We start from the raw sequence: 52,995 nt of genomic DNA, 5'->3' as shown, positions 1-52,995 counted from the left end.
ATAACTTTAAGCCGAATTAAGAAGTTGATTTCCAATTAAATCGCTGCGTCAAAGCAAATTAGAAAAGCTTAATCAAGCCTACACGTGAAGATTTAAAACAAGCAAAATCAAATTAAATACATTTTCATTATTAAATGCCCGTTTGATATTACTTTTAAAAAACTCAAAGTAATTTTAAAAAGTTAAAAGTTAATATTAGAGTTTAGTAATTTTTTTTAAATATTTATGAAAAAATCATTCTATCTTATAGTAAATTTTTAAAAAATAGAGAAATGATAACTTTTCAAAATATGAATTTAAGAATTAGTTTTGTATGTAATACAATTATGTCTATATCCTCACATATGTTATAAAAATCTAAAACTATACTCATTCAATTAAGAAATAAAATCATTTAATTTAAAAATATTAATATCATTATCAATTATATGGAGATAAAATAAAAAAAATTTATTATATTTATTAATTATTACACATACACAATAAAAAAATTATATATACATGTTTATAAATGTATAAATAATTATTTAACATTGTGTCCATTTCAGTCATTTGTAATTTCATATTTTTGCAATAGTTTAACAATAAGGTTTATAAAATACATATAACTGCTTTTAAAACTTAAAGCACTTTTATAAATAAATTTTACTAAATGTTTCACTGATTCCCTTCACAATTGATTATTTTTATAGCACAAGTAATAATAATTATTTTAAAAGCTATATCATTACCAAACTGGCATTGAGATATAACAGTTGTGATTTATGTGTTTTTACTCTGTGTAATGGATGCCATGGATTATGTGGGAGACAAATATGTATTAACCTGATTTGTGCAGTTTTATTAGAATTTCCATAGAACTTAAAGAACCTTAGCATACTTAATCCATATAGAGATATAGTGGGTTAATATGTGAGGGTATTTTTTTTTATATTACTTGAGAGATGATATTGAATAGGTTAGGAAAATTCTCTGTTAATGTGGGTAATAATTTTTAATGGCATAGATGAACAATTAAATTGAACTGGTTATGTTGAAGTTTGATGTCCTTATATTTTAACCTCTTGGTGATTTCTATTAATGCTTGCACCTTTGTTTAATTTTTACTTGTTTTATTTTATTTTAGGTTTTAGACTAAATTGTCATTAATCGATTCTTCGAATAAATTAGAGTTCGAATAATTTTGGTAACAATACGATTGAGACCGACATCTACATATTTGACTTTACAAATTGAGTTTGACATGTAAATATTTGATTTTTTTTCTTTTTTTAAGTTTCCAATACCAATAATATTTTCTCAATATTGAAAACTAGGATGAGTGCTAGGTTGGTTATTCTTCTCTTCTTTTTATCATTTTTAAGCTTCCAAGTCCTATCACACTTTCTCGATCAACAAGGGACTTATGCTAGGTTTGGTTACTTCATGTGAACCAACTACCCATGTTAGAAAGATATGTGAGTTTTAAGGGAATAAAGATGCCTGCCTCTTGAGGGATATTTAAACAGAGAATGGACATCAAGAGAAGAGGGTAATATAAGGTGAAAAAACAAGACAAAGAAAGTAAACTTATGCTTAAACTTTCCTATGATAATTAGATAGTATTATGCATTACATTTTGAGTGTGATTTCTTTATCAATGAAAGATCCCTTTATACTAAAGATATGACATTAGTATTAGAGGATTCTTGTTGGAACCCCATCGGTGAACCCTAACCATATTATATGAATGGTAGGTTGAGAAATTCGTGTTCAACTTGCAATATAGGTTTATTTTATTATGTTTTCCACACCAAAACAAACTCAGCTGTTGAGGTTGTTTTTTGGCATCAACAGTTATCAAATCTTTTTTTTTTTTTGTAAAACTCACAAGAATTTGTATATATAATATGCTGAAAAAGAAATTTTATTATTGAAATTTTGATCACTGTTGAGTTTTTTTTTTTATTTTTATCCAAGTTGTCAAATTTGTTTTGTTTAGCAAAACTCACAAGTGTTGGGAGAGGGACTCACACAAGTAGTTGAAAATTAAGCGGAAACAAAACTCTTTCTCTCTTTGTGTGATTAAAATAGGAGGTGAATCACAAATAAATAGACAGAAAAATAAACTAACAAAATCCAAAGAAAAATCAACTACAAGAGACACATATTTTTTACGTGGAAATCCCAAAGCAGGAAAACCACGAGATCGTAGTCCGATAAAATCTTTCACTATTTTAATGGGATTACAACATAAATTGTTTTGTAGATGGCACTAGAGGCTAACAACATCAAGAATCTCAATGTTATTGCCTTACAATAATAGCCTAATATAGATCTCTCTAACGAGTGGGTATCTCAAATAATATCCAACGAGAGGATAAAATAAAAATCAAGACCAGTAGGATTGTAGAAGGCGATGCCAGAAATTTATCCTCAAAATTTAAAAAAAAACAGAGTTAATTTTACATTCTAATCGTCCAATTAAAAATTGAAATCCTAGCCCCCAAATCTAATCTCACGCCATTTTTCTCTCTTTTGTCTTTTATTCACTTGTCTTTTTGTGATATCACAAATTAGGTCAGCCGCTTGCCTTTTAAAGCCAAATTTCATGGCAATTTTCATCCAAGTCCAAATCTTAATGTTAATTGTACATCAAGTAAGCCTTTTTGGACTTTGGGCTTTTAGGCCTCCAAATGAGATGGACTCAACCAATTTCCCCCCCTAGATCATTTGAGGGGCACCGCCGAGCCTGCTTTCTGCATATAGCTTTTCAGCTTCTCATGGGGCAATGGCTTTGTCATCATATTTAACCCATTCTCTGTTGTGTGTATCTTCTCAAGTTGCAACTGTTTCTTCTCAAATACGTTTCGTATTCAATGATATCTCACATCAATATACTTGGATTTCGAATAGTATGTCGAATTCTTTGCCAAGTGAATGACATTCTGACTGTCGTAATATACAACAAAGCTGTCTTGTTTTACACTAAACTCTTGTAGGAAATTCTTCATCCACAAGGTTTCTTTCAGTGATTGCAATATACTTGCTTATGTGGTAGACAGAGCAACACATTGCTGAAGTTTAGACTGCCATGAGACTACTCCTCCTGCAAAGGTGAGCAAATATCCTGATAGGAATTTTCTAAAATCAAAATCTCTTGCCATATCTGCATCCGTGTACACTTATAATACATGTTTGTCACCATCAAAACATAAACATGCCTTGGAATTGCCTCTGAGATATTTGATAATCCATTTCACTACTATCTAGTGTTCTTTGCTTGGATTGGAGAGAAACCGACTGACTACACTTACTGGATGAGCAATATCTGGTCTTGTCCAAACCATAGTGTACATCAAACTACCAACAACTCAAGCATAAGGAACTCATCTCATCTCTTGCTTCTCTTTCTCACTTGTAGGATAATGCTCGGAACTAACCTTGAAATGGCCCGCAAGTGGAGAACAAACAGATTTTGTCTTACTTATGTTAAATCTTTCAAGAATTCTTTCAACATATGCTTCTTGAGAATACGGATGGCAAAAAGCGGGCTTGGGCCTAGGCTTGAGCATGAGGGCTTGGGCCGGGCTCGAGCTTTATATATTTTTAATTTTTTTTAAATTATTGTAAATTTGATATAAATTAATGATCAACAAGTTATTATAATCATAGATAAATTAAATAAAATGAATATTTCAAAATAAAATAATAAATAAAGCAAATAAAAGCTTATAAATTTAATTTTCTTTAATACTGGATTCTCTAATTTAAATACTCTCTTAATTAATTAACATAAAAGAGAGAATTTAGTATCATAATTTTAGCTTTTTTGAATCATTATTGATTTACAAATTAAGAATTTAAGTTTTTTTTTAAAAGTTACTTTTCAATTTTAATTATATTATTCTAATTTATAATTTTTTTTAAAATAGTGGGCCTAGGTCTGGCCTAGGCATTTTTTCTTGACCCCTTGTCCAGGCTCTCATGTGTGAGAGCTGAGCTTTTTTGCCCACCTTACTTGAGATAACTATAAATTCCTAAATTTTCTATCACGGAAAATTTTCATGCCAAGAATTTATTTCACCGGTCCTAAGTCCTTCATTGCAAAAGATTTGCTAAGCTCTTTCTTTAAATTGTCAATCTTATTAGCATTCTGACTAACAATCAACATGTCATCCACATAAAGCAGAAGAATGATAAAATCATTATCACCAAACTTCTTCACAAAAACGCAATGATCACATATAGTCTTGTAGAAGTCATGATTCTCCATAAAAGAATAAAACTTCTTGTACCACTATATTGGTGCTTGTTTCAGCCCATACAAACTTTTCTTCAACTTGCACACAAGTTTTTTTTTGCCTCTAATACTGAACCCTTCAGGTTGCTCCATGTATATTTCATCTTTTAAGTCACTGTGTATGAAAGCTATCTTTATATCAAGCTGTTTAATCTCCAAATTCAAGCTAGTTGCTAATCCCAAAACATCTTGGATAGAAGACATCTTCACCATGGGAAAAAATATTTCTTCAAAATCAATATCTTTCTTCTGACCGAAACCTTTCACAACCAATCTAGTCTTGTATCGCTGTTGTGAGTTATTTTAAGTCTTTAATTTGTAAACCCATTTATTTTTCAGTGCCCTATTTCCCTTAGGAAGCTTTACTAAGTCATAAGTATGGTTTTCATTCAAGGATTTTATATTCTCTTGTATGGCTTTAACCAACTCATTTTTATGCTGGTAAGACATGGCTTCTTTAAAACATTCTGGCTCCCCTCCATCTGTAAGTATCACATACTCATGTGAAGGATACCTAGTGGAAGGTTATTGTTTTCTGGTTAATCTCCTTAATTATGGTTCAACTGGTAGTACAAGTGGTTTTGGAGGTGCTTACTCAACTGGTTTTTCCAGACCATCATTATTATCCTCTCCAGCTTTCCCATAATCATTATGAATTGCAGGTGGAGAAACTGAAGTTGGGATAATAGGAATCTCTGGAGATGGCTGAGACTCATCACTCTTCTCTGCATCACTAACTATTTGATTTTCAAGGAACACAACATCTCTACTTCTGATCAATTTCCTTGCCACTGGATCCTATAATTTATGCCCAAATTCTTCATGCCCAAATTCTTCATACCCATAACCTAAGAAAATGCATTCCTTGGCTTTATCATCAAGTTTCGATATTTTATATTTAGGTATGTAAGTATATGCTTTGCAACCAAACATTCTCATGTGTTTATAAGAAACGTCTTTCTCGGTCCAAACTCTCTTTGGTTCATCGCCATCTAATGGAGCTGAAGGAGAAAGGTTAATCAAGTCAATTGCAGTACGCATAGCCTCTGCTCAGAAAGATTTAGGAAGCTTAGCATCGAAAAGCATACACCAGACCCTCTCTTCAATTGTTTTGTTCATCCTTTCTGCAACACCATTCTGCTACAGGGTTTTTGGTACAGTCTTCTCAAGCCTGATTCCATGGGATATCCAATACTATTCAAATAGTCCTCTATATTCACATTCATTATCTACCCTGACACATTTTAATTTTCTTCATGTCACTCTCTCAACATAAGCATGGAAGAACTTAAACATATCAAGCACATGGTTTTTAGATTTCAAAGAAAAAACCCACATTTTTCTAGAACAGTCATCAATAAAAGTCATAAAATAAAGTGCACCTCTTATTGATCTACTTTGCATCATGCAAATATCAATGTGAAACAAATCAAATATTTGCGACTTTCTAGATAGAGAAAAACTTTTAAAAGCTACTTTGTGTGTCTTTCCAACTAAGCAATGAACACAAGTCTTAAGGAACATACCTGCGAAGTTGGGTAGAAATCATTTTCTAGCAAGAGTTTCTAATCATTTCTCACCATTGTAACCAAGTTTTTTATGCACGTCTCAATTTCAAAATCTTTTACAGTCACATTCACATATTTTTTCTTGATCTTGACTTCTATCACTGGTATGACAAATGAGATTTACAGAGCTCTCATCATAAACAATACCCATATCACCATCAACTATGACTTTAATGTTCTCTTTGTCATTTTTCTAAGCTATCATCTTTTTCTTTCATCTGTTCTCTTTTCCACAATATACACTCCCTTTTTAACGTGACCCATTTTCTGACAATGAAAGCATTTCATGTTTCTCTTCATTTCGCAGCCTATCTATAACCATATCTAAGGTTAATTTTCTATTCAGAGCTGAATTATTCACTGACACTAATATCTCCTAACTGTCAAATAAAGAACTAAGCAACAACAATGCTTGTAACTCATCATCTAAAATAATTTTCATAGTAGTCAATTGATCAACTAAGCCCTGAAACTCACTAGTGCGGTCAGTTATACTGTGCCCCTCCTTGTATTTCAAGTTAACAAACTTTTTCATCAGATTAGCTTTATTCTGTGTTGTCGGCTACTCATAAATCGTCTCTAATTTTCTCCAAAGAACATCAGCCCTAGATTCCTTCGCAACGTGGTGGTACACACTTTGATTAATTGATGACCTAATAGTACCCACAACCTTCTTATTTAATTGCTCCAATTTCTTATCTAAATCGGCGGGTCTAGCTTATTCGCCTTCAATGGGTTCATGTAAGTTTTTCATGTACATAAAATCTTTCATCCTAGATTTCCAAATACCATAATTCTATGACTTTAATTTAATCATGCATGCAGAGGACTCCTCCATCTCAACCATATAAGTAATAAAAAAACACAACCTGACACTCTGATACCACTATATTGGGAAAGGAACTCACACAAACAGTTAAAAATTAAGCGGAAACAAAACTTTTTTCCTTTCTGTGTGATTAAAATAGGTTGTGTACCATAAATAAATAGGTAGAAAAATAAACCAACCACAAGAGACATATTTTTTACGTGAAAATCCTAAAGCGGGAAAAACCGATGGATTGTAGTCTGATAAAATCTTTCACTATTTTAATGGGATTACAGTACAAATTCTTCTCTAGATGACACTAGAGACTAACAACATCAAGATTCTCAATATTCTTGCTTACAGTAATAACCTAATATTTATCTCTTTAACAATTGAGTATTTCAAATAATAGCCAATGAGAGGATAAAATAAAAATAAAGAACAATAGGATTGTAGAGGGCGATACCATAAATTTACCCTCAAAATTTAGAAAAAAACAGAATTAATTTCGCCTTCCGATCATCTAATCAAATATTGAAATCCTAGCTCCCAAATCTGATCTCACGCCACTGTTCTCTCTCTCGTCTTTTCTTCACTCATCTTTTTGCGATATCACAAATTAGGTAAGCTGCTTGCTTTTTAAAGCCAAATTTTATGACAATTTTCATGCAAGTCTAAAACTTAATGTTAATCATACATCAAACAAATATTTTTGGACCTTATGTTTTTGGGCCCCAAATGAGATAGACTCAATAACAAGAATACAAAACAAAAAGAGAGCCCTCTGATAATATTTATTAACTTGCATTTTGTTTCGTTATTTATAGAGCTTTAGTCACTTCAGTAGGGAGCATAAACGATAATGGCTTTACTTGTGATCATCATCATTCTGTGTCTCCCAATCTTCCTCTTCTTGTTTTCCGTAAACACTTATCATAAAAAAAAAAAAGAGATTAAAATACCCCCTCGCCCTCAGGGCCTACCCTTTATCGGTAACGTACACCAGTTTGATTTCTCAAAGCCTCAAGTGTTATTATGGGAACTATCTAAAATATATGGCCCTTTTATTTCATTGCATCTTGGTGTTGTGCCAATTATAGTTGTTTCCTCAGCAGAAATGGCTAAAGAGAGTTTGAAAACCCATGATATTCAATTCTGTAGTCGGCTAGCAAGTCTAGCATCATAAAAGCTATCTTCTAATGGCTTGGACTTGGTATTTTCACCCTATGGTGAGTACTGGATAGAGATAAGAAAATTATGTGTCAGTCACCTCTTTAACCCTAGTAGAGCACAAAGTTTTCGACCCATTAGAGAAGATGAAGTTTCGAGAATGATTGAATACATATCAAAATCAGCTGCTTCTAAACAAGTCAACTTAAGTGGGATAATGATGTCTCTTGCAAGCAACATTATTTGTAGAATTGGTTTTGGCAAGAGGCATGGTAACGAATATGAAGCAATAAGTGGAAGAAGTAGATTCCTTACATTTTTTACTGAAATTCAAGCCTCGCCTGTAGGCTTTTTTGTTACAGATTATTTTCCTTTTATGGGCTGGATTGATAAACTCAGAGGAATGATGCGTCGACTCGAAATTTACTTTCAAAAAGCTGATACATTCTATCAAGAACTCAATGACGAGCATAAGGATCCAAACATAACAAAAGCAGAGCTGCAGCAAGAGGATATAGTTGATGTTTTACTTCAAGTACAAAAAGATCATGGGTTCAAAGTTGACCTAACTTTGGATCACATATATAAGTAGTTTTGTATATAATTGATTTAATATAATTTTGTTGCTTTAAATAATACACACGCACACACATATCCCACAGACACACCCATATATGTGCTATTTGCTTTGCAAACGGCTCGACTGTGGTTTGGGCCATGACCTACCTCATGAAGCATCCTAGAGCAATGAAAAAAGTTCAAGAAGAAATTAGATCTTTGATTGGCTGCAAAGGCTTTGTAGATGAAGTTGATCTTCAAGAAGTAAAATATCTTAAAGCTGTACTAAAGGGGACTTTGAGATTGCAATCGCCAATTCCCTTACTAGTACCCAAAGAAATAATGGAAAAGTGCTTAATAGACGGGTATGAAATTCGAGCTAAAACACTTGTTTACGTAAAGGCATGGGCGATAAGAAGAGATCCTGAAGCTTGGGAGAATCCTGAGGAATTTAATCCCGAGAGATTTATTGATTGTTCTATTGACTATAAAGAGCAAAACTTAGAGTTCATACCATTTCGTGCTGGCAGAAGAATTTGTATCCTGGAATGCATTTGGGAACTGCAAATGCGGATCTTGCAATTGCTAATCTTCTTTACGAATTTGTTTGGGAAACACCGCCTGGAATGAAGAGCCAAGATTTGGACTTTGATTGTCTGCCCGGAATTGCCATGCACAAGAAGAATTTTCTTTTTCTTCAGGCTAAGTATCATGAGTAGATACATGTTACGTCATATCCATTAATAAGGTTTCTCTCTTTCTTGTTATGTGAAAGAATGCCTGATGTCTATATGAATAATGATTCACGCTTGTGAATGAATGCTGGTGGTCTATATGAAAATAATCTGCGCTTTTTTCTTTCTCTCTCCACTGTGTATATATGTACACAAAAAAGAAAAAAACACCACGAACAATCTTATTCATTTTGATTAACAATAATTACCCACATGGTGCGCCTCATAAATTATTTAATGCCTCATAAATAGAGCTGAAGTTGTAAACCTATCGTCTCATAAGCTGCTGCAAGCCAATCCACTGTGCTGTTCAATTCAAAACTTTTTGAGATCTGAAAATCAAAATGAACAATATCAAAAGTAGGCCTATTTTTTTTTTTTTTTGATACAAAAAGTAGGCCTATTTTTTCAATTAGCTGAACAATAATATTTTCTGAATGAAAATGTATATAGAATTTTATTTCATAAGTAATTACATATGCATATAATGCCTACAGCACTAACTAATCTTTTACAATAACAATATGCACATTAATCCTTGACGCGAGAGTTTAAAAATCTTCTTACATCATAATAAAAGTAGTTATGGCTAACCATCATTAATTTGGAGATCTTTTTTTATTACCTATATATATATGTGTATATATATATAACATATCAATATGGCGATGACATGTAAACGAAAATTTTGATCCATCCCACTACACTTTTTAATTAATCTCATGATTTAAACTTTAGAAAAATATAGTTGATGAATAACAATCAAGGTTTTGAATACATATCTGCTGTTCAAAATGCCATATATATATAGCTCATAATAATAATCAAATACCATATTTTAATTAATCAAATGACTTATTATTCCAACTGATGGACAGGGACTTTTCCATCGAGAGACAATTAGAAGAAATATTGAAAATAAATAAACAGCGTGTGGTTGTTGATGAATTAATTGATTAATAATATGCAAAATAGGGGAAAAAAAGAAAAAATCTCTATCGCCTGAGGGATTGCAGAATGTACTCGGCATAAAGGTCCATGGAGTACTGAATGGCATCAAAAGCAGTCTGAGGAGGCAGGAACTCGTTAACAGCAACCTCTTTGTTCTCATTCTTCTTATAATCCTCAAAGAAACGCCGTATCTCCATCAGCCGGTGAGGCGGCAACTGTTTGATGTCTGTGTAATGCTTATACTCAGGGTCGTCAGCACAGACGGCTATGATCTTGTCGTCCTTCTCCCCTTGATCGATCATGGGCATCAATCCGATGGCCCGGGCTCGCAGATAACTCCCCGGAATGACCGGCTCTTGCATCAGGATCATCACGTCGAGGGGATCGTTGTCTTCGCAGAGTGTCCGGGGGATGAAGCCGTAGTTGTGTGGGTACACGACCGATGAGTAAAGGACTCTGTCGACTTTGATGAGTCCTGTTTTCTTGTCCAGTTCGTATTTCACTTTGCTGCCTTTCGTTATCTCCACGACGATGTTGACCACTTGCGGGGCTCCGGGGCCTATTTCGAGATCGTGCCACGGATGTGCGGCCACTGATCTTCTTGAGAGCGTTGACAGGATTCTTTCGTTCAGTTTCGGGACTGGACGGTTGCCTTCTGCTGCTGTTTGAACCGGAGGTATTGGAGGTTCGGTTTCGGGTTCGTCACCCATGATTTAAATTTTTCTTGATTATTATTATTATGGTTAATGAAGATATCTATAATAATAATAATAGATCAGGAATGTGAATTAATATGCAAAGCGAGGAAACTAAAGGACTATATTTATCGTGTAGAGCGGATGTTGATGGAGAGATCCTACTTATACGGGTTAATTTTTACAATGGCTGGCCAATAACTGGCCAAGTGCCGCGTGTCTGATAATGAGAGGAGGTAGCTATGCACCTCCACTACCTTTCTGATGAACAGGTCGAACGTATTAGTTAGTTGATTATCTGTTTAGGTATAATGAGATTTTGAATGGAAAATAGAGGGAGATTATACATCAATAGTTCTAGACTCTCAGAATTTGAAGTTCGGCAAATAATCTTTAACTGCCTTACTCTAATTTGGTTAATGAATTTGATGTGCTAATTACATATGAGCGACCAAATTAATTAGAGCCCAAATGCATGCCATATGATGAGACTCTTAAAACTCAACACACCTCCTGTTATGACTTCAGTCTGTTTTAAAATGTGACGAGACTCGTGCTAAATAGTGATAACACCGGGAGAACGTTAAGAAAAATGGTAGCGATGCCCGCCGTTTTTGCTTCTCTCCTTCTCTCAACGTGCCAAATAATTTTTAATGTTACAATATAAATAAAAAAGTGGAAAGTGACAAAAAAAATGTTAAAACGTAAAATATATAAGAAATAGTGGCATCACTCTCTCTCTCTCTCTCTCTCTCTCTCTCTCTCTCTCTCTCTCTCTCTCTCTCTATGCCTCCATATCGTCGCTAACTCTCTCTCCCTCACTTCAGATTATCTTTGCTCCCCATCACTTCTCCACCAAGTTGCTCCCTAACACTCCTCTAGAATTAACTATTTCACAATACATCAGTATAATTAATTCTTGTTAGAATTCTTTAAACTTAAAAATAGTATACACTTATTCAACTTACTTCTCCATCTCATATCTTGTTACACATGAAGTCCTTTTACTGAAACACTTGGCATATTCTTGTCATTCTAATTTAGATTTCCTTCTCAATGCATTTTCATATTACTTCACAAATTGCTTCAAATTTATTTTTGAGTTAACAAACCCATCAAAAAAATGCATTTATACTTTCACTTCCCTAAGTTGTTGACATTCCTGTCAAAAAATAATTTTCAAATAGTATGGAACCCAACGATGCCGCTCCTCATAAAAATCATTTAACCAATCATTATCCCATAAATCATATATCGTAATCATGTCATGCCAAGCTTCTTCAAACACAACAAGGTTCAATGAATCATAAATAGCATAAAGCAATAAAGAAACAATACATTCACATTCTTTAAAAGCCCCTAACTTCTCAAGAATCTTCTTCATTATATGCCACAAACACCATTGATGCCTAGTCATAAGAAAAACATTCTCAATTGCCTTTTACATTGCTTTGTCTTGGTTTGTAATGATATCAATGCGAGGAGAACCAAACACCTCAAATAACCACGTAAATGTCTTCATATGCTTGTGTCAAATCAATCTATATCATAACAAAATAGACTGGCCATAATGATTAACTCCAACAAAATAAGCAAATGGCATGTCATACTTATTAGTAAGATATATGGTATCAAATGTGATAACATCTTTAAAATATTTGTAAGCTACCCTACTTCTCGGATCTGTCCAAAATACATTCTTTAATCAATCATACTCATTCAAATCAATGCTAAAAAAATCCCTTGCATTCTGCTTCCTTTTTCTGGAAGTACTTTAGAATTTCCATAGCATCTCCTTCTCCGAGCTACAATCGCCTAACTTTGTCAATAAGATTTCTATAATCTTTTTCTAGAAATGAGACATTTGCATATCCACTAGCTTCAACAACAATAAAATTAAAATTCTGGGTAATGTTAATTCCCACACAATCATTCATTTCAATGTGCTTTTCTGCACTTGCACTAATGCTACGGTTACAAGGAAAATACTTAGTTTTGTCCGGACTCAATCCATGATTGTGTTGAAATTTTAAACTTTGAAAAACCCATTTTCCATTTTCATTTACACAATCCCCAATTTTAGTATCATAGTTTTCACAATAGGTTTCAACATATTAGTAGATTTACTTTCTGACTTGCTGTTACGGTTATATGCTAATGTTGGGTATTTTACATTCCCATCACTCCCTTTCTTACTAGTTAGCTTCTTCACAAAAAATTCTTCTTGTTTATCATAGGCTTTGTAAAACACTCACATTTCCTCATGACTATTAAATAATATCCTAAGTGTTGGCTCATATTTTTCCAGTTGCACACTCACATCTTCGACTCTGGCCTCATTTTCCAAAATTTTCATTTCTATAAAATAATTAATTTTTGTATTAAGAATAAATTATTATAAATAGTTACAAAATTTTGGTCCAGCAAAAAATTAATCCATTAAGTTTCTAAAAATTAAAATTTTGAAAATTTCTAAATCAAATAAAATTTTCATTATTATTTATTATTATCATTTAACTAGTAAATTGTTTCTAAAAATATTAAGTAAAATGCAGGTACATTTCTATTATTACTGATGAAAAAAATAATATTTAAAATAAAAAATCACTCTTTATAATCAAGTAATTATCAGTTTTGGGTTCTGCTTCCAAATCTAGATCGGCCTCTTGGGGAATTTGTGTAGAATTACTTCCACGAGTATTAAGCAAAATGTGCTTCCGTATTTGGGTCAAGTGTGATGTTGGTTGTGGTAGCCGCAAGAAAGTGAGTAACTAGTAGCACTCGTGGGTGAGGATGAGTAAGTAAAGGAGAGAAAGTGAGGATGAGTAAAGAAGACTGTGATGCACGCTGTTTTCAACTGCTTCATGAAGGATGAGTAAGTTTGTCATTTTCTATATGTTTTTTAATATTTTCATCAATATAAAATTCTCTCTCTGCCAAGAGACAGCCCAAACTTCACGGGATCCCCACAGCTTTTGTCACTTTCACTTTTTTTTTTATAAATTTTTTTAACATTCAAAAATTGTCAGAAGCTTGAGAGAAGAAAAAGGCAAAACGGCAAGCAACAGATGTCGTTTCTCTCAGCCTTCGTGACAATAAGCATTTTCCATGTGACAGATACCTATCCTAGACAGTTGAAAATAAGCAAAACCAATTGAAAGTTTGGAAAAGCTACCATCCAGTCATCCATTGACTACAACTATTACCATATTTGAAAGAGAATAATATCCTACGGGTGATAAATCTTTTTACTAATATTTAGCTACTAATCACGTGCTTCTAAGCACTCAACATAAAAATCAGATGAACACTGAATCAGTGTTCTGAAAATATTTGGGAACCGTGACGTGATTTTGGAACTATTCTAAAAATATTAGAGAACCGTGACGTGATTTTGGAGCTCCAGGACTACAATAAAATGGGCATCTTGCAGAATACTAAAGTAACGATCGAATACTAAATTGACTATTTCTACAGACATTTCAGAATAAATATTGTTTCCAATCAAAATATCAAAACCATAGCAAAGACCAAAAAGAAGTTGGATATTATTCCCCCACAAGACAGCCTCTGTGAATAGCCAGCAGCTGACTTCTGCTTTGGCGTGCCTGAATATGATGGTTGCGGCGCAATCAGCGGAGCCTGATCCGCAAAAGAGGGAACCGTGGATTGCGCCGGTGATGCTGTCGGGGGTAAGGCCACGACAACAGGGCCGGAGGAGCTGTTTGATGAGCAAGAACGTTGAGATGATGATGAGCTGCTATTATTATTTAGCACTCCGTCTATGCCATGGCATCGGATTGAAGAGCCTGCAGTGCATAAATTTGGACTAGTAATTCTCACATTGTTAAGAAAAAACCTCTTCCTTCCACCGTTAGAAATCCTGAGCATGTAATCCGGCAAAGAACTTGGAATCAATGAGCCGGAAGGAATACGCTCGAGATTCTCGAAAAGCAAGGCTGACGGGATCGAATGTCGAAGCAAGAAATCGTTGGTGGATTCTTGAAGCATGTCCGCTGTCGACAATATTTTGTCCTTGGGCATCAAGAATGTGACGTTCCCAAGATTTGTTGTGGTATTTGGAGACATGTTAATGAGCATGGCAAAACTGAAGTAGTTGGCGTTTTGCATCTCTTCCACGGCCACAACAAGGTCTTGGCTCCTGAGGATGGCTACGGGCATGGCTGACGAGACGAGTGCCATGACAATAATTATCAAAAATGTCATTTTGTTTGCCATTATTATTGCTTTCATTGTGGACAATTGTGACTGGCTTTTGTACTTTTGAAATTAATGTTAGCTTATTGGGCTGCACGCATTCTTGCTGCTTCACCGACTTATAAGTTCATTCGTCCTGCATTTTTTGGAAGGGGTAGTTGTTTAGGTTTTTAATGTTTTATATATATTTCCTTCAATATTAGTGTGATATAGCGACGGTTTATTTTCTGGGCTCCTGCCACCAAAAGTGTACCAAATTTCGAGGCTTATTTAATCTACAATTTTCTTCTTCTCAACTTTTTCAAATGACGCAATAAGAATGAGATAGTATATATAGTTAAGGTTTGAGATTGTGAATCTGGTGAAGTATCATCCGTAATGGGGATGAGATTTAAGAAAAATGTTAAAAGAGACATATTGTGTGATAGAATGCGGATAATAACAGGATAAATTTAGAATTAATTTTTTTTTTAAGGAGAACTATTACTCATGATATTTACAACTATATAAATTACTGAGATTAATTTATATCAATTCTGATATGGCACCGCTCAAATTTTTTAACCCTTTCAAATATTCGACGTACGCCCACTCTTTAACCCTCTCAAATATTCGAGGTACGCCCACTCCCCTCCTGGGAGAAAGACTGCATTCATTCAAGCTCTGGGACTCTAAGGAATGAAATTTTAAATTAAACCCCTACAATGGGTCTTCGGGGGCTCGAACCACTTCCCTCACATTTGTGAGGGAGTAGCTCTAACCACTTGGGCAAATTTAGAATTAATTTACTTTCTTTTTCTTCCTTTTTTTTTTTTTTAATTAAGTGAGTAAACTATCATCAGTGTTAACTTATCTTTCTTATTATTTTGTCTAAACATTGTGCTCAAGTTTTAATGGCTAACATTTAAAATTTACAGCCGCGATGGTTTGTAATAAGGGGGATTGCCACTTTCCCCCCTACAGTAATTAACATATACCATTTACCTCCCTACTATTTTTATAATAGCCAAAAACTCCATTGACAATATAAGTTTACAATATTACTCTTATTTTTAATTACTCTTTTATTTACATTTATTTTAAATTAAATAAATTATATGAATAGAAACTAAATAAAAAAATTAAGTATTAAAAACAAGAAATATATGTTTTGATATGAGCAAAAAAATTAATAATAATTTTTTTGTGTGAACATTTTCTTATAATAAACATTTTGTAATATTTTAAAATTAAATGTAAAAGTATAGGCAAAATATTTTATTATTTATCTTATAATAAATTTTTATTTGTCATTCAAATTTTCTTATAATAAGTTTTTTATCATATTATAATAACTTTCTTATATATTTATTATAAGAAAATTTTTACAAAATAAATAAGTACAAGAAAAAAATTTTATTATTAATTTTTTTCTCATATCAAAACATAGATTTCTTGTTTTTAATGCTTAATTTTTTATTTAGTTTCTATTCATGTGGTTTATTTAATTTATAATAAATGAAAATAAAAGAGTAGTTGAAAATAATGATAATATTGTAAACTTATGCTGTCATAGAGGTTTTTGGCCATTATAAAAACAGCATGAGGAAAATGGTATATGTTGATTACTGTAGAGGGGAAATTGACAATCTCCCTTTGTAATAATATTTGTCGTCACCGAAAGATGCCCATCCTTTTCAAATTGAGAGCTTTTAAAATACATCATCTTTTAAAATACATCAAAGATATTATATATGTAAGTCCTAAAACAACTAAATGATGTTATACTGTGTAGATTAGGTTCTAATTTTTACTCTCCTACACTTTTAAATATCTTATACTACATGTCATTTAGTATTTATGTATAATTAGTATTTAATTACTTTTATTTTTTAATTTATTAACTACCAATCAGTTGAGTGAATTTTACTCATGATAAGATCATATTTAGAATCTTATCCATGTTAAAAAAGCATCCAAACGAATGATAATTATATTAAGTTCACTTAGGGGGCAACAATTCTGTTCGAACCAAATTGTCGGTTTTTATAGAAATAATAATCTTATTTGAATTGCTTCGATTTTTAATTTGATTCAAGTTTTTCAGTTTTAAACTGTATTTTCCTTCGTATTTTCTAATTTTTTTATTTTTAATCTTTTCTCATATAAACCAAGCGATTTTTTCAATTTTAAAAATCAAACCAAATTTTTTCATTACAACTATTTTTTTGGCTAATGCAAAATTCACTTACAGGCAATCATCAGGTGGTTATATTACACACAGGATGTATCAAATCAAACCCGTGGTTTTGTCCGATGGGTCATCGGCTGGCATGGACCCACAGAGCTGGCGGGTCATGAGGAAGCTGTGCCGTACCCAGCCCAGCACAAAGTAGGCCCAAAGTGTGGGCTCCGCGTGTCGTTGTGAAAGGCCCGCTAGAAGCGTGTAAATCAAATTTGTGGAAATAAACGTAATGGTGGTTATCTCTCACCTCTCCTCTGCAGCTCTGCTCCCTTCACTGAGGTCTGACACTGTTACGAATTGATGCCTCTGAAACTTTCTTTGAAGTCTCAGAATTTTCCCGCAAAAACTCTATGTTCCTCAAAACTACAACCTCTAGTATCCTTCAACTCTAACAAATGGACTCCCTCAGCTCCACTTTCATTGTAACCACCACCCACTTCCAGTTCCAGCATTGGAACCCAAAACCGCCCAAAAAAAAACCCAAAATCCCCATAAAGTCATCCTCAAGAGTGCGCCCAGACCCCTGGTCCTTAAGCGACGGAAACGACATTACTAAACCCAAACCCAGATCAAAGAACCGCAAAAGGCCTCTCTCCGACGACAACGCTCGTCGAATTTTAAAAGCCAAGGCTCAATACTTGAGCGTGCTGAGGAGAAACCAGGGGCCGACAGCAGCCACCCCCAAATGGATAAAGCGGACGCCGGAGCAGATGGTGAAGTACTTGGAGGATGATAGGAACGGCCATTTGTACGGGAAGCATGTTGTGGCTGCGATTAAGGCCGTGAGAGCCATGGATGGCAGCCGGAATGTGAGAGTTGTGATGGGGAGCTTTGTGGGCAAGTTGAGTTTTAGAGAAATGTGTGTTGTGTTGAAAGAGCAAAAGGGTTGGAGGCAGGCCACTGAGTTCTTTGCTTGGATGAAACTGCAGGTGGGCTTTTGCCCTTTTTATAATTTCTGTTTACTAAAAATGAAATTGAATTGATTTAGGAAGCTACCATTAGAACTTCCCTTCAGTTATGAATTGATTCAGTCTTATTTGTGCTGAATTATTAGCAAGTCAAGATAGGGCAAATTATGGTATTGATAAGTGCTTTCACTTTTTCTAAGTAGCTGAAGCTAATTTCTTGAACAGTTAAGCTATCGCCCCTGCGTTGTTGTTTATACGATTCTTCTGCGATTATATGGGCAAGTTGGAAAGATTAAGCTGGCTGAACAGACCTTCCTGGAGATGCTTGAAGCAGGATGTGAACCGGATGAGATTGCTTGTGGTACCATGCTTTGTACATATGCCAGATGGGGAAATCATAAGGCTATGTTGACGTTTTATTCTGCTGTAAAAGAAAGAGGAATTGTACCCTCTACAGCAGTATTTAACTTTATGCTCTCCTCTTTGCACAAGAAATCATACCATAGGAAGGTAATAGATTTGTGGAGGCAGATGATGGATAAAGGGGTTGCGCCTACTGATTTTACTTACACACTAGTTATCAGTTCATTTGTTAAAGGTAGTCTCCTTGAGGAGGCTTTGAAGACATTTAATGAGATGAAAAGCACTGGGTTTGCTCCTGAGGAAGTAACTTATAGCCAGCTTATTAGTTTGAGTATAAAACATGGTAAATCGGATGAAGCACTAAGTTTATACAAGGACATGAGGAGTCGTGGGCTTATTCCTAGTAACTACACTTGTGCTTCGCTTCTATCTTTGTATTACAAAAATGAAAATTATTCTAAAGCCCTTTCTCTCTTTTCTGAAATGGAAAAATTCAAAGTTGCTGCTGATGAAGTAATCTATGGTCTGCTTATTCGGATATATGGAAAACTTGGTCTGTATGAGGATGCTCAGAAAACATTTGCGGAGACTGAGCAGCTGGGCCTACTCAGTGATGAAAAAACATATTTGGCAATGGCACAAGTCCATCTTACCTCGAGGAATGTTGAGAAAGCTTTGGATGTTATTGAATTAATGAAATCAAGAAACATGTGGTTATCAAGATTTGCTTATATTGTCATGTTGCAATGTTATGCTATGAAAGAGGATTTGGGCTCTGCTGAAGGCACGTTTCAAACTCTGGCCAAGACTGGACTTCCTGATGCTGGCTCTTGCAATGACATGCTGAATTTGTATATAAAACTTGACTTAACAGAAAAGGCAAAAGGTTTTATTGCCCAGATAAGGAAAGATCAAGTTGATTTTGATGAGGAGCTTTACAGGTCAGTTATGAAAATATACTGTAAGGAAGGAATGGTGACGGATGCCGAACAGTTAGTAGAAGAGATGGGCAAAAATGGATCGTTAAAAGATAGCAAATTCATTCAAACATTTTCTAAGATTTTGCATGGTGGATGTACAGAAAATGCGGAATTTGGTGACAAATTTGTGGCATCCAACCAACTTGACTTGATGGCTCTTGGGCTGATGCTTAGTCTATATCTCACAGATGACAATTTCAGTAAGAGGGAAAAAATCCTGAAGCTATTGCTTCATACAGCTGGTGGCTCATCAGTAGTGAGTCAACTCATTTGCAAATTTATTAGAGATGGTATGAGATTAACTTTTAAGTTTCGCTATTGATTATAAGTCATTTTGCCATGAAGTTAGTTGCGTATAGTTTTTTTTTATTTGTTTTTATGTATGTATAAGATAGGTGTTGAAGCAATAAATTGAGAAGTTGGTATATCTTGAAGACTGACATTGATATTTTACACAGGTGACATATCCAATGCAGAAATTATTTATGATATAGTGATGAAGCTTGGTTACATATTGGAAGATGAAGTAACCGCTTCTTTGATTGGCTCATATGGGAAGCACCAGAAGCTAAAAGAGGCTCAAGATGTCTTCAAAGCTGCTACAGTTTCATGTAAACCTGGGAAATTAGTATTGAGATCAATGATTGATGCATATGCCAAATGTGGTAAAGCTGAGGATGTTTACCTACTTTATAAAGAAGCAACTGCACAGGGGTGTGCTCTGGACGCTGTTGCTATCAGCATACTTGTGAATACGTTGACTAATTATGGTATGGCTGTAAATATCTTCAGCAGAGCAGCTAAACTTTAGTCCTTTTTCCATTGCATGTAATGAATTTTTAGGTTAAAAATCATAAGTTTTACTGTCCTATGTATAAAATTAAATAAAGATATTAGTTTACTGATAGAGATAACCTGGTACATAGCTTGTTTTCTGCCAAAAACCAGTACTCTTTGGAAAATTTTCTTGTCTGAACTTTGACCAACTTCTTGTTCACAAAATAATGTTCATGATGTGCATAAGGTAGTGATAGTGTATCCAGTCATTTGCGATTGAAATTATCACAATCATGTCATAGCTACACATGCTATTCTCTACTATAGAGAAGTTTGGAGGGCAGCGTGTGAATTTTCCATTGCAGGTTGTTATATCAATGCTTTGTTGATTAATAATGAGATTAATCTATCCGCAGGAAAACATGAACAGGCTGAGATTATTATCCATAACTCTTTTCAAGATAACTTGGACCTTGATACCGTGGCTTACAATACCTGTATTAAGGCAATGCTAGGAGCAGGTAAAAGTGACATTATCTGTATTTAATTTAGATGGATGCATGTGTAAGAAATCTTGCAATGACCTGCAAGTATAATTTCGCAGGTAAATTGCATTTTGCAGCCAGCATTTATGAGCGCATGCTGTCTTTCAGAGTTCCTACATCAATTCAGACATACAATACAATGATAAGGTATCGTGTCTTTTTGGCTCTTTTTTGGGTTTTATGGCCAGAAAGAAACAATTGTATTTGTGAAAGAGAAAGGAAGGAAACATAGAGAGTATGTGGGATGGAGCTAGGCTTTGGGCACCAATTTGGGCTTTGGTCGCAAAGGACTTTAAAATTTTCTGTTATCTTTTTTCATGTTAATACATTTAATTTGGGAGGGAGCTTGTGTTAATTGGGATAATTTGTATGGATTGTTTTGGATTGGAGAATAATGGTTTCTTTGTGGGTATTGGAGGGGCTTTGCATTGATTATTTTGCTTCCCCTTTTTGTCTCTTTTGATTTTATTTTTGGAGACATGGTCCACCTAAGTAATCTTTATATTTTTTGTTTAGTATACTCAGATTCTTCTATATCTATTTATATATCAAAGTTAGATTTATAACCCCTCTCTCCTTCCCTCCTTCCCTCCCTCCTGCTCTCTCTGCCTGTTTATGTTTGCGCATGTTTGTTGACTTTTATGGATCAGACAATTATTCTATTCACTGATTAGTGAGTTTTTCTGCATGTTTTATGAGCATGGGAGGAAACATATTCCATGTTGGGGCTGCCAGAATATGAATCAAGAAATGTTTCATCTTTCGGACATTTACATGTGTATATACCCTTCTTATGAATTTTCTGCTTCTGTTGGTTCACTTTGGGTTCAGTGTCTATGGAAGAGGTAGAAAACTGGATAAAGCTTTAGAGATGTTCAACACAGCTCGTAGCTTGGGTCTGTCTCTCGATGAGAAGGCATACATGAATCTTGTCAGCTTTTATGGGAAGGCTGGTAACAGGCTATCTCCATCTCCATACTGATTAATTTTCTTTTATTGTCTTAGCATCTTCAAAGAATGGTGTTCTTCCAATTCTAGACAATTTTTTTTTTTAATATTACCAAAAGAAATGTCATTACAACTATCCACGATTTATATTTATGGTTCTTTCAAGATGTACTTAGTTCATATCATCATGAAGACTGTCAATGAAACATCATTTTGTGCATCAATCATCATGGCTGATCACTCTTAGCACCTATAGATGAATTGATACATGAAAGACAAGCCAGTCACATAGTTGGATTGTTGTATTTTAATACATGACTGATTTATTCCTTTTCTAATATTTTGAATATCTAGTAGTTAAATTTGTTGGGTATCGGATTCATTATTTTGTTTAAGTGTTCTTTAGCTTTATTATTTTACTCATTTTGCAGGTAAAACTCACGAAGCATCCCTTCTATTCTCTGAAATGCAAGAAGAAGGGATAAAGCCAGGGCTGGTATGCCCTTAAAATTTTCCAAATTCTAGCTCCCATAATAAAATAATCTGAATATAATATAATCGGTAAACAATAATTGTTTTTTAAAATGTTCATTGACAGGATTACTCCGATTCGACGTTAGGAAACCTAATTGCTTAACAATATAAAAAACGGATGATATCTTATTCTATTCTCCATCCATATCTCTTTCATGATAGTTTGGGTATTGGATCTACATCACCAATATCATTCATAAAATATGTGTAAGGCTTCTATTTTATAAACTAAAACAATAAATAAATAATTGTTACACTCGGTATGAGTCCATTTGTTTATAGTGTGAAATGTTCTGAAATAATCTCCACATGGTTATCAACTGCATATCTTCTTTTTGGGATTGTCCAAATTCTTTAAATTTCAACATGTACACTTGTACTATCTGGTAAATTTATTGTTTCTGGATGATGTATTAATGTTCTCTCCCTTCTTCATTGAGGAACTGCAGATTAGCTACAACATTATCATCAACGTATATGCTGCTGCGGGACTTTATAATGAAGTTGAGAAACTAATCCAAGCCATGCAGAGAGATGGTTTTTCGCCCAACTCTTTCACCTACCTTTCCCTCGTACAAGCTTATACAGAGGCGGCCAAATACTCAGAAGCAGAGGAAACAATAAATTCTATGCAGAAGCAAGGGATTCCCCCTTCGTGCACACATGTCAACCACTTGCTATCTGCTTTTTCTAAGGCGGGTCTGATGGCAGAGGCTACGAGGGTTTACAATGAATCACTCGCAGCTGGTTTAATTCCTGACCTTGCTTGTTATCGGACAATGCTGAAAGGTTACATGGACCATGGATACATTGAGGAAGGAATAAACCTTTTTGAAGAGGTCAGAGAGTCCTCAGAATCAGACAAGTTTATCATGAGTGCAGCTGTGCATTTATACAGGTATGCAGGGAAGGAACATGAAGCGAATGATATTTTGGATTCTATGAATTCTGTGAGAATACCATTCATGAAGAACCTGGAAGTTGGATCAAAGATAAAACCCTCATAGATCCTATTGTATCTAACACTGAATACAACTGAATTCTGGATATTCTGATTTGAGTCAAAGGACTGATGAAGAAAGGCCAGGTAATAGTTTACTGGTCGGGGAAATGGTCATTGGATTGTACCTCTGGTGGTATACGAGGTCTGGAAGTACGGAGATACTGGTGATAGCTTCTTGCAAACGGCGCTGATATTTGCCTCCAGACGTTGGATATGCAGCGCATGGGAATCAGTAGCTGCAGCCTGATACAGCTGCTGATCACGAGCCTGCATCATTAAGATATGATGATCTGGTTGATGAACATGAACGCTGGTATACCGTAATCAAGTGTACAACATGTGAATAATTGTATAGAGTTTTATGAATGCATCTCTATATACAATAGTTGATTGATTAACAAATTAATCGAAGAGACTGATATTTAGATAACTCATTGGAGCATGAACCCAGAAATTAGGTCTTAAGAAGCTAGATCGTGGTTTCAAGAATGTTCGAAATATGAGAATTAATTTAAGCATTCATATTTATTTAGATTTTAGTTAAATTTAGATATATCATATTCATTTAAAAAAAAAAAAAGGTCGAGGTAATTACAATACAATCCGAGAATATTAGACTTTTTATAGTCAGGTTTTAAACTAAAATTTAGGATTTAAAAAAATAATTAATTATCCTTTTATTTTTTATTTTTCCTTCTTCCATGAGGCGGTGTGGGCCTAAGAGTATAGCCCAATATTTAACTAAATCCGAGGCCCATTTAATTTTTGAGGGTACCATCTTGCTACTCTCTCTCTCTCAGCTACTGCTACTGCTGCTGCTGCGGGTAAAATAGCAAATAACAACAATGGCGTCGTCTTTGCTGAAAACCCTTATCAAATCGTCGAATTTGCCATCAACCACGAGAAATTTGACCGCTGTAGCCAATCAGATTAGCGAACATACTGCCAAATGGATGCAGGTTCATTTTCTTTACGGATCATTTTTAAAATTTTTTAATCAGAAATTTTAAATCTCAATTATTTTGTTTCCTCTTTGATATTAGATCTTTTTTTTTTCCTAACATATGGACATCCGTATTTTTTTCTTAATTTTCCAATTGGAGCTAAAAACATATCCTTTTCAGATTTGAAATTCTCCGTAACATAATAATCAAATTGTTGATTGTTTGAATAATCTTTTATATTTATTTATTTATTTATTTATTTATTTATGGCCACTAATGGAAAAAGCAGTCATGTGGTAACTCACCTGAATTTTCCTGTCATGTATTTAATAAATGCGACTCTTGACACAATTTTGGTGGAGTAATTTTCATACATGATGGAGGATAGGGTGAGTCATAGATTCAGTTTTTACAATTGAAAATAATAATAAGAAGAAAACTTAACAAGAGACAAACTGCTATTTCTAACTTGTTGGACATAGGCACTGGATTTATGATCAACTTTCACACCACTGTAATGCTTTTTATCATAGCAATTATGTTATCTTCCTGGAAGGGGGGAAAAAATTCTTTGTACTCCTAAGATGTTTTGAGTTTCAGTGTCATTGGGTAGGAGATTAAGGACTGTCTCATGTTGAATTGTACTCATTTTGAGAACTTTATCATATAAGAATGTAGGCTTGTGGTTCTTTGGGTTATAGATATCTGATTAGTGTAAACAATGAATGTGGAGGGTGAAGCATGTTTAGTTCAGTGGTGGGATTAGCAGGGGAAAAAAGGGACTCTTAAAGCATACTAAAACTGTCATTTCATGTAGGTTGAGGAATATTGACTTTTAGAATGGTATCTCTTTCTAATTTAAAAAAAAAATGAAAATCTAAAAGCAATAGCTGAAAATTATCTATTAGTAAAGCTAATTTCATGTCTATAAATTAAATTCTTGCCTTAGGCACATGCCTTACGTTAGTTGGCTTCTCGTTTATGCTGATTTATTTTCATGTGGGTCAGATGGCTTAGTCCTCCAAATATTTGGATTCCTTTTTGTTGCCTTAGAGATGATATTACATTGTGCTTTGCATACCCAGTTACTATAAAAAAAGTTATCATTTCTACCTGTTTTCAAGAAATATTTATGGTGATCAAACTTCGTAACTGAGTTGTTGAAGTAGATTACAAATTTGTTTGTGGACTGACTCTATAGTTTTATATTTTGGAATTTTACTCAACTGTTCAAATTATAAGATTACCAGACTTGAAGTATATTTTTATGATAATACATCAAGTGGATTAGATTATGTAAAGTTTCACTTTTTCGCCATAGGTAAAATTATGATAATTTCAGTTCAAATAACTATTTTGAAGAATCTGTAGCTGTTGGAGAAAACCCTTTTGTGCGATCTTAATTTTCTCCCACCTCTAAAAATCCTAAGTACTAATTTCTCATTTCTGTGACTTCCATTCTCACTGGCCATAACTTGCATTTGAAAGCTCTGTTTGTAAGATTAATTTCATGTCAACTATCCTTATTGCAACATTTTTCTTTTTCCCTATTATTTTATTAGGTTGGTCAAAAAAATTTTGATGAGGAACCAATAATAGTCTCTAAACTATAATTGAAAACTTTTTAACATTACTAGTTATAAAATTTGTATCACTGTACGGGTACATTTTAAATAATCATTTCATTTGCAATGCCACATCAAAATATCCATTTTGATTCCAAAGGAAATCCCAGTTGGTTTGGCCTCTTGCATCAAGGGTTCAATTTGGGATGCAATTTCAATGCAAAGGTAAATGGAGCACATTATTCCAAACATTTGATTACAAAAGCATTAGTTTGTAACAATGATTTTTTTTGGCTGAAGATATGACTCACCATGGACCATTTGTTTGCAGTTGTTTTTTGTTTTATTGTGTAACTTTCTTCCACTTGGGCAATTCAATTTTAGTCAGGTCTGGGATCTCCTAATGACTGGTGAAATAGAACTGATTAAACTGTTTTTTTTCTTAATAGGATGTTAGCAAGAAATCACCGATGGAATTGATCAATGAAGTTCCACCAATAAAGGTTGAAGGACGAATTGTGGCTTGTGAAGGAGGTCAGTTTCTTTCCGTGCTATCTCTTGCAATTTTAAACGATTTTTTCTTTGGAGTATATCTTGTTTTTGCTCACTGAAATTTGTTTTGTTTGGGCTGTTTGTGATTCTAGACAGCAATCCTGCCCTTGGGCACCCAATTGAGTTCATATGCCTTGACTTGAAGGAGCCAGCTATCTGCAAGTACTGCGGTCTACGCTATGTTCAAGATCACCATCATTAGGAGTTGTTTTCCCAGCAATGACGGTGTCACAAGGAATGTGGGCGGTCTCAGATGTTAACCGTCCTTTGTGACAGTTGCTGGGGATGATGTTACTGAGCTATAACATTATTTGTGATTGTTACCTTGCTTCAAGCATTTTCTGCTTTCAAGCTGTGAATCATATGCGCACGCTGGTTATGTCCATCTTTAGTATCTGGAAAAATGAGGATTCGATGCACTAAATTATTATTTACGTTAAGTGTTTTTGTAAATGTACTTTGATTGATCAAATTCCTTTTGTCTTATGTGCTCCTGCAGTGACCTCAGTGCGGGTTATTTGCAAGGCTTTTCCCTTTAATATTTGGATAATCATTTGTGACGCTACATCATTGTCTCCAACATCTGAGTGTTCGTTTATGGGGCTTTTTCCACTATCTACAGATGATTCTCCATTACACTGTTACTTTGGAGTAAGAAATGAGGAAAAATAATGTAAGAAGAAAAAGATCAAGAAAGAAAGCAGAATGGCAAACTAAAAATCTATTATTATACCTGTAAATTACTTGACAACAATTATCAGAACTGAGCAACAAGGGCGAACAAAATCCCCCACAGAAAATGGGGGTGGTTTTTTTAAGGTAATATGATGATCTAATAAAAAGAATGAGATAAGTTAACATTACGGTGCCCACAACAAAAAGATGCACCACCCTAAATAGCTCAACATCAGATTCATATTCAGAAATGGAGATGCTCATCAATCTTTTCTTTTAGCCCACAGATCAAAAGTGCCTTACTAAAAATAAAGAATATGACTCAGTTGCTTCCTCCGCCTGCAGCTGCAAGCTTTCTTCTCTGCCGATGCTCTGCTACTTTATAATCTACAACTTCACGAAACAGGGATGGATCAAACACACAATTCTCGCTGCCGTAAACAGCTGCTTGGACGCTTGCCATTAACTTTGCAATTTCCCTTCCAGAAAACCCTTCAGTTTTAGCTGCTGCTTCCATTAAGATATCATCAGTCAAGCCCTTAATCTCTATCTTTTGCTGTTCACTTTTGAACAATCTGTGAACCAAACCAGGTTTCCTTGATCCAGCTTGAGCGATATACTTGTCCAAATAGAGCTTTAGCAACTTAAAGCGTTCCTCTTGACCAGGCAAAGGGAATTCCAGGACTTCATCAATTCGGTCTGCCACTGCTGAATCAAGATCACCAGGACGGTTAGTGGCGAGTGCAAGAACTATATCCTTGGACTGGTCACCAGTACGGAAAAGAAGAGCATTAAGTGCACTTCTTTGAGCTTCACTCATGTAGGTTTTATTCCGCCTACAAAATTTTAAGTCGATGAATTCAATCTCTGCCAGGTTTTCCACAGGAACACAAAGAATAAAAGTTGTTTTCATTCTATAAGAAAGGCTTGCATGCATCTGTATCCCAATTTAGAAACTGTCAGTCATTTTGATAGTGTACACATGAAATATTTGAATTTCTAGTTTAATTGCTGCCTTGGCTTTTGAAGTAGTTGGATTCCCCCCCACCCCCCGTGCGAAATCATTCCACAGCATTTTAAGACAATTACACTATCCTAAAATTCACGAAATCAGCATATTGATTTCTGTTTGCAGCACCCTTGCCACAGAAACCCATACAAGAATGGCATTTAAGCTCATTGAGACACTCCCTGTCTCCCTGATCTAAGGCACAATCACAACTAGCCTACATGTGCAATGGCATATACTAATGAGAGTACAAAATCATTCTAGGAAACTTGGCTTTGACCCTCACCAAAGAATTCCAAAACTATGCTAGAAGATTGAAAGACTCAGATATACAACATGTAGCATTTAAAAATCAAATGCCATGGTCATTCCAACTTGGATTGCCACTTGAACAATTTGGTCATTAAGGACAAACCAACCTCCTATCAAATCACCAATTATACTGGAATATGCAGATTTCTTTACTAGTTTCAACACTTAATATCTTTAGATAATCTAATTAAGTAACATGTCACTTACTCGCATAAAAATGCATCTGCTTCATCAATGAACAGTAATAAACCCCTCTTAGACTTCTTAGCCCAATCAAACAACTGGTGTATCTTGGTAACTGCCTGTGGTCCCAGTGGAGCAACATCTCCACCAGTCATCAATGCATAGTCTAATCCCTGCATACAAATTAAAAATTAGCTAATGAAGAAAGGATAAACAAAAACTGAATATTCCTCATAAGCTGCCTTGATAATGGTATGATGATATATGAAACCAAACAACCACAATAAACATCCAGAATTTCTCCTTTTGTATTTAATTTGCTTTCATAATGATCTGTTGTTTTAGCAACATCCAAAGTTTCAAACCATGAACAACAAACAGATTCATAGCCATCAGACTTCCAAAGATAACCATAAATGCCCAAGGTCTAAGTCAAAATTATAAAGCAATTTTTTTATGGATATTATGCTGTGTGGAAAAAGAAGAAAAGAGGACACCTAACAATGGTAAATCTCAAAACAGAAAATATCAAGATTCAAACTTGGCCAGATAAAAAAAGTGGACTATGATCTTACAGATTTACGAGCCAATTCTCTAGCAGCCATAGTTTTCCCTGTTCCTGGAGGACCATAGAAGAGCATGTTCCGAAACGGTGCATTGTGCGCTTTTGTATTGGCAGTTGCTCCAGACAGCTGTCGAATTCGTTTCTGAAGAGATGGGTGTAGAATCACATCACCAAACCCATTTCCATTCTTTGAAGCCAACTCTTTATCACCACCACGTAGAGACTTCAAGGTACGGGAAAACAAACCTGACCAAGGATATTTCCCTCTTGAGGACTCCCTTATCAGTGATGGTTGCCCCAATATTCTATCCACATATCCCCAAATCACCTTAGCACCTTCTCTGCATAGTTAAAACGAGACACATATAAGCTACAAACCTCTTCATACAAAAGCATCTTATAGTATAATATAAAAGAACTTGGGAAATATAGCCGGCAGCCTGCAACTGCTAGGATCTCAAGTCTATTCACATGTGCTACAAGAAATTGATCAAGAATCTATATGGCAAAACTATAAATGAGAAGATAAGGAAACATCAAACAAGGTCTGAAGAAGTGAAGCCTGCTATAAGTATTAGGGCACAAGCACGCAAACACACAACAATTTTTCATTTCGTACAACAGACATCAATCATGACCATTAAAGCGTAGAAAGAATGTCAAGGTTTCATCTTGTATAATTTACTTCCAAAGCAAAGCATGAAATCTTCAGAAAGAGACAACCACAAAATGGTAACAACAGTTATAGGCATAGTCTCCACATGATTAAGGAAGCATATGGAACACCAGCCCAACCGAGGAAATATTTATTTTAATAAAATAGACACCATTCAAAATCACATCAAGATATCCTCAGCTTCAACAGGCAAATCCCACACATATATGTGAAACAGTACATGCGCAAAACTTCAAGTAAGAGTTTTTTATTTACCTAGTTGTGTAAATCCCTGCTGCAAGAGCAGTCGCTCCCCCAACAGCAACAACCAGCTTATTTTGGTCGGTTAATATGGCTCGCAAACCTCCTGCATAAGATAGACACATACAAAGCAATGAGTTTTTGAGTAATAACATTTAAACAGGTGACATTAGAACAACATTAAGCATTGTATTTAATATTTATTCTCATTAAGCTAAAATGTTGGAATACACTCTTTAGAAAAAAGGTATCCAATAGTGGAAGTGCAGCTGATAGCATAGATAATTATGTTTGAAGAAGCCAATAGCACAGATAATTATGTTTAAAGAAGCAGCAGGGCGGGGGGTGTGGGGTGTTAAAAGAACAAGGTACCTCTGTACTTATTTGAGGTTACCTATTTTGAGAGAAAAAAAAAATACCTATACGATCATTGCTATTAGCAAACCTTAACTCTTTACGAACATTTTCTTTAAAGAAAGAAAAAGAAAAAGAGAAAAAAGAAAAGGGAAAGGAAAGAAAAGAACAGGGCAGATTGTAAAAGAAGTTAACAGTAATGATCATACCATACAGAACAGGCGGTGACCAAGTCTCCCACCATAAGAAGGATAGATCCCAAAGAGGTCATTAGCAACATTAAGTTTACTCTGAGACCATGAAATGAAACTAACAAGTATCACCTCTAGGAAAATTTGTCCCTGAAATGGGTTTAGTAAGTTTCAAACTCACAGTTATTCCCCTTGTACCAACCAAAAAGTATTACCTGTAATTCACTGAATTGTGACTGCCAAAACCACAACAGGAAACACGCAAATTTGTGTCACTTGGACATAATATTTCAACAGAATTTGGAGAACCACTTCCTCCCTCCAGAGGATGTGATCAGGCATTTTAATTCACTCTTGTCATGACAAGTTGTACACCTTTTAAATTAAGAAGCTTATACAACCAGGGCCCAAATTTGTCCACTTAGTATTTTGAAACCTTGTCTAATAAGAAATCACATTATCAAACTAAAATCAACTAGGAGATATTGTAATGCCATAAAAGCATTGGTTGTAAAGAGATCAATTATTTAATCTTTCTTGAGTTAAAGTGAATGAAATTGAATTTATACCCCCAATATGATCAAAAGTAGTATTTATGGCAGCAATCCATTTTTCTCTTTCTGCATTTGCACGATCTACTAGCATTCTCCTGTTCACATCTTCAGCAAGCTTAGCTTCATGTGCTCTCCCTTCTGCTTCTGCCATTGCTCTCACCCTGATTGTTTCACGTTCTATCTCAGCCTTTTCCCTCTCTGTCTGTCGCTTTTGAGCTTGGATCTGCTCTTCGGTAGCTCGTCGAGCTTGCTCCAGCCTTATTGATGACTCTTCTTGCATTTTTACAAGCTCTTGGTTTCTGGCTCTGTGATATTCATTTTCAGCCTGTAACAAGTGCCAGTCAAATTTATAAACATGTCTGAAACAAAAATTACTAAGTGAACCCCAAAGCATAAATGCTACATGCCTGCATCCTCTTCCTTGCCAATTCGTCCTCATAACGAGCCATCTGCGATTTTGTTTGTGCATTATGCTGAGCTAACTTTCTCTGCTCATCATATATTACCCTTTGCCTCTCCTGCCCAAGCAAAAAGTAAAAAATTCAATAAACGAAATGTTTTAACTATGTTCCAGAGGCGAACATAATAAGTCAGTGGAAGCATAAAGCAATTATGTTTATGTACAGATCAGGTAATCAAGAATGCTAAATAGATCCAGCTCCTTTTCTTTGTTTCACCAATTATTTTAACCTCTAAATTAAAAGACTAATTGTGAAAGCTTTCCCGAGCCAGTAAATACACCAAGAAAATAGTTGCAGAAATTAAATGTGAATACTACTTTAGAAAGTATTATTAAAAAAAAAAGCCATGAAATTTATTAATTCAAATTCACACAACCTATATACTCAAAAGGACATCTATAATGCTGCCATGCTACAGCAGGAAATCAAGTCTTAATCCTAAAATTGCCCAACTTGAACAGAATAAACAAATGCGGTGCAAGAAAATTTAATATATGAGCCTAAGCAATAAATAATCCCATTTATAGAGAACTAAGTCATGTTAAACACTACATATAGAAAACTTTGCAAACTACTTCTAGTATCCAATTAAAATGAAAAATTAGCCTCAACTTGAATAAAGGAACAAACGAGTTCATGCAACTCGAACATTATATTCTTCTAAGGGCACTGCAACAATAAATATACTCTTCAAGAACCTCAAACACGAATAAGGAAGGCAGATAAGAAGTAAGCATCTCACATTTTCGGCTTGGGCCTGCATAGCCTTATATTCAGCAGCCTTTGCAGCTAGTTCTGTTTGTTTTGTCTCTTCTTGCTTCTTCATAAATTCAAAAGCCTACATGAAAAAAATATATATTTGTAAATCACCAACATAAAGCAAACAAATCCCATGTATAGGGATTTAAAAATGGTAAAAATAAAACATCAAACTCGAAACCTTTTTGGCATTAGGAGAGGCGCTGATCTCCCTCAAAAGCTTGGCACCCCGCTCCAAGGGCTCCGGGTCGAAGCCGGCAGAGGTCGTTCTGGGTTGGTCATTCCTAACTCTGGCAGGGGCAGGAGCAGAAGCCGACTTATCTCCAGCCGCTGCTGCAGGTGGCTGAGGCAAATCGGACGGTTGAGATTGCCCAGATTGAGAAGAAGTACCAAAAGAGAAAGGGGAGAAGTTCAAAGGGCCATCAGCAAAAGCGGTGTTGGGTTGGGAACAAGCAGAAGCAGAGGCTGCTGCCAGTGCTGATGATATTAACCCTATTGCATATGCTTTCCCCATTTTCTTTCTTAACCAAAAATTGGAGTTCTTTCGAACTCCGAACGTTGAGTTGTTAAATGGGAGAGTTTTATTTTATTGAGGAAAATTCGGCTTCGGGAACAAGAAAATAAGGTGGTGTCTCGTGTGGTGTTCCATAGAAACAAAAGCAGAGTCAAAGATAGTTCAGGGTTTTTGTAGGGTTTGTGTTTAGGGTTTATGGCGGTTTTCTGATAACAGGTTCATCCGGACCGGATTCATACAGGTTCGAGAAAATCGGTTTGGTTTTTTTTTTTTTTAAGGAGCCTGTTGATTGTTATTAGGGACGGCAAAAAATCCCACGAGGACGGGTACTCTCGGGAATTTTCTCTATTCAGGGAAGGTATGAGGATAATTTCATATCCAATTTCTTATTTGGAGAAGGGACGAAAATTTTTTTTTACCAAATTTTTTATTCGGGGAGGGGACGGGAATGAGGTGGAATCCCCATCCCCTACCCATTTCCCCATTTTAATTTTTAATTTAATTACATGAAATATATATAACACTAAAAATTAGATCCAATTTTATTGATATGTCATGTACATCTAGTAACATAAGAATGATAAACATATCCTGAAAGTTAGACTTTCAAATCTCACTGTTTGTAAAATAAGGTGATGTTGTATCCTTTTAAGCCTCCTTGACCGTAAACCCAAATGATCGTTAAGTACAATAAGAAACATAATTTAAAATTACATGAAGTATATATAACACAAAAAATTAGATCCAATTTTGTTGATATATCATGTACATCTAGTAATATAAGAATATCTTTTTTTTTTTTTGCTTGATTCATGTCAAAAAAAATTTTTTTTGCTTAATTAACATGTGTAGTATCAAATACTATAGATAGAAAAAGATTCATTTTTTTTTATGTCCAAGAATGAATATAGAATATATAGTTAAACCAATACAATAAAACTTATTACAATTGTTTTAAATATATATTTTTTCAATTGATGAGTGATTTTTTCATCATTTATGTAAATTAAATGAATAAATTATTTTTTTAATTAAAGTTTAATGTTGATTTACAAGTTTTATGTTATTTTTATAAGTATTTGTTTAGTTTGTAGTTTTAAGACGCCAATTTACCACTCTTATATTAATTTACTTATTTTACTTTTCATTTACTAGTCTTATGCGTAATTTACAAAATTCATATTTATCACGGCATTGATACCATCATTTTAATTACAACATTATAAAATTTCTCCTAATCAAAATACTCGTCCAATAAAGGAACTAAATTTTTTTTCTTTTTTTTTTCTCTATTCACTATGTACCTTTCAAAGATAATCATAATATTCAGATTTTTTTTCTTTTTTCTTTTTCCATCGAGCAATATTAGCTCTTAGTAGTTGTTTAATGAAAAACCAAATCTCCACAATCCATTTTTAATAATTTCCAGTCTTCATCTGGTTCACTTAGTGGTGCACTTAATTTACTATGTTTTTAGAAATAAAAATGAAATAAACACCAGTACCACACATAAACTCCACTAAGGCAAATTTTTAGGATAAGTTTGTAATGAATTCAAAATTTAGAACTACTTTAACATTAGCTCTAGTTTTAATTACTCTTGTGTGAGGTTGAGATGGCATAGAATGAGTTCTCTATAACTACTCTTTCAAAAGTCAAATGTTCTTACTTTAAATGATAAAAAAGTTATACATTACTGATTTTTTCAACTTTGAAATGAACAAAAAAAATAATAATAATAGTAAGGTAAGATAAAAATACTTCTTTTTTGCCTCAATAATAAACCAAAAATCACATGCTAAACGTATGAACTGAAAAAGATTACATAAGGAGTACCACATACAGCCATCAATCTCTTTCTAAGAGACGTATTATTTTCATAAGATGAAAGAAAGTACATAAGACAAGCCCCAAGGCCAAGCAAAAGAGAAAATAATTAACACAAATAGGAAATTGGAAACTCCCCAAGGGTTGAGAAGATCTTTCCAAAATGAAATTAAGTATGCAATTTATTTGAAGAATTCCATAACATATAAATTGCACGCACCATAATCATAGTTGACACCTTTAAATCCAGCTTTGACTGCCAATTCAGTGTACTCTTGTTTGGTCCGCTCTCTTCCATGAGGAAGTTGGACTAACAAAACCGTATCCAAAATAGAGATTTCCCTTGAAGCTACATTATTCCCAGGCATTTCCGAAATTGTCGAATTAATATTAAGCAGCTTCCCACCATATGGAAGAGCTTTATAACAATTCTTCAACACTTTCAAGGCTTGTTCATCATCAAAACTATGAAGCATCCACTGCAAAAGTTCCATGTATTCATATTAATTCTCATTTGTTCTATCCGGATATCTATGATCAATTTATGTGATTGAACAAAGCATTCATAAAGAAGAGAGATTGATACTTTCCACCCGAGGTGCCTGATCGAATTGTTTTCAATCAATTTTATTTAACTGTCACCCAAGTTTGAACTCAAGGGAGATATGGGATCAATAATTAGTTAATTTGGGCTTTGCCCACCCATTTTACCATTGAAGAAAAAAAGAGAGTTGTTGACACTTTCCTTGTATATATAGTTTTGAGTTTTACCATTTTTTTTTCTTTTAATAGTTTTCATAATATCCTATTATCCCTTTGAGTTTTTCTATCAAAGTTCTAATACCAAGTGAGCACCAGGGTTAGGGTACATGTTAACTCAAAACAATAGGGAGAAAAGTGTCATTCTCTCTATTTAATTTTTCCTTATGATGATTTCAAGTGATATAAGAAAATATAAACTTTCATAAAAATAGTATCTGCCTCAGGAATACTTTCGAACAAATCTCCACCTATATGTTCTATCCCTGAAATTTAAATAAACTAACTTTTGTTAGCTAGTGTAGCATCGATGAATCATTAACAAAAATGCTATACAAATTTTAAAATTAAAGTACCTGAATAAGATGGGGCATCTTTAATGACATAAGGCAAGTCATAATTAATACCCTTAATATGAGGGTATTTCGAAATTATCATATTAAGAGTGATCCCCAAGCCACCGCCAACATCCACAAGCTTTTTAACATGCTCAAAGCCTTTGTATGATTCTAGGACCTTCTCCATGACAATAGAAGTGTGGCTTAACATTCCATTGTTGAAAACATCATTGAATCTTGAGTCGACGCCTAGGTAATCATAGATTTGCATTCCGTGGGCTTTATTAAACGCAATTCCTCCTTCAAGAATTTGCTTTTTCAATCCAAACCTGAATTTTCCAAAATCCAAACACAATTAGTAACAATTTTAGAAGCTTAGTTTGTAAAACTAGACCGCATAATTAACCAAGACAAAGAATTGTTGGTTGAAATCAATCTTTTCTACTTTCGTATTTCAATAACACGTAGATTTTCATTTTTTTGTATCTTTTACCACATTAAAAGTAAAATAATTGAAGTTAACTCTCTTTTTAGCAGCTGACGGATTTTGATGGGTTTAAAACATGAGATGCAAATGATTATTTCATTGATATATACAGCTAGAAGGTTTTGATCATTTCCCCAATTTATCAAAATTTGTAAAGAAAAGAAGTAACTATATATACCAGCCATCCAAGCAGACCTTGTCGAGACACAAGGCCATGTAGGGACTCAACGAGGCGCCGTTTTGATTATTGCGAACAAAGTACGCAGAAACAGGGGCAAGAGAGTAGAGCCTTTGTCCATCAACAAAAGAGCAATGAAGAGCATTGTAGCTGACAAGCAGCCTCAGCACCCGATCCAACGTCATGGCTGCAGCTTCAGGATTATTATCTTTTAAGGGAATTTGAGCCACAATTTCCGAAACCGAAAGCTTAGCACCAGGACCGGCTTTGCTTATGATCTCAAACACATCAAGCTCTACCACTGCTTGCATAACTGCAGGTAGCACTATTGCACTTGCCAGTTCCATTGCATATGAGAAATTATTTGCCTCTTCTTCCCGATCAGCTATAGAAGCCATGATTTTAATTTGCTTCTTGCTTAATTGCTTGAGGACCTTGTCTTACAAGGCAGGGAATATATATATATTTATATATATCACCCATCATCCTCAGTTTTGATATTTTCATGCCTGTCCTTGAGAGTTAAGAGGACTATATAAATCTATATATAGTCCTTGAGAGGAATATATATATATTTATATATATCACACATCATGCTCAGTTTTGATTTTTTGATGCCTGTACTTGAGAGTTATGAGGACTTAGTTATGCTGCCCGTACGTCTTAGTCGAGCCGCCTCAGCAAATTTGTTTTATTTGTGAGTAATCGATATTCCTTTTCAAATTTCAATAGGATCTACTCTTTAAAGAACGAAGACCTAACATATATATTTTATTATCTCATTGGAGATTTCTAAGCTCTCAATTTGTCTTCACCAAGTTTCAACAAACTGCAGCTGGTGAAAAATAAAATAATTATTTTTAAAAAATTTTATGTTATTAATTTACTTTTAAGATTAATTTGCTAAACTATTTTTTTATAAAATAAATATTAATATAATTGTTGTAAGGCTATTAAACATCACTTTAAGTTAGTTGATATTAATTTTTATTTATAAATAAACTATTTGCAAGATTACTGCATGGGTTTAAGAAAAATATTAGTTCTGTCATACTGATATTTATTGATTAATTTGTTAATAAATAATTATTAGTTAATTTTTATAATTACATTTTTATAAATAACCTAATTAATGTTAAATTTTTTTTGGAAGGCTATTATTGTAAAAGTAAAGCAAAAGCAAGGGTAAAAATAAAATTTATTTAACTACATGGGTGTTTTGAGGTACTTTTTAAAATATAGGAACTAAATGGGCATTAAAGTCAAAATATTGGGATTAATTGAATATTTATCCAAACATAAATTATATAAATAAAACATAAGACTTGTTAATGACTTAATGTAAGATAAAACAATAAAACTAAAATATGATTTGTAAATTAGTTAATCAAAACAACAACTTACAAATATAGCATAATGCTTGTAAATCAACATAAAGTGTAAATGAAAATATAAATTATGTAAATGGAATATAGAACTTCTAAACGAAAGGTAAAACATGTAAATTAATATAAGAGTAATAAATTGATGTATCAATAGTAAATAAAATAAAAACTTACAATGTAATATAAAACTTGTTAATTAACATAAAGTATAAAATAAAACATAAATTATATAAGTGAAGCATTAAGCATGTAAACGGAAGATAAAACAAGTAAATCAACATAGGAGTGGTAAATTAATGTTTTATTAGTAAACAAAATAAAAACTTATAGATGTATCATAAAACTTATAAATCAACATTAAGTGTAAAATAAAATGTAAATTATATTAATAGAATACAAGATTTGTAAATAGAAGGTAAAATAAGTAAACTAATATAGGAGTAGTAAACTGGTGTATCATTAGTAAATAAAACAAAAACTTATACATATAATATAAAACTTGTAAATTAACATTAAAGTGTAAATACAACATAAAAAAAGTAAATGAGACATAAAACTTGTAAATGGAAGGTAAAACAAATAAATTAACATAAAAATGGTAAATCAGTATATTATTGATAAACAAAATAAAAATTTATACATGTAACATAGATGTGGTAAATCAACATTAAGCATAAAATAAAATATAAATGATATAAATAGAATATAATACTTGTAAATAGAATGTAAAACAAGTAACTTAATGTAAGAGTTATTTAAAAAAAAACTTACAAATATAAAATAAAAACTCATAATGTGACGATTAGCTTATATATTTACTAATTTTGATTCTAAATTAAATAATTATAGTTTTGAGTTTGTGTAATATATGTGATGATATGTATGAAATTTTATTAATAATAAACCTATCCTCAAAGTTAGACTTTCAAACCCCACTGTTTGTAAAATAAGGTGATTTTGTATTCTTTTAAGCCTCCTTGACAGTAATCCTAAATGATATTTAAGTACAATAAGAAGCATAGTTTAAAATTACATGAAGTATATATAAAACTAAAATTAGATCCAATTTTATTGATATATCATGTACATCTAGTAATATAAGAATATCTTTCTATTTTGTTTTTACTTGATTCACGTCAAAAAAAAAATTGCTTAATTAACATGTGTAGTATCAAATCTGACATACTAACTAGGCAACCCAAGAGGGGGTGAATTGAGATTTTAAAAATTAAGCTAAGCAAATCACACAACAATTCAATCTAATGTCTTAATAAATTTAAAAACAATAAATTCAATGAAAGTACAATAATAAATGAGCAAGGGAAGAGAAAGCAAACTCAAGGATTTGTACGTGGTTCGGCAATTCTCGCTTACGTCGACGCCTCCAAGCACACCGGGCTTGAGGATTTCACTATCCGAGCCTTTCCAAGGCTTCAAACGTTTACAATTGACTTCAAGGTGTCAATGAACCTTTACAACAAGAGATAATCTCTCCAATCTCTTCACCCCAAGTGTTTCTCACACTTGTACACTCACAATTTGATGAGAAATGAAAACTACAACAATGAAACTCTCTTTAAGAGTGGAAATATTTTTTAAATGTACAGTTTGACCCTAAAACTTTATAAAACTATATTATGGCCCAAAACGTTATGAACACTTTCAAATAGGTCCAATTTCAGAGTTTCTAAATAATACTTTGTCAATCCCAAAACTTTCTGAAATTATGATTTCACCCAAACTATGTGAAATTATAGAATGACCTAAAATATTTAAATAGTTTCAAATAGGTCCAAATCCAAAATTTTAAAACAATATCAAAGGTTTTAAAATACTTTCATTTTAGTACAAAACACTTTAATTCCATAACATATTTTTCTTATTATAAAAGCACAATTCATAAATCTTTGTTTAATCAACACATGTGATTTGTTATCATCAAAATCAGTATCTATAGCCATATAGGCTAACAATCTCCTCATTTTTTATGATGACAAAGCACATTATAAAAATTTAATCTAGTTATGAAAAGCTCCCCCTTAATCAATGCAAGGTTAAAAATTTGATTTAAAAATTATTTAAAAAGACTCCCCCTGCATACATGCATACTCCCCCTGGATACATGCATATTTTTATAACACTTTTTATATTATTCTCCTCCTTCATCATAAAAAAGAAAGCTTAAAGGAAAAGAATAAGAGTAACAAATTTATTACTCATGTTTGTCCGAGTAGAAATTTCAACACATTCTCCCCCTAACAACAAGCATTACCTCAAATATAAGTTTAGTAATATTACTCACAAATTATTATAAATCATGATACAAGCCAACTCCATACACAAATCATCACACCAAAATATCATGAACCATTATTCCATTAATTACCAAATCAACAACTCATAACATAAAATTATCATATAAAACAACTATGTAATCAAATCATCATTATCTCAAAATCATCATCATAATCAAATATCAATCATTAAAAGAATACTTAAAGTGTATATTATTCTCCTCTTTTTAACAACATCGAAATGATATATTACTTTGTCTCCCCCTTTGGACAATAAAAAAGTTCAAAATGCATATTATTCAAAATCATATTATATGCTCCCCTTAAATATATGACCAATTTAAAATTTTAACCAAATGATTTTATCAAAAAACATATCATATTTGTCTCCCTCTATCAATCATCAAAACCTCAAATCAAGCACATTAGTTCAAAATTATCCAAAACATAAGTAAAGAACATAACATATAACTATATCAAATCCATATTCAAAACAGACATATAATCCAAAATCATAGCAAACATCCATATAATCCAAATGCAAAATAAAAGAAAAATAAAATAGTAAATGTTGGTGTGTTCAAATACAAGTATAAAGGATTTGAAGTGAAAAAGGATGAGATTGATGGATTTTAGAGAGATATTGCGTGAGAGAGGAAGTGGTTTTTAGTGAGAGAGTAACCAATTGATTGAATGAAGGAGAAGAGGATGAACAAAATATGAATGCCCGAATCCGGCTTACCGGATTTCACTAACCGGTTAGCCGGTTGTGGTCCAGTGAGTGTGCAACGTGAATTCAGGTTTCCGGTTTACATAACCGGTAATCCGGTTAAGTCCAGTGATGAATGGTCACGAATCCGGTTATCCGGTTGGAGGCAGCAAGTAAACAACGCAAATCCGGTTTGTCGGATCTCATAACCGGCTATCCGGTTGTGTCCAGCAAGCATCAAACTAGATCCGGTTTTCCGGATTTCATAACCGGCTGACCGGTTCTTTCCAGAAACCAAATTCTCTTTAAATGGTTTACTGGTTTTCCAATCCGGTTATCTGGAATATGACTTAGAGAATAATCAATAAGAAGAATGGTTTTTCGATTGATTAGAAGAGGTTTATCGGTTAAAATATGGAGAATATTTTTTAAGTTTAGTAAATTCTTAGACTTGTATTACACACACCAATTTATTTTCAGCTTAAAAATTGATCAATTTTTGAATCATTTTGAGATTCAAAATTTTTCAATAAGCCATTTCATGCATGAGACATAAATGTATACAAGACCAAACATATGAAATCGTATCAAACAATGATGTCAATTTTATAAATGAATGATGATATAACACAATTAATGGCATATGAGTTCACACATATATAAGAGATGGACAATGATGATAGACAATTAAGAAGATGAAATCAAAGACCATACAATCATCAAAATCAAATAAAGACATCATGATAAATCACTCAATGTTATACACAATGATAATTCCATCATGTAAACATACAAGCATACTTTCGCAAATTCATTTATCATGATTCATTCAACAAAATTAATATGGCAAGAATTGTTACCAAAACAATTAAATCATCATGCCTCATCTTTTTCTCTTAGATCATACTCAAGTGATTATCCTCACAAGCTTTCATCAAGGAATTTCTCCCCAATTCCTTGATTGTGGTACCTACAAAGAAAACATTCACGTTGTGTCCTTTGGTACCCAAATATTATTGGGTCCTTGAGTGTTAGCAATGGTTCCTTTTGGAACCCAAACACATTTTACTCCATAATATACTTTTCTTTTGATAGGACAACCAAACTTTATGTGACCGTTTTGATTACAATAATGACATACAACTTGATTGTTAATAGATGTACTCTTCACAAAGTAGTTCTTATAATACTTTTGTTTCAAATTTGACTTATAAACAAGTCCTCCTTTATCAAACACACATTTTTGTGAATTAATCAAGTTATCCAACATCTTTTGTCCATTTGTAAATTTTAAAACAATCTCATTTAACTCATTGCTCTTCTTCTTAAGCATTTCATTTTCTTTTTTCAAGTCATCTATGTGATATTCTATATGCTCATGTGAAGTGCTAGGTTTCTCATTTGATAATACAACTCTATCATGCAATATTTTATTCTCTAATTCTAGGCATGTAATCTTTGCACATAGAGATTGATTTTCATTTTTGAGCTCTACCATTTTCTTTTTAAGACATGTATTCTTTTTATCAATTTTCATCCACTCATCATGCAATTCTTTAAAAGTATCATGTAATTCATCATAAGTAGGAAGATCATTTACCTCATCAAGTTCATCATCCGATTCATCTCCAATTGCCATAAGAGATCGATTTGTCATTTCTTGATGCTCTTCATCATCACTTGTTTCCTCCTCGCTATCATCCCATGTGGCTACCATTGCTTTCTTTTTGAGCTTGTTGAGAAGAGGGCATTCTGATCTTATATGGCCAGGTTTCTTGCACTCATAACATTTGATTACTTCCTTCTTCTCCTTTCGGTTCTTGAGGTCTCTAAATTTTCTTCGCTCACTGGATTTCTTAAAAAATTTATGAACTTCCTAGCCAGCATATCCATCTCCTCCTCATCCAGCTCGCTTTCCTCATCACTCTTATATTTTGAGGCTTTGAGAGCAATGCTTTTATTCTTCTCCCCATTGCCTTTTTCGGCTGCCAAGTCTTCCTCATAAGAAATAAGAGAACCAACTAAATCATCAATAGGTAAGATATTTAAATCTTTGACTTCCTCAATTACAGTCCTTTTTTGTCTCCATTCCTTAGGTAGCGACCTAATAATTTTCTTAACTTTCTCGCTATTTGAAAAAGTCTTTCCTAGGGCTCCTAGAGTGTTCACTATGTCCGTAAATCTAGTATACATAGAATACACACTCTCATTTTGTTCCATTTGGAACAATTCATATTGCCGAGTGTACCTACAAATTTTAGACTCTTTCACTTGATTCGTGCCTTCATAAACAACTTCAAGTTTGTGCCAAATTTCATTAGCACTCTCACAACTAGATACTCTATGAAATTCTTTCTTATCTAGTGCACAAAACAAGGCATTCATAACTTTGGAATTTAGAGTAGCTTTTCTCTTTTCCAATTCATTCCATTCCCGTGAAGGTTTTGAAATATCTTCCCCGACTTCATTTTTAATCCAAGGCATAAAAGGACCATCACAAACAACTTCCCAAATTTCATAATCTAGTGCTTGTAAATAAATTCTCATCCTAGTTTTCCAATACGAGTAGTCATTTCTGTCAAAGAACGGTGGTCTAATTGTGGACTGTCATTCCCTAAATGTTGAGTCATATTGGGTTGCCATTGATCTTTAACTCTAGATGGTTAAGTCTACACAAGAGCACCTCGCTCTGATACCAAATGAAATACTAACTAGGCAACCCAAGAGGGGGGGTGAATTGAGATTTTAAAAATTAAGCTAAGCAAACCACACAACAATCCAATCTAATGCCTTAATAAATTCGAAAATAATAAATTCAATGAAAGCACAATAAAAAATTAGCAAGGGAAGAGAAAGCAAACTCAAGGATTTTTATGTGGTTCGGCAATTCCCGCCTACGTCCACGCCTCCAAGCACACCGGACTTGAGGATTTCACTATCCGAGCCTTTCCAAGGCTTCAAACATTTACAATTGACTTCAAGGTGTCAATGAACCTTTACAACAAGAGATTATCTCTCCAATCTCTTCACCCCAAGTGTTTCTCACACTTGTACACTCACAATTTGATGAGAAATGAAAATTACAACAATGAAACTCTCTTTTAAGAGTGGATATACAAATTGAAGAACAAAGATGATTTAATAAATGATGATTTACGAAATTGAAACTCAATATATGTTGTGTGCACTTTTTTTTGCTTGCCAAGATTACCAAAAATGAATTGGTTTTGAGTTTATATAGTTTGAGCTCAAAAACTAGTCGTTATGCACTTTTTGGTCATAACCGGCTTACCGTTTATGGAATCCGGTTAGCCGCTTTCATGTTACCGTTAAAGCAAAAATTTGAATTTCAGAATATCCGGCATGCCGCTTTTCATATCCAGTTAGCCGCTTTTGAAATCCGGATAGCCGCTTTTGAAATCCGGATAGTCGTTTATGCTCCAGAAGCTTACTGCCTAAAATTCGGATTGCCGTTTACCATATCCGGTTAGACGCTTGCTACAGTAACTGCTACCGTGAAATATTTTCTAAATTTATAGTTTGACCCCAAAACTTTATAAAACTATATTATGGCCCAAAACGTTATGAAAGCTTTCAAATAGGTCCAATTTCAGAGTTTCTAAATAATACTTTGTCAATCTCAAAACTTTCTGAAATTATGATTTCACCCAAACTATGTGAAATTATAAAATGACCCAAAATATTTAAATAGTTTCAAATATGTCCAAATCTGAAATTTTAAAACAATATCAAAGGTTTTAAAATACTTTCATTTTAGTCCAAAACACTTTAATTCCATAACATCATTTTCTTATTATAAAAGCACAATTCATAAATCTTTGTTTAATCAATATATGTGGTTTGTTATCATCAAAATCAATATCTATAGCCATATAGGCTAACAAAATCTATAGAAAGAATTTTTTTTTTTTGTGGTAAATGTCCTAGGATGAATATAGAATATATAGTTAAACCAATTCAATAAAACTTATTACAATTGTTTTTAATTTTTTTTTTCAATTGATGAGTGATTTTTTCATCATTTATTTAAATTAAATGAATAAACTATTTTTTGAATGAGAATAAACTATTTTTTAATTAAAGTTTAATGTTGATTTACAAGTTTTATGTTATTTTTATAAGTATTTGTTTAGTTTGCAGTTTTAAGATGCCAATTTACCACTTTATATTGATTTATTTATTTTACTTTTCATTTACTAGCCTTATGCGTGATTTAAAAAATTCGTATTTATCACGGTATTGATACCGTCATTTTAATTACAACATTATAGAGTTTTTCCTAATCAAAATACTCGTCTAGTAAAGGAACTCAAATTTTTTTCCTACTCTAGTGACTTATGCTATAGATCCTAAATTTTAAGTCTCATTAAATGTGACATTAATTTATTAGATGATCGATTAGAGTAATAAGTAATATTATATTCATTATTTAATAGATAAGTGACATATAGTTAAGATTCAAATTAGGATTTAAATATTAAATGTCAAGTATTATTATAAAAGTAAAAAAAAAAAAACCATGTTATAAAGTATTCACCACTAATCTAGAGAGTATTCACCACTAATCTAGATATATCAAAAAGAGTGGAGCTTTTAAGATACTTTAAAAAAATCCTTAAAGCAAAAAGCTCTTACAGCACCCCTTTTGTACCCTATTGCTTAAGATACCCCAATTTAACTATAAAATACTGATAAATTAAAATCAATCATCTTGTCATTAAATTTGACCCAAAAATAGTATTTCTTTTATGTTTTAATTATAAATGCATACAAATATTAAAATCTTACAATATTTTTTTCTTGTTATATGATTTCTATCTTCATAATTGTTAAAAGTTTCTTAAGAAAAATTATGTTCAATTGCATTTTAAAATATAAGCATAAATTATGAAATTGGGTGGGCGTAAAAAATTAAAAGAATAGTTTATTTCAGTGTTTAATTAATTTTTCATTCAAAACAAAAAGGAAATTAATTTATTCTTAGTTATTTAGGTAATTTAATTAAAGAGAGATTTTATAAAGAATTTAGAATAGTGTCAAAACGCCTGCTCTGTGGAAAAATCAGCCCTGTACACAAGGGTGGATCTATCTATTTATGGTCCAAAAAGGACTATGGGCTTTTGAAAGTTAACACAGCATATTAATATAATTTTTTGTTTGTACCTGTCAAATATCTAATTATAAATATTCGTACATGTAAATACAACAAACACAAAAGTGTATAATAATTTAAAGACATATATGTCAAAAACTAGTTTTTAGGATGTTTTTACCAATAAAAATAAGTATGATTAGACTTTAACAAAGAAAAATGAAATATCATTTAGGTTTATATATTTAGATTTAACCAGAGTTTCAAATTAATTAAATTCAAATATTTTCAAATTTTCAGGAAAAAAAAAATGCTACATTCGAATTTTTGGCATCTTCAATAAGGTGTATTATTGATAACATGATTCATGAAAGAGATGACGCAAGAGCTGCCTTATACGGGAATCAATCTCCCTATAAGAGATTTATTATTGATAAAACGAAAGAGATTACATAAGAGAAGCCCTCAATCCAAAGGAAAGAGATAACAAGACAAACCGGAAATTGAAAACAACCCAAGAAAGCTAAGGAGATCTTTCCGAATAGAGAAAAAAGCAATCTATTTCAAGAACTCCATAACATATAAATTACATACACCACATTCGTAGCTGACACCTTTAAATCCAGCTTTAATTGCCAATTCATTGTATTCTTGTTTGGTGCGCTCTCTTCCATGAGGAATTTGGATCAACAAAATTGTATCCAAAATAGAGATTTCCCTTGAAGCCGCACTATTTTGAGGCACTTCTGAAATTGTTGAATTAATATTGAGCAGCTTCCCACCATCTGGAAGAGCTTTGTAACAATTCTTCAACAATTTCAAAGTTTGCTCATCATCAAAATTGTGAAGCATCCACTGCAAAAAAAAATTCATATACATATCAATTCTCATTAATTAGTTGTAATTGAATATCAATTATCAATTCATAGACAAGATAGATTTACACTTTTTCCGGTATACTATTTTTGAGTTTTATTGTTTTTTTTTCGATTTTCATAATATCTTGTTATCCTTTTGAGTTTTTCAATGAAAAAATTGACGTCAAATGAGTAAATTGTAAAACTCAAAAGCAGTAAGGAGAAAATTGTCATTCTCTTGATAATTATCATTTCAAAGTTATATATATAGATAGAGAGAAAAAACCTTCATGAAAATGGTATCCGCCTCAGGAACATTTTCGAATAAATCTCCACCCACGTGTTCGATGCCTGAAATTTAAATAAATTCACATCTTTTAGTTAGGGTAGCATCAATAAATCATTACCCAACATACTATATAAATTTTGTAAATAACATACCAGGATAAGATGGGGCATCTTTAATGACATAAGGCAGATCATAATTAATACCCTTAATATGAGGGTATTTGGAAATTATCATGTTCAGGGTAGTTCCTAAGCCGCCGCCAACATCAACAAGCTTCTTAACATGCTCAAAGCCTTTGTATGATTCTAGGACCTTCTCCATGACAATAGAAGTGTGGCTTAACATTCCATTATTGAAAACATCATTGAACCTTGAGTCGACGCCTAGGTAATCATAGATTTGCATTCCGTGCGCTTTATTAAACGCAATTCCTCCTTCAAGAATCTGCTTTTTCAATCCAAACCTGAATTTTCCAAAATCCAAACACAGTTAGCAACTATTTCAGAAGCTTGGTTTGGTGCTGGTGATTCAAGAATTAGACCACACAATTAACCTTGAAATTCGAAAAACTAATTTTTGTCGAGAAACGATAAAAAAAAAAAAAAAAACGTTGTTGTTCGTTAAAATCAATCATTTTTGTTTTCATATTTGAGAATCCTCCGTCATTAAAAAAAAAGAAATTATTAACTTTCAACTTTTTGTGTCATTTATAACATTAATGGTAAATTAAATGAAAATTAAATATCTTTTTAACAGAGTTTAATCGATTTTAAATCATGAGAATGAAAATGATCGATTTACTGAAACGGTAAAGAAAAGAAGCAGTTCTATGTACCAGCCATCCAAGCAGATCTTGTCGAGACACAAGGCCATGTAGGGACGCAACGACACGCCGTCTCGATTGTTGCGAACAAAGTGTTTAGAAACAGGAGCAAGAGAGTAGAGCCTTTGTCCATCGACAAAAGAGCAATGAAGAGCGTTGTAGCTGACAAGCAGCCTCAGCACCCGATCCAACGTCGTGGCTGCAGCTTCAGGATTATTATCTTTTAAGGGAATTTGAGCCACAATCTCCGCAACCGAAAGCTTAGCACCAGGACCGGCTTTGCTTATGATCTCAAACACATCAAGCTCTACCACTGCTTGCATAACTGCAGGTAGCACTATTGCACTTGCAAGTCCCATTGCATGTGAGAAATTATTTGTCTCTTCTTCCTGATCAGCTATAGAAGCCATGATTATAATTTGCTTCTTTCTTAATTGCTTGAGGTGTCTATATATATATATATATATATATATATATCACCAGTCATTCTCAGTTTTGATTTTTTGATGCCTGCACTTGAGAGTTATGAGGACTTAATTATGCTGCCCGTACGTCTTAGTCGAGCCGCCTCAGCAAATTTGTTTTATTTGTGAGTAATCGATATTCGTGTTCAAATTTCAATAGGATCTATTCCCTAAAGAACAAAGACCTAACATATGTATTATATTTTATTATCTCATTGGAGATTTCTAAGATCTCAATTTGTCTTCACCCAAGTTTCAACAAATTGCAGCCGATGAAAAGTAAAATAATTAGTTTTATAAATTTTTATGTTATTAATTTAGTTTTAAGATTAATTTGGCAAATTAATTTTTTATAAATAAATATTAATATAATTATTGTAAGGATATTAAACACCACTTTAAGTTAGTTGATATTAATTTTTATTTATAAAAAAATTATTTGCAAGATTATTGCATGGGTTAAAAAAATATTAGTTCTTTCATACTGATATTTATTAGTTAATTTATTAATAAATAATTATTAGTAAATTTTATAATTAAAATTTTATAAATAACTTAATTAATGTTAAAAAAAATTAGAAGGCTATTATTATAAAAGTAAAGTAAAAGTAAGGATAAAAAAAAAATATATTTAACTACAAAAGATATTTTTTTAAATATAAGAATTAAAAATCAAAATATTAGAATTATTTGAAGAGTCCCGCTAACTTACAGCTTATATAAGTTACATTCACAACAAATTAATACTTTTCTTTATTATAAATTTTCTTTTATTTAAATATCCGTTCATAACTTCAATTAAGTCATCGAATCCATTCAATTTATGATAAGATTTTCATATGCGACCATATCTGTATATGTGATAATTACAAACTTTATAATTAGTGGGACCCCCATTTTTTAATTTGAATGGTCAGATCGTGATTGCACTTACGCACCCACAGTATAATGTCAACAACCAACTGTAAATTTTCATGGACACAAATACCCCCAATTAGTGCTTGCTAATTACTTAATTATACATCTATAACTTAATCACATGTACAAGAATTTCGGCCCCTCACTGCATCAGCAAATTATCACGTACCACAATTCTGTAATTCTCTATAAATTCTATTGGATTTTTGAATTATCAAAGAGCACCATGTCGTTGCAATTCTAAAACTCTCTATAAGTCGCAACCAAGTATCGTGCATGTGCCAGAAAGCGCGGGTCCAGAAGTGAAAGAGGTGAAAATTTTTAGAGGCCATAAACATAAAGTTGCGGGGATAAAATGGTTATTTCTCATCCGTGTTCACCATGATATTTGTGCCCAATTACTTCTCCGGCTATGAACCCACTCTGTAGAAATTGATTGTAACCCAGTGTCCTTTTATTTTTTATCATTAATATTAGGTCTCCATTAATATTAGGGTCCCGCTAATATAATTACTTCCCCGGCTATGAACCTACACCGTAGAAATTGATACCAACTCAGTTTCCTTTTATTTTTTACCATTAATATTAGGGTCCCGCTAAACAACCCAGTGTCCTTTTATTAATGTTAGGGTCCCGCTAATATAATTACTTCCCCTGCTATGAACCTACCACACCGTAGAAATTGATAGCAACCCAGTGTCCTTTTATTTTTTACCATTAAATTAGGGTCCCGCTAACCAACCCAGTGTCCTTTTATTTTTCACATTTCTTCGATCAAGTCCTCATATCTTTGATTGTTAATTCTGAACTGGTGGCTGTTTTCTTCGTCCATCTCTTCTACATTTATTAAAAAAAATTTAAACATTTTGCTATACTTTTATATGGGTCTAATGATTATCATATTTATAAAAAATTATAAATTATAAATACATTTGACCACCTGCATTTATAATTTCTTATTTCTCTTGAGGTATAGATCAGATTTTTTTCTTTTAATATGTCTATATATATTTTCAATCTATTTTTCCATCCAAAGTACGCACTATCGTCAATATTCTCATCTCTCACCCCTCTCATATTCAAACTTTCTTTACAAAAATTTTAATTATGAAATAAAATGATCATCCTCTATGCATCTTATTTTGATTTTAGAAATATGTCAGGAATCTCATGCCAACATTTGTGTTAAATAGAATACAAGATTTGTAAATAGAAGGTAAAATAAGTAAATTAATATAGGAGTAGTTAATTGGTGTATCATTAGTAAATAAAACAAAAACTTATACATATAATATAAAATTTGTAAATTAACATTAAAGTGTAAATAAAAGTAAATGGGACATAAAACTTGTAAATAGAAGGTAAAACAAATAAATTAACATAAAAGTCATAAATCATTATATTATTGATAAACAAAATAAAAACTTATACATGTAACATAGAAGTGGTAAATCAACATTAATCATAAAATAAAATATAAATGATGTAAATAGAATGTAATACTTGTAAATAGAAGGTAAAACAAGTACCTTAATGTAAAAATAAAAACTTACAAATATAAAATAAAAACTCATAATGTGACTATTAGCTCATAATTTTGATTCTAAACTCAATTTAGAATCAAAATTAGTAAATATATAAGCTAATTGTCACATTATGAGGTTGTATAATATATGTGATGACATATGTGAAATTTTATTAATGATAAACCTATCCTGAAAGTTAGACATTCAAACCTCACTGCTTGTAAAATAAGGTGATGTTGTATGCTTTTAAGCCTCCTTGACCGTAAACCCAAATGATCTTTAAGTACAATAAGAAACATAGTTTAAAATTACATGAAATATATATAACACTAAAAATTAGATCCAATTTTATTGATATGTCATGTACATCTAGTAATATAAGAATGATAAACATATCCTGAAAGTTAGACTTTCAAACCTCACTGTTTGTAAAATAAGGTGATGTTGTATCCTTTTAAGCCTCCTTGACCGTAAACCCAAATGATCTTTAAGTACAATAAGAAACATAGTTTAAAATTACATGAAGTATATATAACACTAAAAATTAGATCCAATTTTATTGATATATCATGTACATCTAGTCATATAAGAAAATCTTTTTTTTTTTTTGCTTGATTCACGTCAAAAAAAAATAATTTTTGCTTAATTAACATGTGTAGTATCAAATACTATAGATAGAAAAAGATTCATTTTTTTTTAAAGATTCGTTTTTTTAATGTGCAAGAATGAATATAGAACATATAGTTAAACCAATACAATAAAAACTTATTACAATTGTTTTAAATAGTTTTTTTTTTCAATTGATGAGTGATTTTTTCATCATTTATGTAAATTAAATGAATAAATTATTTTTTTAATTAAAGTTTAATGTTGATTTACAAGTTTTATGTTATTTTTATAAGCATTTGTTTAGTTTGTAGTTTTAAGACGCCAATTTACCATTCTTATATTAATTTACTTATTTTACTTTTCATTTACTAGTCTTATGCGTAATTTACAAAATTCATATTTATCACGGCATTAATACCATCATTTTAATTACAACATTATAAAATTTCTCCTAATCAAAATACTCGTCCAATAAAGGAACTCAAAATTTTTTCTTTTTTTTTTCTCTATTCACTATGCACCTTTCAAAGATAATCATAATATTCAGATTTGTTTTCTTTTTTCTTTTTCCATCGAGCAATATTAGCTCTTAGTAGTTGTTTGATGAAAAACCAAATCTCCACAATCCATTTTTAATAATTTTCAGTCTTCATCTGGTTCACTTAGTGGTGCACTTAATTTACTATATTTTTAGAAATAAAAATGAAATAAACACCAGTACCACACATAAACTCCACTAAGGCAAATTTTTAGGATAAGTTTGTAATGAATTCAAAATTTAGAACTACTTTAACATTAGCTCTAGTTTTAATTACTCTTGTGTGAGGTTGAGATGGCATATAATGAGTTCTCTATAACTACTCTTTCAAAAGTCAAATGTTCTTACTTTAAATGATAAAAAAGTTATACATTACTGATTTTTTCAACTTTGAAATGAACAAAAAAATAATAATAATAGTAAGGCAAGATAAAAATACTTCTTTTTTGCCTCAATAATAAACCAAAAATCACATGCTGAATGTATGAACTGAAAAAGATTACATAAGAAGTACCAAATACAGCCATCAATCTCTTTCTAAGAGACGTATTATTTTCATAAGATGAAAGAAAGTACATAAGACAAGCCCCAAGGCCAAGCAAAAGAGAAAATAATTAACACAAATAGGAAATTGGAAACTCCCCAAGGGTTGAGAAGATCTTTCCAAAATGAAATTAAGTATGCAATTTATTTGAAGAATTCCATAACATATAAATTGCACGCACCATAATCATAGTTGACACCTTTAAATCCAGCTTTGACTGCCAATTCAGTGTACTCGTGTTTGGTCCGCTCTCTTCCATGAGGAAGTTGGACTAACAAAACCGTATCCAAAATAGAGATTTCCCTTGAAGCTACATTATTCCCAGGCATTTCCGAAATTGTCGAATTAATATTAAGCAGCTTCCCACCATATGGAAGAGCTTTATAACAATTCTTCAACACTTTCAAGGCTTGTTCATCATCAAAACTATGAAGCATCCACTGCAAAAGTTCCATGTATTCATATTAATTCTCATTTGTTCTATCCGGATATCTATGATCAATTTCTGCAGCTTCAG

General features: G+C 32.8%; 7 protein-coding genes and 1 pseudogene across 8 annotated transcripts; 3 read left to right on the top strand and 5 right to left on the bottom strand.

The window, feature by feature from the left end:
* The first annotated feature begins 7,520 nt into the window (after window positions 1-7,520).
* Window positions 7,521-9,105, top strand: LOC18046305 (annotated as a pseudogene).
* A 997-nt stretch (window positions 9,106-10,102) lies between these two features.
* LOC18046304 (soluble inorganic pyrophosphatase 1) lies at window positions 10,103-10,801 on the bottom strand. The gene has a single exon (XM_006443157.2). The coding sequence runs from the start codon at window positions 10,779-10,781 to the stop codon at window positions 10,116-10,118; it is 666 nt and encodes a 221-aa protein (XP_006443220.1). The 5' UTR covers window positions 10,782-10,801; the 3' UTR covers window positions 10,103-10,115.
* A 3,400-nt stretch (window positions 10,802-14,201) lies between these two features.
* On the bottom strand, window positions 14,202-15,035 carry LOC18046303 (FAS1 domain-containing protein SELMODRAFT_448915). Its single transcript, XM_006443156.2, has one exon. It carries the CDS (start codon window positions 15,018-15,020, stop codon window positions 14,271-14,273), a length of 750 nt encoding a protein of 249 aa, XP_006443219.2. The 5' UTR covers window positions 15,021-15,035; the 3' UTR covers window positions 14,202-14,270.
* A 2,404-nt stretch (window positions 15,036-17,439) lies between these two features.
* LOC18046302 (pentatricopeptide repeat-containing protein At5g27270) lies at window positions 17,440-23,750 on the top strand. Of its 2 annotated transcripts, XM_006443153.2 has the most exons (8): window positions 17,440-18,137; window positions 18,342-19,749; window positions 19,918-20,229; window positions 20,653-20,757; window positions 20,841-20,928; window positions 21,613-21,734; window positions 22,161-22,225; window positions 22,713-23,750. In XM_006443153.2, the coding sequence occupies exons 1-8, from the start codon at window positions 17,604-17,606 to the stop codon at window positions 23,268-23,270; spliced, it is 3,192 nt and encodes a 1,063-aa protein (XP_006443216.1). In that variant the 5' UTR covers window positions 17,440-17,603; the 3' UTR covers window positions 23,271-23,750. The 2 variants fall into 2 exon arrangements, with proteins under 2 accessions (XP_006443216.1, XP_024044065.1); XM_024188297.1 differs by lacking the exon at window positions 22,161-22,225 and having other exon boundaries at window positions 22,713-22,795.
* Window positions 23,751-24,024: 274 nt separating this feature from the next.
* LOC18046301 (NADH dehydrogenase [ubiquinone] iron-sulfur protein 6, mitochondrial) lies at window positions 24,025-26,892 on the top strand. Its single transcript, XM_006443152.2, has 3 exons — window positions 24,025-24,225; window positions 26,225-26,309; window positions 26,420-26,892. Exons 1-3 carry the CDS (start codon window positions 24,112-24,114, stop codon window positions 26,527-26,529), a joined length of 309 nt encoding a protein of 102 aa, XP_006443215.1. The 5' UTR covers window positions 24,025-24,111; the 3' UTR covers window positions 26,530-26,892.
* A 147-nt stretch (window positions 26,893-27,039) lies between these two features.
* On the bottom strand, window positions 27,040-33,009 carry LOC18046300 (ATPase family AAA domain-containing protein 3). Its single transcript, XM_006443151.2, has 8 exons — window positions 32,488-33,009; window positions 32,290-32,385; window positions 31,494-31,604; window positions 31,102-31,411; window positions 30,003-30,093; window positions 29,082-29,412; window positions 28,531-28,679; window positions 27,040-27,838 (listed from the first exon to the last, which is right to left on the bottom strand). The coding sequence occupies exons 1-8, from the start codon at window positions 32,818-32,820 to the stop codon at window positions 27,325-27,327; spliced, it is 1,935 nt and encodes a 644-aa protein (XP_006443214.1). The 5' UTR covers window positions 32,821-33,009; the 3' UTR covers window positions 27,040-27,324.
* A 1,586-nt stretch (window positions 33,010-34,595) lies between these two features.
* Window positions 34,596-36,816, bottom strand: LOC18046299 (anthranilate N-methyltransferase). Its single transcript, XM_024188296.1, has 4 exons — window positions 36,410-36,816; window positions 35,763-36,073; window positions 35,608-35,672; window positions 34,596-35,126 (listed from the first exon to the last, which is right to left on the bottom strand). Exons 1-4 carry the CDS (start codon window positions 36,805-36,807, stop codon window positions 34,830-34,832), a joined length of 1,071 nt encoding a protein of 356 aa, XP_024044064.1. The 5' UTR covers window positions 36,808-36,816; the 3' UTR covers window positions 34,596-34,829.
* Window positions 36,817-46,287: 9,471 nt separating this feature from the next.
* LOC18046298 (anthranilate N-methyltransferase) lies at window positions 46,288-48,310 on the bottom strand. Its single transcript, XM_006443147.2, has 4 exons — window positions 47,892-48,310; window positions 47,209-47,519; window positions 47,054-47,118; window positions 46,288-46,765 (listed from the first exon to the last, which is right to left on the bottom strand). The coding sequence occupies exons 1-4, from the start codon at window positions 48,287-48,289 to the stop codon at window positions 46,469-46,471; spliced, it is 1,071 nt and encodes a 356-aa protein (XP_006443210.1). The 5' UTR covers window positions 48,290-48,310; the 3' UTR covers window positions 46,288-46,468.
* Between the last annotated feature and the right edge of the window lie 4,685 nt (window positions 48,311-52,995).

This window comes from Citrus clementina, unplaced genomic scaffold (assembly GCF_000493195.1).
Source record: "Citrus clementina cultivar Clemenules unplaced genomic scaffold, Citrus_clementina_v1.0 scaffold_3, whole genome shotgun sequence".
NCBI lineage: Eukaryota > Viridiplantae > Streptophyta > Magnoliopsida > Sapindales > Rutaceae > Citrus > Citrus x clementina.
This window is presented reverse-complemented; position numbering and strand designations above follow the sequence as displayed.

Excerpts from the sequence above, each read along its gene's own strand:
- LOC18046300 (XM_006443151.2), bottom strand. The coding sequence starts at position 32,820 with ATGGGGAAAGCATATGCAATAGGGTTAATATCATCAGCACTGGCAGCA. Across the intron at positions 32,386-32,487 it reads CCTCTCCTAATGCCAAAAAG|GCTTTTGAATTTATGAAGAA; the intron begins GTTTCGAGTTTG and ends TTTTTCATGTAG. Across the intron at positions 28,680-29,081 it reads GAGAATTGGCTCGTAAATCT|GGATTAGACTATGCATTGAT; the intron begins GTAAGATCATAG and ends ATTTGTATGCAG.
- LOC18046299 (XM_024188296.1), bottom strand. The coding sequence starts at position 36,807 with ATGGCTTCTATAGCTGATCGGGAAGAAGAGGCAAATAATTTCTCATAT. Across the intron at positions 35,673-35,762 it reads AGATGCCCCATCTTATTCAG|GGATAGAACATATAGGTGGA; the intron begins GTACTTTAATTT and ends TTTAAATTTCAG. Across the intron at positions 35,127-35,607 it reads CAGATACTATTTTTATGAAA|TGGATGCTTCATAGTTTTGA; the intron begins GTTTATATTTTC and ends GAACTTTTGCAG.
- LOC18046298 (XM_006443147.2), bottom strand. The coding sequence starts at position 48,289 with ATGGCTTCTATAGCTGATCAGGAAGAAGAGACAAATAATTTCTCACAT. Across the intron at positions 47,520-47,891 it reads AAGATCTGCTTGGATGGCTG|GTTTGGATTGAAAAAGCAGA; the intron begins GTACATAGAACT and ends TGGAAAATTCAG. Across the intron at positions 46,766-47,053 it reads CGGATACCATTTTCATGAAG|TGGATGCTTCACAATTTTGA; the intron begins GTTTTTTCTCTC and ends TTTTTTTTGCAG.
- LOC18046304 (XM_006443157.2), bottom strand. The coding sequence starts at position 10,781 with ATGGGTGACGAACCCGAAACCGAACCTCCAATACCTCCGGTTCAAACA.
- LOC18046301 (XM_006443152.2), top strand. The coding sequence starts at position 24,112 with ATGGCGTCGTCTTTGCTGAAAACCCTTATCAAATCGTCGAATTTGCCA. Across the intron at positions 24,226-26,224 it reads ATACTGCCAAATGGATGCAG|GATGTTAGCAAGAAATCACC; the intron begins GTTCATTTTCTT and ends TTTTCTTAATAG. Across the intron at positions 26,310-26,419 it reads AATTGTGGCTTGTGAAGGAG|ACAGCAATCCTGCCCTTGGG; the intron begins GTCAGTTTCTTT and ends TTGTGATTCTAG.
- LOC18046302 (XM_006443153.2), top strand. The coding sequence starts at position 17,604 with ATGGACTCCCTCAGCTCCACTTTCATTGTAACCACCACCCACTTCCAG. Across the intron at positions 20,929-21,612 it reads ACATACAATACAATGATAAG|TGTCTATGGAAGAGGTAGAA; the intron begins GTATCGTGTCTT and ends CTTTGGGTTCAG. Across the intron at positions 21,735-22,160 it reads CAGCTTTTATGGGAAGGCTG|GTAAAACTCACGAAGCATCC; the intron begins GTAACAGGCTAT and ends CTCATTTTGCAG.
- LOC18046303 (XM_006443156.2), bottom strand. The coding sequence starts at position 15,020 with ATGAAAGCAATAATAATGGCAAACAAAATGACATTTTTGATAATTATT.